This window comes from Lactuca sativa, chromosome 5, assembly GCF_002870075.4.
Source record: "Lactuca sativa cultivar Salinas chromosome 5, Lsat_Salinas_v11, whole genome shotgun sequence".
Taxonomy (NCBI): Eukaryota; Viridiplantae; Streptophyta; class Magnoliopsida; order Asterales; family Asteraceae; genus Lactuca; species Lactuca sativa.
In genome coordinates, this window is record NC_056627.2 from 14,849,041 (window position 1) to 14,921,129 (window position 72,089).

The 72,089-nt window shown below is 38.6% G+C and overlaps 3 protein-coding genes and 1 pseudogene across 3 annotated transcripts; all 4 read right to left on the bottom strand.

Annotated features, from left to right (window-relative positions):
• Positions 1–40,420: 40,420 nt before the first annotated feature.
• On the bottom strand, positions 40,421–41,241 carry LOC111878108 (phytohormone-binding protein CSBP-like; annotated as a pseudogene).
• A 151-nt stretch (positions 41,242–41,392) lies between these two features.
• LOC111878110 (phytohormone-binding protein CSBP) lies at positions 41,393–42,157 on the bottom strand. The gene is made up of 2 exons (XM_023874623.3): positions 41,861–42,157; positions 41,393–41,770 (listed from the first exon to the last, which is right to left on the bottom strand). Exons 1-2 carry the CDS (start codon positions 42,036–42,038, stop codon positions 41,487–41,489), a joined length of 462 nt encoding a protein of 153 aa, XP_023730391.1. The 5' UTR covers positions 42,039–42,157; the 3' UTR covers positions 41,393–41,486.
• Positions 42,158–45,421: 3,264 nt separating this feature from the next.
• Positions 45,422–46,267, bottom strand: LOC111878092 (phytohormone-binding protein CSBP). Its single transcript, XM_023874608.3, has 2 exons — positions 45,965–46,267; positions 45,422–45,877 (listed from the first exon to the last, which is right to left on the bottom strand). Exons 1-2 carry the CDS (start codon positions 46,140–46,142, stop codon positions 45,603–45,605), a joined length of 453 nt encoding a protein of 150 aa, XP_023730376.1. The 5' UTR covers positions 46,143–46,267; the 3' UTR covers positions 45,422–45,602.
• Positions 46,268–46,415: 148 nt separating this feature from the next.
• LOC111878091 (receptor-like protein kinase THESEUS 1) lies at positions 46,416–49,730 on the bottom strand. The gene has a single exon (XM_023874607.3). It carries the CDS (start codon positions 49,053–49,055, stop codon positions 46,542–46,544), a length of 2,514 nt encoding a protein of 837 aa, XP_023730375.1. The 5' UTR covers positions 49,056–49,730; the 3' UTR covers positions 46,416–46,541.
• Between the last annotated feature and the right edge of the window lie 22,359 nt (positions 49,731–72,089).

Below are 72,089 nucleotides of genomic sequence, written 5' to 3' on the forward strand. Positions count from 1 at the left end.
TTCTTGAGGAATGTACGGATAGATGCGGAAGGTAGTATGGGCCCGTACTACTAAAAGCAGAGGACCCGTACTCGAATCAAGGAGGGATAAGATAAGACCAGTGAACTCGTAGTAGATATGATCCCTCGAGTTATAATTGTATTATGATGTTGTCGTTATGTGTTTTCAGAATGGTGGTTTTATGCCCTAGACTAACAATCGGAAGTTCCGGTGCCAAAGAGGGATCAGGTTCAGGCTCGGGGTCGGGGTCGAGCATTTGGATGAGCAGACTAGGGAGTTCATTTCCTCAGAAATCACACACATCATACTTGAGCAGACTCCTGCGATATTCAGTTCGATCAAGGAGGGTATTTTGGAGCTTTTGGATGAGAGGATGAGTACGTTTCGAGCTGAGGTGGCGGCCATGATGGGGTCGTGCACGCTCACATTCAGGGAGTTCAGGGCTTGTGGAGCTCCAGATTACCAGGGGGCCTGAGACCCCATCGCAAGTACCAGATGGTTGGCTAATGTGACCAACGCTTTTCGCACTAGCAGATGTCCTGATGGGGACAAGGTCTGACTTGCATCCTATCTTTTGAAGGGAAGGGCATGTGATTGGTGGGAGGAGGTCGGACATGTCATCAGGGATGACGCAGCTCTTGATGCTATGGCCTGGACAGATTTCACGACTAGGTTTAGAGCTGAGTTCGCACCTATTATTGAGGTGCAGTAGCTTGCTCGGGAGTTCCAGGATCTCCAGCAGACGACAGAGACAGTGGCAGAGATTACCGTCAAGTTCAGGGAAAGGGCTCTTCTCGGTCCTCAATACGCGGCTGATGAGGGGATGAAGAAGGCCCGATACCATGAGATGTTGAGGAGTGATACCAAACAGTTTGTGAGTCATTCCAGCTGTAAAACATTAGATGACGTGATTGCGAGGGCTCGTGAGATGGAGATTGATTTAGAGATGGAGAGGAAGAGGAAGCCAGAGGTGGTATCTGGCAAAGGGAGTTTAGGCAAAAAGCCCAGGGTATCCGATCACAGGCCTAGGGGATAGTAGAGCCATAATTGGTGTGGCAAGTGTGGGAGGTTGCACGATAGAGTGTGCAAGCCGGGGAGTTCCGGCTGCTACAAGTGCGGGCGGACTGGGCACATGAGCAAGATTGTACCGCTACTACCACTATGACTCCTACCTCAGCATATGATCTGATTTGCTTTTAGTGCAATCAGAGGGGCCACAAGAGGTCCCAGTGTCTAAGCTTAGCAGCAGCAGGGAAGGTGGCGGCACCCGCCCCTGCTACTTTGAGGATTACAGACGACCGTTCGGGTTGGGCTGAGACGCCAGTGGCAAACAGTAGAGATTTCCAGATGACAGCAGAGGAGGCGCAAGTGACTCCTGATGTGGTGACGGGTATGTATTTTCCTCTTATCTTTGTTTTTAGTATTGATTGTTTCTCATGGTTAAGTGTTGTGTATAGGGTCGTTCTTAGTGAACATCATTTCAGCTACAGTATTGTTTGATTCGGGGGCTACCAGATCATTTGTCTCGCTTGTGCTTAGCAAGCGATTTAGCAGAGTTCCAGGGGAGCTGGATTGCCCACTGGAGGTTGAGATAGCAGATGATAGGACCGTCAGGGTCGCGAGGGTATATAAGGGGTGTTCTTTGCGATTATTTGATGAGCAGTTCTAAGTGGATTTGGTTCTGATTCCCCTGCGAGGGAATATGATTATAGTGGGTATGGATGTTGGATAAGGTGTCTAAGTCCATAACTTATTTGGTATATACTTGACCCGACCCGGCATGGTCCATTTGGGTTGCACTTCACCCGAACTATTTATGGATAATTTTATGAGAGTTATACACATATGTTTATTAATATATTGTAAGTTATAATATATTAATATGAAGTTATTTAATTAGTCTTAGTCTTAAATTAATTATGAATTAGTTTAGAGATTAAAAGGAAGACTAATTAAATTGTGGGCTATTGTTTTATATGGTGTGGGCTAACACTCATTTGTTAATGGGCTAGGCTTATATGGAAGTCCATGGATGATCCATGGAGCTTTTAACCCATGGATCCTTGGAAAAGGAAAGGTCATGGGTTATTAGGGCTTCACCCTAACCATGCACACTATATAAGCATGCTTATGTTGCATGAAATAGCCACTACTAGTGTGGTTTTATGTGTGGCCGAATTTCATGTGTGTATACACTCTCTCAAAGTTTTCCAAGTGTTTGTGGTGATTTGTGATTTCCATTTGAGGCATTCACACTATTGGTGCTTGGCTCTCAAACTCCAAGGAATCAAACTCATCAAAAGGTATGTAATCTTATCTAATTCTTTTATGTTTAAAAGTACCCCATGCCATGTTAGATAGGTTATGAACCTTGGAAAATTATTATTTTGCATGTATTTAGACAAACATAGATCCAAGGTTTATTAGGGTTGCATGCACACTTAGGAAGTGTTAGATTGCTCAAAACCCAACAATGGATTGGCTGAGCCCCAATGGGACAGTGATCAATTGTGAGCTATAGTTAGTGAGGGTTCGCACTCCTAGTAGGGGAGAGTTAGTGATTCAGGGCGAGAGGCTACAATGCGTATCGTTTCTTTGCTCCGCATCGAGAGCGAGGCGACACTTTTAGCAGGGTTGCGTGGGGTACGTCGCCTTTGTTATGGATGCCCGAGAGAAGGGTAAGGCGATAGTTGATGATGTACTGGTGGTACAAGAGTACCCAGATGTATTTCTAGAGGATTTTCCTGGAATACCTCCTGAGAGACAGGTTGAGTTCAGGATTGACCTGGTTCCTGGTGCGGCTCTAATAGCCAAAGCACCATATCGGTTGGCTCTCCCAGAGATGCAGGAGTTGTCGACGTAGCTGCAGGAGCTACTAGACAAGGGCTTTATCAGTCCAAGCAGTTCACCATGGGGAACCCCGATCCTATTTGTGAAGAAGAAGGTCGGGTCGCATCGCATGTGTATAGACTACCGGGAGTTTAACAAGGTAACGGTGAAGAACCATTACCCACTTCCGAGGATAGATGACTTGTTCGATCAGCTTCTGGAAGCATCTTGGTTTTCCAAGATTAATCTACGGTCTGGATATCACTAGATGCGGGTCATGGATGAGGATGTGCAGAGGACCGCTTTTAGGACCCTCTATGGTCATTATGAGTTCGTGGTGATGCCGTTTGGGCTCACCAATGCTCGAGCTGCATTCATGGATCTCATGAACCGCGTGTGCAGGATGATGCTAGATCGGTCGGTGATAGTATTCATCGACGACATCTTGGTTTATTCCAAGACTCAGGAGCAGCACGAGAAGCACCTAAGAGATGTGCTAGAGACACTGAGGAGGGAGAAACTTTTCGTGATGTTCTCCAAGTGTGAGTTTTGGTTGCACGAGGTGCAATTCCCTGGACAGCTCATCAACCAGAAGGGTATACTTGTTGATCCAGCCAAGATAGAGGCCATGATGCAGTGGGAGGTCCCGAGGTCTCCATCTGAGATTCGGTGTAACATCCATAAAATTTACACCAAATTTAAACTTTTCAATCGTAAATAAAAACCAAATAGCATTGTTTACAAAAATGTTTTCAAATCAATATCCATCAGAGTGTCCCAAAATCATAATATAAGGATGAGGAGCGGTACGGTCACGCCTCCGCCTTGCCATGATCTCATGAAGTACCTGAAACAATAAACTGAAAAATGTAAGCCCAAGGGCTTGGTGAGCTACCCCCAAAATACCAATACCACACTGACAATACCATATCGGTAATAATCAATCAATCAACATGCATACTAGGCCATCGGCCTGATTGGACCGCCCTACCAGGACTACATTCTATTTGAATCTATCCCGAGCCTTTGGCATGACTGGTCCGCCACATGGGCCTACAGTCTCCCCGGATCGCTCATAGGGTATATTGGCCTTCAGCACAAAGCAGGACCGCATCAACCCAACCAATCAAGCAAATACTATGTGCGCATAACTATCATATACTGGCATATGTAAACATCAAGCATATCTATCACTGGTCATCAATCATAGAATTCTCTCGTAACTAGAGTAACGACCTAGCAGGCCACTAACATACCAATCCCTACAGATCATAAGAGCATAGCATACTGTCTACCCTGATTCCGATCTAACAGATCATAACCACATATAGCATACCATAACAATAACAACTAACGGTCGGGCTTGGTGCCATAGGCCCTATCGATATAGTGAGGATAACTCACCTCACAGATGTCGACTCGAAAGGTAAACTCCAACTCTCGGATCACTTGACATAGGCTCCACCAACTATTATCATAGTACAACATACTCATAAGTCCTTAACCTTATAAGGTACTCCATAACCCACTAGTCAACCCCTGGTCAAAGTCAAAGTCCTCAGTCTAGGTCAATAGTCCATGTTAACCTTAACTCGCCGAGTACCCTCGGCTACTCGCCGAGTTCCTTGAAGCACTTTCCAACTCGCCGAGTCATCGGGGTGACTCGTCGAGTTCCTTCGATTCTCGATCAAACTTTAAGGCCACCCGTCGAGTTTCCTCCTTGAAACTCGACGGATACACACGCATACATATCCTGGAGAAAACTCATCCGACTCGCCGAGTTTTTCTTCAACTCGTCGAGTCTATGGCAATCATCATCAGACTCGCCGAGTTGTTCCTCCAACTCGTTGAGTTCACGGCCATCTTCATGTGACTCACCGAGTCCATTCAGTCCCTTTTCCATACAGACCTATTTTGAGCCATGCAAAGGCTCTAAATCACAGATCCAAGCTTCTAGGGCGTGCTTATCACATAAAGTTGCAAACTTTACGTGCATGCATGGCTATAAAGGCTCTAAATGCCTATTTTAAGTTCTTAATGGAGCTTCATGCCCAAGAGGGACCTCAATCATGACCAAAATTGTAACTTTATGCTTCTAGAATCCAAGGAGGGTCCAGATCTGAAGTTACAACCTCAGATCTAGCCAATAGCTCATCTTACCAACTTATTATCTCACAAAAAACCCTAAAACTCAACCAATAGAAGAGATTCACAAGGAAAAAGGCGATACCTCCAGAAGATGATAACTGAGATAAGAGTTTATTCCCACACTCTACTTGCTCCAATCTTCTTCTCCCCCAAGCCTTCTCCCTCCAAGATCCTCTTTCCAAGCTTCAAACACACAATGGGCACACACACACACACACACGTATTAGGGTTTTAAGGGGCTGTCAAAGACTGCAAAGAGGCCAAAGGAGGCTAAGTCTCTTTTAAATAGAGGTGCAAACCCCGGAATTTAGGGTTTCATCTGCCAGCTCCTATTCGCCGAGTCCCAATATGGACTCGTCGAGTAGGTCACGTAACACGCGATCCCACCCCGTTGCTACTCGACGAGTAGGTCAACCAACTCGTCGAGTAGAGCTTAACCCAATAAATCTAATTTAAACAATACCTAAGAATCGGGGTGTTACATTCGGAGCTTCCTAGGTCTAGCAGGGTATTGCAGGAGATTCATTCAATATTTTTCCAAGATAGCAGTACCGCTCACTCGACTGACTAAGAAGTCAGTGGCATTTCGTTGGCATTCTGAGCAGCAGTCAGCATTTGAGACGCTGAGGCAACGACTGTGCGAGGCACCGATTCTTACCCTGCCATAGGGAGTGGATGACTTTTGTGGTCTACTGTGACGCTTCGATCATAGGTATGGGAGCAGTGTTGATGCAGCGTGGGCATGTGATAGCTTATGCCTCTAGACAGTTGAAGCCTCATGAGGCTAACTATCAGACGCATGATTTAGAGTTGGGGGCAGTGGTGTTCGCCCTCAAGATTTGGCGACATTACCTCTATGGGGTCCGTTGTACCATTTACACGGATCACAACAGTCTGAGGTACCTTATGGATCAACCGAATCTGAACATGAGGCAACGTCGATGGTTAGACGTGGTAAAGGATTACGACTGTGAGATCCTTTACCATCCGGGCAAGGCCAAAGTTGTGGCCGATGCTCTGAGCCGCAAGACAGTGGTGGCCCCAATCTGAGATATATGTCTGAGAATGACAGTGATTATGCCATTGCTATACTAGATCAAGGAGGCACAGGTTGAGGGCCTGAAGGAGGAGAGGCAGAAGTGTGAGAGGATCATGGGCCGAGTAGCTTCCTTTGATTATGACAGTTGAGGATTGTTAACCCTGCATGGGAGGGTCTGGGTACCATACTGGGGCGGGGTACGACATGTGTTGATGGACGAGGTCCACAAGTCTCGGTTCTCCATTCGCCTCGGGGCGACGAAGATGTATAGAGATCTTCAACCCGATTACTTGTGGCCCTGCATAAAATATGATGTAGCGTGGTATGTAGAGAGATGCCTGACTTGCAGGAAGGTCAAGGCAGAGCACCAGAGACCCCATGGAAAGATGCAGCCATTGGATATTCCCGTGTGGAAATGGGAGGATATCACCATGGATTTCATTACTAAGCTTCCCAGGACCACACGTGGAGTTGATTCGATTTGGGTCATCGTGGATCGGTTGACCAAGAGTGCGCATTTTATACCGATCCAGGAGAGTATCTCGGCTGAGAAGTTACCCGATATTTATGTGCGAGAGGTAGTGGCACATCATGGAGTGCCTGTTTCAGTGGTGTCAGACCGAGACGTCCGGTTCACTTCCAGGTTTTGGAAGCAGTTTCATGATGAAATAGGTACTCGTCTTCATTTCAGCACCACTTCCCACCCTCAGACGGATGGGTAGAGCTAGAGGACGATTCCTACTCTCGAAAACATGCTTCAGTCATATGTCCTAGATTTCGGTGGCAGTTGGGATGCATATCTTCCATTAGCAGAATTTTTGTATAACAATAGTTACCACGCCAGTATTGACCTCCCTCCCTTTGAGATGCTTTATGGGAGGAAGTGTAGGACCCCAGTCTATTGGGGTGAGGTCAGTCAGAGATTCGTGGGGAGTACAAAGGTAGTACTCAAGACCATAGAGTTAATACAGTAGGTCCGTAGCAGGCTTCAGACTGCGCAGAGTCGGAAGAAGAGTTACGCCGATAAGCGGCGCTCAGACTTGTAGTTCCAGGTGGGTGATATGGTCCTCCTGAAGGTGACACCCCGGAAGGGTGTCATCCAATTTTGTAAGCGAGAAAAGTTGGGCCCCGGATTCATTGGTCCCTTTAGGGTTTTGGCCCGGGTGGGTCGGGTTGCGTATCGACTAGATCTTCTGGTAGAGCTCAGCCAGATCCACAATACTTTCCACGTTTCTCAGCTGCGGAAGTGCTTAGTGATGAGTCAGCAGATGTACCATTGGAGGATATGTTGGATTAATGTCTAAGTCCATAACTATAATTGGTAAGACTTGACCCGAACCGACATGGTCCATTTGGGTTGCATGGCATCATGCACTTGGATAGACTAAATGAGAGAAATAAGACACTTATGGTTATTAATATATTATAAGTTCTAGTATATTAATAATAAGAATAATGAGATTATTTAATTAGTATTGATCAAGAATTAATCTAGGATTAATTAAGTGATCAAAAGAAGACTAATTAAATATATGGGTTGATTGTGTAAATCATCCATACTTGTATAGTGGGCTAATGCTCCATCGATACTCAAGTTGGGCTAAAACCCATAGGATGGTCCATGGATGCTCCATGGTCTATTTGAACCCATGGATCCAAGGAAATGGAAAGTCATGACAATTAGGGTTTACCCTAATTGTAACACTATATAAAGATCTTATTCTTGACAAAATCGGCCACTAGTATCATTTTAGAGAGGGCTAGACGATTTCATGAAGTGTAGAATTCTCTCAAGTTATTCCAAGTGTATTTGGTGTTGTGTGAACCATTTGAGGTGTCACACTTGGGGCACTAGGCACTCAAGCTTCATGAAGACTTTCTACACCAAAGAGGTATGTATTCTATCTTGCTATAATCATTGTTTTGTATGCTAGATTAGGATAATACCTTGGATGTTCTTATTTGCATGTATATTAGAGAAAACATAGATCCAAGGTATTTAGGGTTGCATGTACACTTAGGAGTGTTAGAATGCTCAAAACCCAACAGTGGTATCAAAGCCTAGGCTTGTTTTCTTGTTATACTTGCAAAAGGAGCTGAAAAATCGAGTTTTGATGTTGTCTGCCCAGCAGACTCGCCGAGTCCAAGGCAAAATGCATCCAACTCGCCGAGTTGGTTCGTGCACTCGACGAGTTGGACCTCCAGACAACATAAATTCGACTTTTTTGGCTAGAAATGGACTAGGAACATTACCCTAAGTTGTTTTTGAACTTATAAACTTGTTTTTGATGTGGTAATGTTCATGCTAATCCAATTTCAAAGATAATTGTCAATAGATTCATGTTTTGAATTAGTTTAGTGATTAGGCTAATAACATGAAAAAGTTTGATTTGAATTATCTTGTTCTTATGAGTTGCTTAGATTAATAGAAAAGTTAATTGATTATGTGTTTTCAATCCAAATTAATCTAAGAGTTGATTCTAAAATGTGTTTTTTTAACTTGTCCTCAAGTTATATGAAAAGTCACATTTAAGTTTCATAAAACTCATAAAAGTTGGCAATGGTTACAAAAGATGAAGAGTCTTGTCCTTAAGTTTTGGAGGTTCAAGAGTCACTTCATTAAGTAATAAAATATGTAACTTTAATTCATTCCATAAGTTATAAAATAAAGAAAAGTTAATTCTTTTATTAGTTTAAAGTCTTCCATAACTTGTCCTCAAGTTATGGAACTTGAAGAGTTTTTGGATTAAAACTACTTTAAACACATAAGTTATGGAATTAATTTGTTTTGAATAGTTTCAAAACTTGCCCTCAAGTTTTGGAATTTGAAAAGTTTTCACTTATGAATACTTTAATTCCTAGTTAGCCCTTAGAATTTTAAAGAGTTAAAATTCAACCCTTATACTTTATAATATTATAAGTTAATAATATATATATATATGTATAAGAGTAAAGTCAGTCTTACTGCTAGTAGGCCTCATTCACGAAGCCGGTCTATAAGGTGGGTATAAGGTTGTTGCCTATAAAATGGCAACTTAATGGGTGTCCACTCTCACCCACCGCTTGCTTGACCGGTGGAGGGTCGTTAGCCGAACGGGTTTGACATGACTATAATTCTCCCTTCATTAAAAGTATTAATGATAAATACTAAGTAACTAAACTCTTATAAATACCCAATCTTAGTTACTTAGGAAAAATGTGAATAAGGTGCTAATCCATGAAATTACACTTTGCACTTTGTTTAAGCCAGTTAGTGGAGTGTGTGTGGTTAACCGGCACACTAACTCGTATTTAACAAGGTAGGCAAAGGGTAACTTAATGTTTATCATAGTATCGATGGAGCGTGTGTGGTTAACCGACACATCGATTGAGGGGTAAACACTTAAGGGTACCAAGTAATTTGCATGGTTACTTCACACCTTGTTTTGTGATCCTCGACATCCCAGTCACAAAACCTGAAGGGCACACTCGAGATTGAAACATGCCATTGAACAGTTCAATGAATCTCAACAGATCTAGGAGTTTCAAAACCAATTAAAACCTAATAATACATTTAGTTTATGTTGGTGGAAATTGGTGAATCGTCATTCACCTACCTTCAAATATTTTATAGCTTGGATTACGGCATCCCTCTTCTAAGTTATAAAATAGTTTGTTGGGTCCTAGCCTTAATATTTCATATTGGGTGTCATATTAAGGACTTTAGATCAACTATCTTGAATATCTCCCATAACATGTCTGGTTTAGACATATATGATCTTCCCAAATCTCTTGAAACTAGCTTTCCTAAATGAAGATGATGTCCCTTGGAAATCATACTTCTTTCTCCTCATCCAATTATTCTCCCTAACCCACAAGTTCTTCAAAAGTTTAAGGTCACTCAAGCCCTATTGGCAAGGCAAGGTCTAGGTGTGATCACATCTTGGAGATGTAGTCACATATTGACAAGCCGGGAGAGTTGGGTGTCAAAGTCTTGAGAAAGTTGATGGTTCAACTACTTTCTAAGTCACATAGTGAGTTCTTTTGGAACACCTATGAAACAGACTATGACAAGACCCTTAATGATCTTATCTATTTGCTAAGATCAACTTCCTAAAACTTTATGGACATTGACAATGATGACATTGGATATCTAGTAAAGCTCTCTCTTCCCAGTGGAAAAGGATCGGCCATAGTCAACTCGGTTGACCAAATGGTAAAGAGAAAAGCTAAGTATGTGATAGTCCCGTGTACCATTATCAAAGGGTCCATATGTTTATATTGCAAAAGGAAGGGTTATTAGTTGTGAAGCTGCCAGATTTACCTAAGGATGTTAAAGTCAATAAGTTTGACTCTACTTCAGGTAAAGTCCACTATCTAACTCTGTTAAGTTTCTATGCTGAGATTCTTGATACATGATGTGACTGGGTCACATGGTGATGTTTTAAGAATCAAAGAAAAGTGAAGAAACTTAAAGAAAGAATATGATGAATCTGATCGCATAGATGGATTTCTATCGCGTAGTTTGAAGATCGGATTCTTGAGCTACTTCTTAGGAGTTATGAGATATTGCTCAGGAATAGATAACAACAAAGTTTTCATGTGCTTTTGCACTGTAAGGATAAGTTTTTCCACAAAGTTTTAGAATAAAAGAAAAATTTTTGATTTTATTTATTTTAAAATATCCTTACAATGGCATTTGAGGAAAAGTTGTTGCTTATATGATTCCATTAATGGCAAGAGTGGAAAATTGATTCTTTCATTTGTTGTAATGTCTAAATTTACCAAATAAGGAAAGATTCTCATCACCCAAGTTTCAATTGGACCGGAACTTGGAATCATGCAAGTTGTATTGCATGATGAATGAGAACTTTCAAGTATTGGAAAAATTAAGACTAATTACTCGTTCACATGGATGTGTGAGTCAAGTAAAGGACTAAGGGATCGAGTACACATTCTTGTGCACTGGTCAAGTCCACCACAAAAGATTGATAAAACTATTCATCATAGTTTACAAAAGCTCAGTAAATATGATTATACTTACAAGCTTAAGTGTAATTCTGAGACATTGGGAAAAGGTTCCAATGTATGACAGAGCGAATAAGAAGAATCAAATTAGGCAAAAGGATAAAAGTTTCTCAAATCTGAAAAGATGGGAGAGTACTTTAGTATCAGTTTTTGTGATCATCTTAATGATTATGAAACCATAGTACAATTATTTCTATAAGGAAATCTTAGTGCATTCTTATGACTAAGAAGAGGGATCTTGAATTGTTGAAATGGTTAAATCAAGAAGATGAGTCATACTTCGTTCCAATACAAGTCTTAGAGTCATACTCCAAGATTGTAATTTGAGTGACATGTCTTAAAGAAGGTTTAAAACACTTGTCAAATGTAAGAGTAAAAGTTTTCTACTCTTGTGCATTTGAAATTGGTAAGTTGTGATGTTTTGGATAAAACAAAGACCAACTAAGGCCAATTGTGTGAAGTGTTTGTCTTGATTAGAATCTGGACTATCTCTTGGATGTTTGACAACGGAGTCTTATAGGTCAAGAGGACAGTGGGAGTCTTAAAGGTCTTGAAAGTCTCAAGAACTAATCGAGAATAAAACCTAAAGTTCTTCACTAGCACACGACTTGCGGTTTATAACCTATCGTGTTGACATATTCTGTGCCTATTCCAGTTAAAGTTGGCTTTGCATATGAGTTCTTAGAGTTCTCAATTTGTTGCACTACAACTTGGAAGCAATGGCAGGCCCTTGAGCTGCCAGGTGGGAAGAAATTAAGATTGAGTTCAGTCCATATGAGATTGGATTTGTCATTATCCTTGTCTTGTGACTAGGGTTTTGACAAATTCACATGGATAAGGACACATACACCATTAAATCTAAGTGTCATAAGGTTTCTCTCCAATTCATGAAAATGATGGTGAGGAAACACTTTCACTAAGTAGATTTTAGCTAGATAGCAATTGTGACATTTGCATTCTCAAAGTCGTTAGTGGAGCGTGTGTGGTTTACCGGCACACTAACCTGGACTTGGGAGAAGTGGCAAAAAAGGTGTATGTTTAGACACACAAGTGTGGTATCTAAGGAAAGGTGTATGTTTTTGATAAAGTCTTATCAAAACAATCTAGTATCAGAAATCTGAACTTTGGTTAGAAAGTCAGCTGATTTCTGAGTACATGTCAAAGCTAGTGGGAGCATAAGTGTTATGCTAATAATCATCATGCTAGTGGGAGCATGATAATTATGATAAGTATTGCAAGTTAGAAATGTTAATTATAGAAAACAAAGGGTTTCAATTGGGAAAAGGTTTTTTGTTATAATTAAGGGAGAGGAAATTATACTTCATCTCAAATCTATAAGCTTAGATCGTGAGGTTTTAATCATTTATTCAAGGATATATATATATATATATATATATATATATATATATATATATATATATATATATATATATATATATGAATTTCATGTTGGAATGGCTCAACATAAGGAAATTCTGTATATGGGTCCATTATTTGCGTTCTAAAATTCGATTATGATTACGGCATCCCTTTTGCATAATCTGAATTATGAGAACTTGACAAATAGAAATGGAAATGTTATAGCAAAAGATTGGTTTAGTCTTTATGTGAGACATCATGAATCGTGTCCTATATGCTTCGGATATAGGATCGATTACATGTGCTATATTCATCCTTTCTAAAAATTTTCCAAATGCCTGGGGCATTAAAAAGGGAAAAGGTTTAGAACTGGATATGACTAAAAGGATTAAACAATTGTCGAGGACAATCTAAGGTTTACCAAAGATTGGTTGCTCAAGGACAGTTGGAAGTATAGTGATAATTCTGGAAGGACCATAGTGACATAATCTGTAAGGAGGCAACTCTGAAGTGATAGTCAAAATGAATCTGGAAATGTTTCAAAGTTAGAAATTCCAATCTATGTAAGATTAAGGAAACTTAATGCAAGAAGGATGTTTCCAAGGAGTTGATCTCCTTTGGAATGCTCTGTAATGTTTGTTGTCAAGTCTTTATGACTTTGCGCATAATCATTACAAGAGGATCAATGCATATAAGTTTAGAATCTAACAGATTTCAGTAAATGGCATGAATTTGGAATTCTTGCATTTGCAGTAAGGATTTGGGACTGTGAAAAGAGAATCGTTGAAGTTATGTTCAATTGATCTAGTGCACAAACTAAAGATCATAGACAAACATAGTATGCATACTTGGTGTATGGCATGACTAGTGTTTAGAAAACATAGTGTACATGCTTGGAGCATGGGACGACTATTGTTTTAAATTCAAGAATAAAGTCGATAGCTGAAACAGTATACAATGAATAATGTGTAATCATATGGTGATAAATAAAAGGTGTTTTATTTATATTCATAAGTTCTGAGACCATATTGGATTCGATTATTATTGTGTTTCATTTTGCATGTTTTGACTTCCCGAATAAACTAGGTTATTCTTCCGGAATGACTAAGTTATTCAAACCATCCACAGTCGGTCATATGTTGGAAGTAGATATGAATTAAGACTGTCATGGGTTGGCTTGTAGAGGTCTAAGGTGTTGGACAAAGGGCTACAACACTCATGAGTGCTCATAAGTTCTGAGTAATGGATTCAACCCGCGCTCATCGGAATCACTTCATGGATTTTATCACGAGTGATCATGAGACGATAATATCTCATATTCTTCAAACCTAGAGATATGAGTTGTTACTATGAGTTGATAGTACATTGATTGCACGAAAATGTATTTGGTAACTCGGTGCTATAAAACGTGTCTTTGTGTATGATTCAACAAGTAGTAGAACAGGCCATATGAGTTGAAGTTTATCCATTCCTTTTATCTTCGGGATAAAAGCGATATCTATGGGCCCCTCGATGATCTGATGATGACAAATGGAAGTGCTCGGCCGGGCCAGGACTGATTTGACTTGTTCAATTAGTCAGTCATCATAAATCGGAAATCGGGAAACAACAAATGGACAGAGAGAATGATTATAATCCATGTCTCAGTCCATATGGTATCTAGAATGGAGGAATATATGATCCCTTATCTAATGGACAAGTCATTGACAAAGGTCAGAGTTCATCTACAAGATCAGAGTTGACAGAAGCTTTTGAGAGCTACGATTGTCGGTCGGTTCCTGAAGTCATACGCAATAATAGTTTTAGACTTATCCAAGTGGGAGACTGTTGGATTAATGTCTAAGTCCATAATTATAATTGGTAAGACTTGACCCGACCCGACATGGTCCATTTGGGTTGCATGGCATCATGCACTTGGATAGACTAAATGAGAGAAATAAGACACTTATGGTTATTAATATATTATAAGTTCTAGTATATTAATAATAAGAATAATGAGATTATTTAATTAGTATTGATCAAGAATTAATCTAGGATTAATTAAGTGATCAAAAGAAGACTAATTAAATATATGGGTTGATTGTGTAAATCATCCATACTTGTATAGTGGGCTAATGCTCCATGGATACTCAAGTTGGGCTAAAACCCATAGGATGGTCCATGGATGCTCCATGGTGTATTTGAACCCATGGATCCAAGGAAATGGAAAGTCATGACAATTAGGGTTTACCCTAATTGTAACACTATATAAAGATCTTATTCTTGACAAAATCGGCCACTAGTATCATTCTAGAGGGGGCTAGCCGATTTCATGAAGTGTAGAATTCTCTCAAGTTATTCCAAGTGTATTTGGTGTTGTGTGAACCATTTGAGGTGTCACACTTGGGGCACTAGGCACTCAAGCTTCATGAAGACTTTCTACACCAAAGAGGTATGTATTCTATCTTGCTATAATCATTGTTTTGTATGCTAGATTAGGATAATACCTTGGATGTTCTTATTTGCATGTATATTAGAGAAAACATAGATCCAAGGTATTTAGGGTTGCATGTACACTTAGGATTGTTAGAATGCTCAAAACCCAACATGATATTCAAGTGGATGGCAGCCTGAATTACATCGAGAGACCCGTTGCGATCTTGGATCGGAAGACAAAGACCTTGAGGAACAAGGTGGTTCAGGAGGTAAAGGTGCAGTGGCAGCACCGCAAGGGCTCGGAGTGGACATGGGAGCCTGAGGAGGAGATGAGAGAACACTACCCAAAGTTGTTTGTAGAGACAATAGACTTCGAGAACGAAGTCTAAGATTAGTGGGGGAGAATTGTAACGCCCCGTTTCTAGTACGTATTTGATCTACTTTTATATCATTTTTATTAGTGACTCGACGAGTGGCAGCCCTAACTCATCGAGCAGATGCGAGGTTGGGACGCGGGTTTAAGTAATCTACTCACCGAGTCCGCGCCTGGACTCGACGAGTAGGCCGGTCTGGATGAAACCCTAATTAAAGGGTTTACAACCTATTTAAAAAACATTATGAGCTTCAGGTCCAACCTCCATCACCTCCAGAGCATTACTTTCAAAACCCTAATTCCCTTTTGGCAAACTTGAGCTTTCTTAGTGACTTGGAGGGTTTTTGGTGCTTTGTGTATCTAGTACAAGAGTTGGAAGGAAGAAGGATCAAGGGAGAAGGACTAGATCCAGGAGCAACATCAGTTTCTCTTCACTTTCAGGTAATCAAGCTCAGAACTTGACTTGTGATTTTATAGATTCTCTCCTTTGCCCCTTTATGGAGTTTTGGGGTCAATAAGCTTGATCCTTAAGACTTAGATGTCTTAGGTTTCTTCACCTTCAGATCTTGACTTTAGAACCAAGTTCATGGCATAAATATGCAAGATTTATGGCCATATTAGCCCATGCACCCCTTTAGACCTCATTTTGGGTCCTTAAAGCTTATACCTCCATGCATGCACGTAAAGTTCATAACTTTACGTGCTAGATTGAACTTAGAAGCCCAAATCTACATTTTAAATGAGAGTTGTATGCCAGAAATCGAGTTATAGACTTGGACAATAGGCGACTCGACGAGTTGTTCTTGGAACTCGGCGAGTCCGAGGCTTCAGTCCCCAATCTGTGGTGGTTCAGAGGAGCCAAAATGAGTGATAGCAGAGATTTAGACATGTCCAGAGGAGTGATTTGATGTTTAAGACATAGCCATGATCTGGAGACCATGAGACTCAACGAGTGTAAGAACACACTCGGCGAGTCCAAGGCAATCTTCTTAACAACAAGAACAGACTCCACGAGTTGTTCGTACAACTCGGCGAGTCATGGACTGGGCACGTTCATATGATGAATGAGGACTTGACGAGTTGTTCATACAACTCGGTGAGTCAGATGAAGGTTGACTAGATGTCATTATAGAAGGAGAACTCGTCGAGCCTTTACTAAACTCGATGAGTAGAGTTAGATAGATGGATAAAAGAAAGGATAGGGACTCGACGAGTTGGCGGCCCAACTCGGCGAGTCACGTTAACTGGAAGTTGACTTTGACCAGGATATTGACTTTGACCCGGGGTAAAATAGTCACTTTACCCTAGGATTTGTTATCAGTGTTTGATTAAGTGTCTAATGGGAATTGTAGCCGGGGAGTTACCGGAGCAGTAGTCAAACAGTTCCCGATCAACATTTCAGCAGTCAGCCTTACAAGGTGAGTTTCCTTCCAGTAGGAACGGGTCTACAGCCACAATTCGGACCCATTTAGATAGCAGTAGTTCAGTATGCTTGATGTCTTTGTGATTCAGGCATGTCTATGTGTTATGTGTTCCAGGCTGCGGTCCGATTCAGTATGCAGTATATGTGTTATTGTTATATGATTATGTATTGCTATGTCTAGTTAGTTCCAGACTTCGGTCCAATGTAGTGGGCGAGGCCCTAGTTAGTTCCGGACTTTGGTCTGATGCAGTGGGTAAGGCCCTAGTTAGTTCCGGACTTCGGTCTGATGCAGTGGGCAAGGCCCTAGTCAGTTCCAGACTCGGTGTTATGTAGTGGGTAAGGTCCAGTATGTGCTTCATTTGATATTGTATGGTATGTGGTAGTTTGGGGAGCTCACTAAGCTGCGTGCTTACAATTTTCAGTTTTAGTTTCAGGTACTTCAGCTAGCAAGGGGAAGGACTCGGGTTGATGGTATGGCACAAGCCACAGTTTTAGCCTGGGAGTTAGACTCTGATAGTTTGACATGATCACGACATCAGATTTGATTTGATACATTTATTATGACATTTTGAGATACTCGACTAATGGTTTTGTTATATGATATTTGGATATTATAGTTTTAGTAATTTTTTCAAATGAAATTTTTGGCTTGTATTTTTGGGATGTTTCATCGTTGCCTCATGTTCAACTCCTTCAGATCGAAAATGTGTTGCAGGCTCTTATGGTCGGTGAAGACAGTGCACTTGGTTCCGTAGAGATAATGTCTCCATATCCTTTATGTGAAGACCACTGCTCCCAACTCCACATTGTGAGTTGTGTAATTGACTTCGTGTGCTTTCAGCTATCTCGAAGCATAAACAATGATGATCCCCCGCTGCATGAGCACACAACCTAGGCCCTGATTGCATGCATCACAGCAGACAACAAAGTCCTCCGTCCCTTATGGAAGAGACATGATAGGTGTGCTACACACAACCTGCTTTAATGTTTAAAACATAGTGTCTTGCTTTTCTCCCCAACTAAAGGGTACACCTTTTTGAGTCAGGGTGGTCAAAGGCTTAACAATCCTGGAGAAGTTCTAAATAAGTCTGCGATAGTAGCCAGCGAGCCCCAATAATTGACGGATTTCTATAGGCATCTTGGGTGCTGACCAATTCTCAATTGCCTTGATTTTGGAAGGGTCCACGTGTATGCCCTCCTCGCTAACCACGTGACCAAGGAAAGTTACCTTTCTGATCCAGAATTCGCACTTAGAAAATTTTGCATACAGTTTCTATGCCCTTAAAGTTTCTAGCACCAGCCTCAAGTGCTGTCTATGATCTTCGTCATTTCGAGGATAGACAAGTATATCATCAATGAATACTATCACGAACTTGTTTAGGAAGGGGTAGCACACCCGATTCATCGGATCCATGAATACCGTCGGTGCGTTGGTTAGACCAAAGGGCATCACTACTAACTCGTAGTGACCATATCGAGTCCAAAATGTTGTCATAGGAATATCATCCTCATGGACTCGCAACTGATGGTACCCTGATCTTAGTTCTATCTTTGAGAAGCAACTGGCTGCTTGCAGTTGATCGAAAAGATCATCGATTCGGGGAAGAGGGTAGCGATTCTTGATGGTGAGCTTGTTTAGTTCACGATGATCTATACACATCCGAAAGGTTCCATCCTTCTTTTTCACAAATAAGACCGGGGCTCCCTAGGGTGAGAAGCTCGGTCTAATGAATCCTTTGTTGAGCAGTTCATTAAGCTGGTTGGATAACTCTTGCATTTATGTCGGCGCTAGACGGTAAGGGGATTTGGCTATAGGGGTAGCTTTGGGGATTAAGTCGATTCGGAACTCGACTTGGCGAGGGATTCTGGGAAGTTCTTTGGGGAAGATATCAGGAAAGTTGCAGACTTCGGGGATGCTTTCGAGGTTTTAACTTCTTGCTTTTCGTTAACAAAATGGGTTAGGAATGCATGACACTCCTTTCGCAGATATTTTTGGGCCTTGATGCATGATATGATACGAAGGTTTTTGTTGATTTTATCACCATAAATGATGAGGGATTTGCCATTAGGCAGATTTAGGCAAATGGATTTCTCGAAACAAAGGATATCAGCATGATGAAGACTTAACCAGTCCATATCGAGAATTACATCGAAGCTCTTAATGTAGACTGGCATAAGATCGATGGGGAAGGAGTAATCGTTTGGGGTAAGGGTATAACCTATGAATACATCGCCAATGCTCTCTTTCTTACCATTAGCCATCTCGACAGTAAAGGTCTCAGTTAGAGGTTATGATTTATGCTTGATTAGATGCTTAAATGCATGGCTAACTTCGCACCAGAATAAAAAAAGGATGCGTGCATAAGAGTTGTTGAGGAGGGACGTACCCGTTACTATGGTGGGATCTACAACAGCCTCCTCCTGGCCCATAGCTAGCATTCTCCCTGTGTTGCCAGCTGTTGCCTTTGGGAAATTTCTCTTGAAGTGCCCGATCTCACCACATCCATAACAGGCTTGGCTTACTCCAGCTCCAGTAGCCTGATTGGTTGGTTGGACTTGTGTCTTGCAAAAACGAGTTGTGTGCCCCTTCTTACCACAACTATTGCACAACATTTCACGGTGCGGCCCATGATGGTGGAAGTTACACTTGTCGCACCTTGGGAGGGTACCAACATATCTACTGGCAGGTTCTTGAGTTGTAGGGGCAACAACATGAGTAGTAGCGGCATGAACTGCCACTATTTGTTGCATCTTGGAGGGCTCCTACGAAGACTTGCCCTTGCGCTTATTCCAGAACTTTTTCTTTCCACCGCTCTCCTTGGGTGGTTCGTGGGCAGCTGGCACGGGATCCTGGCAACCTCCATGATCAATCAAAGTCTACGCCAATCGTTTGTCACTATCAAATGCCAGCGGTCTTGCAGGCAGGAAATTCTACTGAGTTGGGGGTATTAATCCCCAAATGTATCTTTCTACTTTCTTGCTCTCCGGGGTGACCATTCTCGAGCAGAGAAGAGCAAGATCACTGAATCTCTCAGTGTAAGCAGCAATGTCGAAGCCTTTCATCTTTCAATTCTAGAGCTCTTCCTCCAGTTTCTACATCTCGCCTCGTGGGAAGTACTCAGTGAGCATCAAATCGTTCAAATCCTCTTAACTCATGGCATTAGCCACCGGAAGAGTTAGGGATTTGACTTGGCCATTCCACCAAGTTAGTGCTCTGTCGGTGAAGGTGCACGCTGCAAACTTTACCTTACTGTATTCGGGGCAAGCACATATCTCAAAGATTGACTCTGTCTTCTCGAACCATCGAGTCAGGGTAATGACACCTACAGTGCCATCAAAAGATCGCGACTTAGCTTTCGAAAAATCTTTATATGTACATTCCTTGGTGTGACCATGGCTGTCACCGAGATTGGATGTTAGGGCACCACTACCTGCCCCACTTGTACCGCTGCCATTGATATGGGACATTGCAGCAGCCATGACGGCTGTCACAACTGCTTGGAAGACAGTTGGGTCATACTGAAGAGGTGACGACGTCGAATATATCGGGGATTGTTGTTCTTTCTATTGGGTCTCTTCCTCGGAGGCATCTTATTCTAAAAGAATCAAGAAGAAGAGGATGGTAAGTCCCCTAGAATCAAGTGATATGGAACAAGACATATCTCAACTTGATAGATAAAGTGTTCTACTAAGCGATATTCAAAGAAAAGCTACCAATACAAGTGAACTATTGCTAGAATGAAATAATTAGCAACACTTGGAATGAATCTCTATACTGAGTTAGGCTTTAGCTAAAATACTCCTATAGTATTTCAAAGTTGTATGTCCTATTATATCGATCTCTTGTTGTATATAGCTTAGTTAGTTTTAGGCCTGTTGCAACACCACAGTCACTCCCAAACACATGTTGGTCGTGTCTCAAATAAATATAGTTGATCAGGCTATATTTATTCCAGACATGATTACATAACTATCCAGGTTTAACTGCAGTGTCTAACATCCAAATACTTTTGTTTTGTTCTACTTGCGATACTGTTTTTGGTATGTATATATACTTGTATACTTCATATAAGATACTTATATTTTAAAAAGTATACTTTTAGTTCAGAGCACTTCGGCCCCTTAGTGTTTATAGTTGTATACCATGTAAGGTTCGGTATACTTAGTTCACTATAAACAATAGCTCTTATACCAATCTGTCACACCCCCAAACCAAAACGGCGGAAACGTTCGGGGGTGGAGGACGTCATGTATAGTATCACAACAATTACATCGTAGTAATCAAATTAAACACAACCATTACATTGAAAATATTTGTATTTACATCTGTTTGATAGATAGTTTGTATTCATCAAAAGTATAAAAAAAATATAAAAGACGTTTATGCATCCGTCTTCTCAAAAGCTTGCGGGAGTACCTGTCTACTGATTTCCTGAGAATATAAGTAATTTTGAAAGAGTATCAGCATTAAGCTGGTGAGTTCATAATAATTCTTTTTTATTGAAAACCTGTCATTGAATCTGTAAAAATGTTTATATGCTTCCCAAGAACATCCAATATTTTCTAACATATGTGTTTGTTACTGTGTTCTGTAGTAGTGTATAATGTACTACTTCGTATGCCTAGGTACCATTAGTTGTATTGTATATCGATGTTTTAAATGAAAACCCTTCGTATGAAAACCCTGGCTAACACCAGTAATGTATAGAATGTTATGTTTGAAAACCCTGGTTACCACCAGTATGTATAGTAGTTTCATTACTTAAAATAAAACCATGTATTGTATCATATGGAATCCTCCAGTAATGTATAGTAGTTCTATTAATTAAAATAAAACTAATGAAGAATTAAATCTCATAAACAAAGGTTGGTTTATACAATTGTGAGCTCGTATAACCATGCTTGATATGACCTAGTGACCCCTACGGACGTTCTTCAGGCGTCGGACGTTATGACATTTGTCACCCCAGGCATGCCTGCCTAACTGTAACTAGTTGTTCAGGTGTGGGATGGTCAGTCCCAAATAGATCTATTCACAAATCTCATGCTCTCCCTCTAGGAGACTCTGGTTATACTATGATGGGATTTAGCCAGCACCCCTAAGGGTAGAATTGAAGTGATGTCTCACAACTATGTATTAACTAGTTTACGTGTAGTTTTGTATTTTTCTCTTGTATTTTAATCCGTTTGTATACCTTGAAGAGTAATAATAATTATACTTAAATAATTATTTGATGTTGTACTCTTGAAATCCGAAAGTAGTAATGTGTATCATAAACTAAGTCTGTCATAGTTTATAGGTTTGCTAATGTATAAACTTTGAATTTGTAAAACTGTGTATTAATCTGAAAATTTTTGCAGTTATGGCTATAAGTTGAAAACGTCCCTTATGCTCATCATGTTACAAAAGGGATAAAATATCTAAATATTTTATAAAATATGGAAATCTTTTGGTTGTATCACTTGCATAAGTTTTAAACCTATTGAAACTCTTTTGTATAAGTTCAAAAAATCATTTGTGTTTGACTTGTATTCCCCCCCCCCCCCTCTGAAAACGTTAAAAATAGTAAAAGCAATAATGGTATGAACTCACCGATGGTTGCGTGAAGGTGTCGGACCGTGAAACTGGAATGAGTTGATGAACGCGGATTTAACAGAATCCTAATAATAATTAAACACATATATGCATTTTATTAGCAAAACCATCAATTATAGTGTTGGAAACACTTGCTTTTGGTTTAGGAATGTTACCGAGACTGATGGAGTGAATGGAGGGTTTTGAATTCCAAAGTGTTCACCGCTAGACAGTGTTCACGGCCGTACATGGTTCACGGTCGTGAACGGTTCTTGAAGGATTCACGGTCCTTGAATGGTTTGCGGCTATGAACAGATTTTAGCCTTTGAAGATTTGAAGATTTGAAGGGTTCACGGCCGTACACCTTCAATAGAGGTTTGCTGAATTGATGAAAAACGCGTTTTAGAGGCTCCACAACAACACCCAAAGGTGATTTTTGATGATTTTTCATAAGAAAAGGGGGTAAATCTTGAGTGTGCGGTTGGGAGGTTAGAGAGAAAATAGATGAGTTTTCGGCCAGAAAAGTGTAAATGATGGGTATGAGCACATATATATAGGTTGGATTCATGGTTAGTGGTGGGGTCCACCAACCATGAACGGTTTACGGCCGTGATCGGGTTCACGACCGTAAACACCAGTCAGACCGATTTTCACTGATATTCGAAGAAACTCGGGTTTGCGCGTGATTTTGGTTCCGACTCTTATATAAAATTTAATTATATAACTTAAATGATTTTCCAAACCATAAGAATTTGACGGAACTAAATAAAAATTCAAAATTTATTTAACGGAGTCGGGCTAACGTTAACGGAAAAAGGTTCGGGTTGTCACATATGTTTATATCTCTTCATAGTTATTTTGTTGTGCTTTTGGTTCCTTTTTGGGTTAATGAATGAGTTAGGTCGTTTGAGGGCTTATTCATTCATATATGAGTTTGTTTTGGTATCCTTGATCACAAAGGTGCAAGATTTATGAGAGTTTTGGTGTCATGCATGCTTTAAGTCAAGTATTAAGTCCTTTTAAGCTTAATAGCTTCATTTAGACATGCATGAACATAAAGTTGGCAATTTTACGTGGTTTTCCAGCTCAAGAAGTCAAATATATGTTTTGGGGCTATGTCTTTATGGATTAAGTGCTTATTCGTTAAGCCATTGCACAATTAAGCTTTATGGATTTGGTTTGAACCTTTTTGGGTAGTCCTAATGGGTAAAGTTGGAAACTTTATCCTTCTGGACCATGTTATAGACTTGATATGAGCTTTTGAGCTCTTGGAATTAGAGACAACAACTTATTGTATTAAGTTATTGAATCTCAGGCAAACATGGTGTGTTTACAAGCCAACATGGCGTGTTGGTTGGGCTTTCCTGATTATCTAGATGATGGAAGAAAATAGCCTGTCCAACGGGCAACATGATGTGTTTGGTCAACATGGGCTGTTGACTTTGACTTTGACCAGAAGTTTGATCCGGGTTGACCATGGGTTATGTTGGGCTATGTTTGGGCCTTTTAGATTATATGTTTGGGCCTTAGTCTTGGGTCAAGTTAGACAAGAGGTAAAATGGTCTTTTAACCTATGTATGGATGGCGGATATAGATTCGATTCCAATTGTTAATTGGGTGTTATTGGTTATTGATAGTTCGGGGGATTGTCCGACCAGATGTCATGGATTATTAGGTGGGTGTGATTCAGCAGTACGAGGTGAGTCTCCTCACTATTCTATGGGTTGAAGGCACCAATGTCTGTCCTATTGGTTTATGTATTATAGGAAGATCAGGGGGTGGCCCTTGGCATTTGTATGAAAGACCCGGAGGTGGCTCCTGGAAAATTTGTATGCAAGACCAGAGTATGGACTTTGACAGTTAAGTAGATAAGTAGTCGTAGATTATATGCTAGTTGTATTTGTGATGCTTTCATGGAAGACCAAAAGGTGGCTCCTGGCACTTGTCTATAAGACCCAGGGTTTTGGCCTCCATCCTGGCAAGGATCACCTTGATACGACTCGTAGCATAATGGCAAGACTATGGCTAGGACACAACATCTCTTATCGCATGTTTGATATATATAAGATATGTATGGCTCATATGCTATGTATGGTATGTGGTATTTTGGGGGACTCACTAAGATTGTGCTTACAATTTGTGTTTTATGGTTTCAGGTACTTCTGGTTCGAAAGGAAAGGGCACGGCTTGATCGTAGCGCATACACCCGTGTTTTCCACAACTCATGATTTTGGGAATGTACTCTGATAATTGTTTTATTTGAAAAACTTCTAAATGCTTGAATAAAGAATAAATGAGTGTCTTGATTATATTAAAAATGAAATTTTTATCCTGCGATTTTTGGGAGGTTACAAATATGAGAAACACCATGGTCTCTTTCATGTATAGACGTGCTAAATCTACAACAAGTAGGTGCTTCCATAGAGTTCTTCATGCGGTTGTAGCACTAGAAAGTTACTACATTCAACAACCTAAAGGTGATGTTGTCCCGAAAGAAATTCAAGAGAAAAAGAGATTTTATCCGTACGTCAAGAATTTGACGGGGGTAATTGACGGGACACATGTTCGTGTAAAAGTACCCAATAAGGATGCCGCTAGATATCGTGGTCGCAAGGGTTACCCTACGATAAATGTCTTAGCTGTATGTTCATTTGATTTGAGCTTTACGTACATTTTAACCAGGTGGGAGGGTACTTCCTCTGACTCAAGGATAGTGAAAGATGCACCTAAAAGAGATGATAAGCTACTAATTTAGGGGTAATTTCTATTAAGTAGTTTAATTTTGTGTGCATCCGTTTATTAGAAAATTAATTACATGTTATTTATAGGACGATATTGTTTGGTAGACGCCGGTTTTCCTCATACCCTTGGACTGATGACACCAAATAGAGGTGTCAAGTATTATTTGAAAGAGTATTCTTCTCACCCCCACTGAATGCAAGAGAGTTGTTCAATCTTCGACATGCTTCTTTACGTAACATGATAGAACAGGTATTTGGTGTTCTAAAAAGAAGGTTCCTTATCGTTAGAAGTACACAACAACCTTTTTACTCGTGTGACACTGAATCAAACATTTTTGTGGCATTTTGCATCTTACACAATTTTTTACTCGATGAAGATCGTGACAAAAAACTTGAATATGAAGTCTTACAAGAGGTGTTGTGTAATATTTAAAATTTTCAACCATTTTTTTAATTTTAAAGACTTACAAAAACATAATTTTTAATACCATCTCATGTAGAACATAATTGTCAAATACATTGATGGGTTTTGAGAATATCTACATTCCTAGGTGATCATGCAACCCTAATTGCTCTAGATCTAAGTTTTTCTTTATTAAACATACAAATACAAACACCAAAGCAATAATACAATTTTTGAAATCATGTATAAAATTAGGGTTTGATCATTACCTCACTTTTTATGTAGCAATAACAAGAACCACATTAATTCTTGAAAGCTTAGTGCCCCAAGTGTTGCACCTCTAATGGAGTCACAAACACCCAATGCAAATGGTGATGATGGAGAGAGGAGGAAATCAGCCACGTTCTCTTAGAATAGCATAGGGGTCCGATATCATTAGGCTAAGGGAGTTTATATAGTTGGGGCTATTAGGGTTTTCAGGTAGAAGCCCTAATTTCCTTGCTTAGGCCTTAAGTAGTCCATGGACCTCCATAATAGAAGCCTTGGACGAATTCTATAAGGCCTCCTATGGATTTCGTCCAGCCCTCCCATAGGAGTCCATCAGCCTAACTTTGCAACTATCAATGATTTGTAAAACCAGTCCCTCCATTATTAATCAGTTCCTTTAATCCCAAAATTAATATCAAATTAATTTCTGATTAATTACTAATTAATAATATGATTTTCAAATAATATATTAATCTTATAATATATTAATAAAATTATTATGAGTACCAATTTATTATTCATATAATAAATCCTACTCACTCACTCACTCACTCACTCACTCACTCACTCACTCTCTCTCTCTCTCTCTCTCTCTCTCTCCTCTAGTCATCCTATCAAGTTGCATGAGTGAAGGCAACCTAAAAGGACCATGCTACAAATAAAATCAGGTACATACCAATATTCCCCCGCTCTACAAGATATCATATGGACATGAGACATGGATTGTAATCATTCTCTCTCTCCAACGTTTGTTTCCCGACTTTTGATTAATGACGACTAATAATAGACTATAATTGAACACATCAACTTAGTCCAGGCTTGGCCAAACGCTTAGGGTGTCATCACTAAATTATTGAGGGGCCCACAGTATCTCTTTTAGTTTTTATATGGGTGTTAGTAAGGAGCAATTTCGAGGACGAAATATAATTTAAGTGGGGGAGAGTTGTAACACTTGGTTTTGGATTTGCTTCGTTGCTTGGGGCTATAGCCCAATCATCAGTTGTCATGAGGCATAGGGTTTCGGGAAAGGAAATATTTGGCATGTTTCGGATGTAGGTGTCATGGTATGAATGATCTCAGTATTCGATTATGTCTCCGGAAGCCAATGATATAATTATATATCTCATTCTATTATGGATTTAGGGTTTTGTTCGGGGGTTTTAAGGATTGGGTGTGTTATTAGGAGCATAGGGCATCTCGCCACCTCTTCGTGGATATAAGGTTCGTTGGAAACAGACCTAGGATGAGGGAGTTATGGTATTTTGAAGTTATTGACAATTTTAGTCCCTAATAGAAATAATTGGCAAGGCAGTCCCATGTATGCAAGGATGCATGCATGTGTTTGGTTGAGTACGCCCAGCGTAGCTCAGGGTACGCCCAATATAATGTTGGATAAGTGAAACATGGATCATCAAGATGTACGCCCAACGTACAAAAACTACCCCCAGCGTAGTGTGTTGAGTTCCAAAACCCTAATTTTTAGGGTTGGCTCATTATTTAAGCACCTTAAGTTCCAAGTGTGAGACTCCCTTTCATCCTCCATTGCTTTAAACCCTAATTTCAAGTTGTAGCTTCATCCATGAGTGTTATGAGCCTTGTATGTGCATTTTTGGTGGATTATAGTGTATTTCAAGAAGTGGTAGCTTAGTGTAAGGTGGTGGCTCAAGGAAAGGCTTGTGGATATGGACTCTTTGCTACCTTTTCATCTCATTGGAGGTAAAATGTTCTTAGCTTGATCATTAAAGGTTGAGATCTATGATTATATGGGTTTTTGGTGCCATTTTGACCTCTTGAGCAAGGTCTAGTGGTTGGAGACCACTCTAGGAGTTTTAAGTTGCCACTCTTAGCAGATCTGAGGTTATAAGTTTATAAAAATGCTTGCTTGATGTGTAGATATGGTCCATGCATGTTCTAAATGGATTAAGATGGGTATTATTGGGTTAATTTGGTCATTAGGTCCCTTTGAGTCATGAAAATGTATAAAGGCGCCGACTTTATGCATTAGGAGATTTATTTCGAGGTTTCCTGAAGTTTAGACGCAAAGTGCTTAATCGGTTAATTCATAAATTGAGTTTGGAGGATCTGCCCTTAGGTCCTGCATAACTAGAAGTATGCCCAATGTACCTCCTCTTTGGTCGTGATTCAGATTTCTTGAGTGCGCCTAGCGTAAGCTGAGAGTACGCCCCATGTTCATGGTTTTGTGGGCCTTTGGGCTTGTTTCATGTTTCGTCTTCGGATATTGGTTGGGTTTTATGTGTTGGGCTTTTGGTCAGAGGAATTTGAGAGTTTTGGGACTTTTGAACATGTCTAGTTTGGCCAAGATTTTGTATTGGGCCTTGGTGGGCCTAATGGTTTGGGGCTTTAGTGGGCCTAATGGGTTTGGACCTTTGGGCCAACGGGGAATTATTATTGCCCCAGGAATTGTCGGGATTTTGGGTTAGGCCCATATGGGGTTGGACCCAATTTGGAAAATTGGGCTATGAATGGGCTTTTATGGATCTTATAGTTTTGGGCCATGTTAGTTTTGGGCTTAGGCCTTGGTTTTGAGTCTTGATGGGCTAGGGGTAAAATGGTCATTTTACCAAGAGTTTGGATTATTGATCATGGATTGGAATTCATGTAACACCTATAAAAATCATGCAAAATTTAAACTTTTTCAAAACACTTAAAACCATTTATCATTTCAAAGTTTGTTTTCAAAAGGGTAAATGGCACAAAAAACACTCTTTTTACACAAAAATTCGATTTTGACACCGTGTTTTTTTTGTATCAATTTTGACACTGTGTTTTCCAGTTTGTTACAATTCTGACCACTTGACCAGTTAACCAGGTTACATGCTGACGTGGCATGACGACGTGTCAGTTTTAATGATATGGCATGCTGACATGTCAAAATTGAATTTTTTTTCTCACAAAAACACTAAGTTTTCATTTTTTTCAAATTTGACACTAAGTTGAATTTTTTCTTTCAACTTTGACACTATGTTTTTTTGTTCCAAATCGAACATCATTTTTTCCAATTTTGTTCAATGTTGACAATTTTCTATCTGAAACCGTATAAATATTTTTTTTAATACATTTAAACCGTATAAATATGTTTTTTTTCATTTAAAAACCATAGTTTTGTATAAATACATATATTTTTTTACACTCAAACCATATTTTTATGTATAAATATGTATTAGTTATATAAAAATTGTATTTTATATATGTGTTTGGAGGTTTGGAGACGTGTACTCGATCAAAACTCGGATATCAAGTTTGCAACCCATCAAATTTTTATATCTTATTAGAAGCTTATAGTTAGTTTGATTATGATGATATAACTAATGCTTTGAATGTAAGAAAAAAAACACATTGTATTTAAATAAAAATGTGGTTTTTAAACGAAAAAAATATGTTTATACGGTTTAAAATGTAATAAAAAAATAAATTTATATGGTTTCAAATGGAAAATAGACAAAATTGAGCAAAATTTGATAAATGATGTTCGATTGGAACAAAAAGAACATAGTGTCAAAATTGAAATAAAAAATTAAACTTAGTGTCAAAATCGAAAAAAAGTGAAAACTTAGTGCTTTTTATGGAAAAAAATCAATTTTGACACGTCAGCATATAATGTCAGCATGCCACGTCATCAAAACTGACACGTCATCATGCCACGTCAGCATGTAACCTGGTTAACCGGTCAAGTGGTCAGAATTGTAACAAATTGGAAAACACAGTGTCAAAATTGACACAAAAAAAACACGGTGTCAAAATCGAATTTCTATGTAAAAAAGTGTTTTTTGTGCCATTTACCCTTTTCAAAATAGTATGTAGCACCGTAAAATTTCAAACAAATTTTCACATTTTAAAAACAATTCAATTCACAATATTATAAAACACATTGTTTCTTATATTCCACATAAGTCAAAATCCCAAGATCATAACATATAAACAAAGCTCCGCATGTGTGTGTACTGATCATGCCGACGCCTTCCCGCGATCCTCACTAGTACCTGAAATACATAACACAAACATTGTAAGCACGAAGCTTAGTGAGTTCCCCAAAATACCACATATAACACATATTAGCCACTCAAGGCTATAACTCTGGTGGGCCCTAACTCTGTGGATCCCCTGGTCCTCGCTCTGTGGACCTTCCGGTCCTAACTCTGATATACTCACAACATAAATCACATAGAAATAATGCAGTGCAACACATCACATAGATAGCATACAAGATACTCTATCACATAACTTTGGTTACCTACGCAAGGTAAAGTATAGTGAGAAGACTCACCTCGGATGTCTCGATAATATCTCGCTCGCGTAACACTGATCTAGCCTCTGCCTAAACACATAAACGATCATCTCAATTAATAACGGCTCTCCAGGCTAGACTAAATCCTCACTCATCCTCTAAGAAGGATAAAAGGCCATTTTACCCTTCAAATAGTTCACAAGTCCAATTGTTGACCAAACCCTAAAAGTCAACAAAAGTCAATGGTCAACCCTTTGACCAGACTCGCCGAGTGCACAATTGTGACTCGGCGATTTCAGTCATGAAATCAAGACCTCAAAACCCCTAATGACTCACCGAGTCACTTCCCCAACTCAACGAGTCACCAACTGTGTGATTCATGGGGGAAAACTATCCTACTCGCCGAGTCTGTTCTTAGACTCGGCGAGTTCATGCCATGCTCAAACTCAAATGACCTCCTGAGGTCAGATCTGTTCCTCCAATCCATAGATCTGGCCTTACCAACCACTATAATCACATAAAGGTCTGACCTTTACACTCATGCAATGACCAAAAAGCTTCTTTGGGTGAAATAACCCCTAAAATGGCAACCTAGGGCCATATCTCTAATGGAGTAGCAAAAAGCAATGTGAATGGGACTCTCTGGACCTTTTAAGGTCCAGATCTAAAAAGAACTCCACCTTGGGACCTCACATACTTCGAATCCAATCCAAAGAATGCACAAGAAAACCCTGGATTCAACTAGAACACCAAATACACGAGTTTGAGCACAGATTAATACCTCTAGTAGCCTCCTCTGATGAATGGATGATAGATCTGAGCTCCTCAACCTTCCTTGTTTGACCTCCTTCCTTCTTTCTTGCAAAATCACACTTAGAATGATGAAATAGCCCTCCTCTTACACTAAAAGCCTTCTCTCTCCTCTCTAGGGTTTCTCAGGGGTCTGATAGCCGCAAATGGTGGCTAAAAGGTCCTTAAATAGGGCTCAGGCCCCGTAGAATTAGGGTTTCATTAAACAGCATGGACTCGTGGAGTCCACGCATGGACTCGCCGAGTCCGCCATTAAATTAGTCCGACCATGCGCGATCCTACTCGGCGAGTCTGAGCGCCTACTCGCCGAGTCCCTCTCCAAAACTCAATATAAATGCATAAAATAAGATACTTGGGAATCTGGATGTTACATAGTAAATATCAGAGTATCCCAGTATCAAATCATAAAATCATAACATCAAGAGGAGGGGTACGATCATGCATTCGCCTTCTCGCGATCACCAGAGGTACCTGAAACAATAAACTGAAACTCTAAGCCTGAAAGCTTAGTGATTTACCCCCAAAATATCATAATCATATCATCTCAACAAATACAGAACAACATGCATAATGAGCCTTCAACTTGACTGGACCGCCTCGCAGGCCTTCAGTCTAAAGTTCCTACATGCATAGGCCATATACAACTAATGCTTGGTCTTAATCCATTAAGACCTTATTCCTACATGCATAGGCCATATACAACTAATGGGACCTCGTTTTTTATCACTCAAGGTCCCTTCAAGAGTCTAGAAGGACAACCCTTTTCGTCCAAATCACAACATGCACCACCTTATGGATTTTGGGACAAGAAATGCTTCTAATAAAGAAAAATGGTGAGATCTATGCATATATGCATAAAGTTTGGAACATTATACCTTCTGGAGCTTCTTGAGCGCAAGCTAACTTTAGATCTAGAAGCTTGATCTTCTTCTCCAACACTTAGATGCAAAACCTTCCTCTTAAAGCACTCAAGAACACACCAAATAAGCTTAAATACACAAGGAAAGGCTAGGTTTTAGGGAGGAAGAATGAAATATGTGAAGGGTGAGGTAAGAGAGGTTTTGATTCTCATATTGTTGCTTATATAGCCCCATACCTGAAATATTAGGATTTTATCCTGACATTAGTACGCCCAGCGTACACAAGTGTACGCCCAACATACTAAGGCGGACTTTAGTATGCTTAGCGTACTCCCTTTTGGCCCAAGTTTGCAAACTTGGCCCTTAAACTTATCTTGGCTCTTTACTTCCAACCCCAAGGACTATAAATGACAAGGTAAAGATAGAAGAGGGTTCGGGAATACTTGCCAAATCTCTGGATGTTACAATTCAGTTGCTTATTGGATGTTGTTTTGGTATTTCTAGCTTGGGAAGTCGTCGGGGCAGTAACCAGGGTTTCTTGTAGTGAGCTTCAGCATTCGAGGTGAGTCTCCTCACCATATCCATGGGTCGACGGTGATGGGTTATCAGCATAACAACAACCTATGTGTTCATGCAACCCTAATTGCTTTGGATCAAAGTTTTTCACTAGTTGAACATGCAAACTGAATACAAAAGCAAAACCCTAGATCTAGCATATGTAATTCGAAAATTACACAATAAAAGGTTTTTGATGTTTACCATACTTGTTATCCAGCAATAATAAGAACACCTTGAAGATCATTGACTCTTGAAAGCTTAGTGCCTCAAATCTTGCACCTTTAATGGCTTATAAACACCACTAGCAAGAAGATGAGAGGAGAGAGGAGGAATGCTCCAAGAAAATTGGCTAGGGTATCTAATACACAAACATTGGCATAAAATCATATGTGATGGGACTATTTATATAGTTGTGGACTGCTTAGGAAACCCTAATTTCCTGGTTAAGGCTTAAGAAACCCATGGACTCCTCATCAAGAGGCCTTGGACGAAAATATCATAGGGCTTCCTATAATTTTCGTCCACTCCATTATAAGGAGTCCAGTAGCCCAATTTTACAACTATCAATGATTTGCAAAACAACCCGCGTTTTTTTAATCAAATCCTTTAATCCTAAAATTAATTCTAAATTAATTTCTAATTAAATACTAATTAACTAACATGATTTATAATTAATATATTATCTTCATAATACATTAATAAATCAACTTATTATTCCAAATAATAAATTCAACCTCTCTCTCCAAAAGTCATCTTGTCAAGTTGCTAGGGTGAAGGCAACCCAAAAAGACCATGCTACTATCAAATCAAGTACACACCAATTATAGTTATGGTCTTAGACACCTAATCCAACAATTTCCCACTTGGATAAGTGTAATAACTATAATTGCAAGTATGACCTCAAAATTTGACTAGCAATCGTAGCTTTCAAAAGCCGTTGTCAAACTCTAACCTAGTCATTTATGTGTCCTTAGATAATGGATCAAATATTCCTCCATTCTGCAAGATATCATATGGACATGAGACATGGATTATAATCAATCTCTCCGTCCAAGATTTGTCTCCCGATTTCTGATTTATGACGACTGATAATAGACTACTAATTGAACACATCAATTCAGTCCAGGCTTGGCCAAACACTTTAGTTGTCATCATCAAATCATCGAGGGGCCCACATATATCGCTTTTCCTCGTTAGGGAAAAGGAATGGATAAACTTCGACTCATATGCTTGTACTATTTACTCACCAAATCACACACAACAATATGTTTTATAACATCAAGTTACTGATGCGTTTACGTATTATCAATGCACAACTGACTCATAAAAAACAACGCATATGTCTCCATTTCAAGAATATAAGATATCATCGTCTCAAAATTATTCGTGATAAAATCCATGAAGTAATTCATTGAGAGTTGATTTAATCCAATACTTGAATCCCATTTCAAAAGTACTTGTGAATGTTGCAGCAAACCATTGCCATGTCTAAACCCTTAGACAATCTACAAGCTAATTCACAACAGTCTTAATTCACTACTTACTTCCACAATATGATCGACTATGGTTGTTTTGAATAATCCAATTATTCGGAAAGTAAAACTTGCGAAGTGAAACACAATATAATTAACTATGGTATCAAAACTATTGAATATAAATAAAACACTTATTATTTAATCACCATATTAATTAGACTTTATTAATTGTATAATGTTTCAATTAATCAACTAAACACTTGAATGAAACATTAGTCATGCCATGTTCTAAACATGCATACTATGTCTCTCTATGCTCCTTCCTTTGTGAATAGATCGATTGGACATAACTCCAATGATACTCATATCACAATTCCAAATCCTTATTAAAAGTGTAAGAATTCCAAATTCTCGTCACCACCAAATGTGTTAGAGTCTAACCTTGCATGCAATATCCTTTTATGATGATGTGTCATGAAATTCACAAAGACTTTGCCAACAATGTCACAAAATTCTCCAATGAAACTTTGTTACTTAAAACAATTTCATGGTAATGAAGTATCAGATTCAAGGTAACTCCTTGAACACCTTCTTTGTATTATGGTTTCTAACTCACATTCAGATTCCAACAACCAACTCCCATTATGAAAACATTTCCATATTCCCTTATGACACTCAATTCTAATCAAGAATTATCCCAATCTGAAACACATCATTATGGTCCGTTCGAACACTATACTTCCAACTGTCCACAAGCAAAAAATCCTCAATGAACTTTAGATTGTCCTTTAATAGTTGTTCAGCAACTCTAGTCATATCCAATTCCAGTCCTTTTCCCTTTTTAATGCCCTAGGCATTTGGGAAAACTAGAACAAGTGAATACTATAACATATATGATCAATCCTATATCTTAAGCATATGGGATTTGAGAGATAAAGTCTTACATAAAAACATGACACTTGATCAGTCTTTTGCTATAATATTTCCATATATATAATTTCCTATGGTGAATCATTTCAATACGATATGCATATATGTTCATGACCAAGTTCCATTAAATCTAAACTTTTAGATTTGAAATGAAGTATCAGACCTCTCTGCCCTATAACTTTCGAAACAATTTTCAAATATAGCAATTTGAAAATTGAAAACTTTGTTTCCTATAAATAACATTGCCAACTTGCAACACTTAGCCAATCATGCTCCCACTAGCATAATAATTATACTCTTGCTAGCGTAACAATTATGCTCCCACTAGCTTTGACATGTATTTAGAAATCAATCAGACCTTTTAGAAAATCAATGCTCTTGACTTTCTTACTAAAGTTCAGATTTCTAATACGTGGTGCTTTGATAAGTCTTCATCTAGACTTCTCAAGCTCATACACCTTTCATTAGACATCATACGTGTGTGTTTAAACATTTTCAGAACTTATGACAATAATTCCTGAACGTGTAAACTATTTCTTGCCAATTCGAACTATGAAAAGGGATACCGTAATCATATATCAATTCAGATATTAAATCTACTAGTGAAAGTGTTTCATCATAATCAATTTCATGAACTAGAGCGAAAACTTTTTCCACCTAGATTTTATGGTGTATATGTTCCTATCCATGTGATTTATCAATTCCAACCTACAATCATAAGATAAGGTTGAGGAAAAACTAAAAACAAATTTAGTTTTCATTTCATGGACTGAACTTTGCTTATTCTTAATTTCTTGCCTTCTGGTAGCACAAGGGCCTACTAACCCTTCCAAGTTGCCAATCAACTCACTTTCATTGACCAACATACTCTCACTGACTAATATGCTCTACCTATTGCAATCAAATGAGAACTTATAAAACTAATATGCATAGTCAACTTTACTAGAAGGTGTACAGAAACAAGAATGTGTCAACTTAACACGGATACATGATAGGTTATCAACCTCAGGTTGTGCGCTAGGGATAACCAAAAGGTTTATTCTTAATTGACTCTTGAAACTATTCAAGATCATTTAGACTCCTACTGACTCCTTGACATATTAGTATTCGGTTAAGGAACATTCCTTAACAAACAATCAAAGGGCAGAATAGGATCTTATCAAGACAACATTTCATCCAATTGGTACTGGTTTATCTTTGTTTTAAACAAAACATCACAACTACCAATTTCAAATGTGCTAGAGTAAGAAAACATTTCTACTCCACATTTCATGAGGTGTTATAAACCTACTTAGTTTGAGTTTTACTTCAAGGTACGATTTGTAGTTACTAGAGTATGACTCTAAAACTTGATTTGGAAACGAAGTATGATTCATCTCATGATTAAACTATCACACCAACTATTGATTTCTCTGCCTAATAAATTCTTATTCGTTCTGCTACTCTTTGAAACTTTTTCAAAGAATTAGAATTAAACTTAATATTATAAGTATAACCATATTTACTAAACCATCAGCAAATCATGACGAATAGATTTATCATCTTTTGTGGTGGATCCAAATAGTCCACATCAATGTGTACCAGATCCATTAGTCCTTCACTTTGATTCACATAAACATGTGATCAACGAATTAGTCTTAATCTTCCAAAGATCAAGATTCTCATACATCACACAATTCGAATTGTATGACTCCACGTTTCATCCAACTGAAACTTTGGTGATGAGAATTTCTTTTCACTTGGTTGATTAAAACATTACCACAAATGATATAATCAAGAATCAATCCATACTTAACATTGCTAATGGAAATATAACCATCAATTTTCATAAATGTCATTGCAAGGAAATATAAAGTAAATAAGATAAAACCAAAAAATTTACTTTATTGATAAAATGCATAAAAAAATTATCCTTACAATGCAAATATATGAAAACTATGTATCTAGAAATATTTCCTAAGCAATCTGTTAATTTATCATAACTCCTAATCATCAGCTAAAATATCTTATCCTCGAACCATGCCATCGAAATTCATCTCTCACAATCATAATTGGCTTTCTATTCTTAAGCTTCCTTCTTTCTCTTGGATCCTACAAAACATCAAAATGTGATCATCACATCATATATTAAGAATCTATTAATAGGAACTTAATAGAGTTAGATATTGTATGTACCCGAAGTAAATTCATACAACTTGACTTCAGTATCTCTAAGATCTTTTAGGTAATCTGGGCAGTTTCGCATCCAATGCCCCTTCAATTGGAAATAGAAACATATAGACTTTTTGGTAATGGCACATGGGACTATCTCAGAATTGGTTTTTCTCTTTACTATATAGTCAAATGGTTTGACCTTTGCCGATCCCTTTCCATTGGAAAGAGGAACCTTTTCTGGACTACCAATGTTGCCATTATTATTCTCCATGGAAACATGGGCGATTCGTCCTCCAAACATATTTGCTTGACCAACGCACTTTAGCATTTCTGCTTTAGCAACTATTAGCAGATATGTCAGATCAATAAGGGTCATGTCGTTGTCAGTCAAATAGTAGTCCTTAACAAACTGACTATATGACTTAGGAAGCGAGTGAAGAACCAAATCAACAGCCAACTCCTTTGGGAAAATGACATCCAACATTCCCAATCTGTCAGTGTGCGACTTTATGTTTAGAACATGTGCACACAAAAAATTTCCATCTAGGTGTTTGCATGCCAATAGGGCTTGAGTAACCTTAAACTTTTAAATTTGATGAAAACGTGGGTCGGGGAGAATCACGGGAGGTAGTGGAGGAAGAGTTGCAGAAGTATGACTTCCAGTTCCACCATTTGAAGAAAGGAAGATTCTTTCACCTTGATCAACTTGTGGAAGATCGTCTTCAGAAAGAGAAGGAACACCATTTCCAGGAAGACCATAGTTGTCTGAACTTGACATCTATAAAGGGAGAATGAAAATTCAAGTTAGTTGATTTATTTAATCCTTAATTGTTAACCAAAAATTTTAAATTAACGCTAGGATCCATATTTTCGATTCGAATTCTGAAGAGGGATGTCGTAATCAAATTTGAATCTATTTTAGGTAGGTAACCATTTACCAGTTTCAATCTAAATGAAACTCCTAGATCTTTTGAGACTCATTGAACTATTCAATGACATGTTTAATCTCGATTATGCTCTCACTTTTTGAGTGGGATGCCGAAGATCACAAACGGGATGTGAATAACCATGCAAATTAGCTTGGAATTCTCGATGTCATTTATCACCTAATCAATGTGCCGGTTAACCACACACGCTCCATTGATCAATGATAATTTATGAGACACCCATTGCCAACAATATTGGTCCCATATTAGTGTGCCGGTTAACCATACACCCTCCACTAACGACCAATAAGGTGCAATGTGCAATTTCATGGGTTAGCATCAAATTCACATTTCTCCTAAAGTAACTAAGAATGAGATTTTAGAAAAGGTTTAGTTACTTTATATCATTATACTTTTAATGAGAGTTTAGTGTCCTATCCTACCCATTTGGCTAACGACCCTCCACTAGTCAAGAGTACGTTGGGTAAGAATGGATACCCAATGGCGGTCATTTTGCAGGTCGCTTCCTTAAACACCCCTTATAGATCAGCTTCGTGAATGAGGTCTACTAACGGTAAGACTTGCTTTTCTTGTGTGTGTGTGTGTGTGTGTGTGTGTGTGTGTGTGTGTATATATATATATATATATATATATATTAAACTTTTAATTCTATAATAGTATAAGGGTGTATTTTAAACTTTTAAAATACTAAGGGTTTAATCTTTTAATAAATTAAACTTTTAGTTTAATTAAATTAAAAACCTTTATGGATTTATTAATTATATTTTAAATCAACTTTAATTAAATTATTAATAACATCCATAAGGATGTACTTTAAACCGTTTAAAATATTAGGGTTCTTAAATTTAAGATTTCAAAATTAAACCATTTAATTAAATTTAAATTGTAAAACCATTGGGTATATTTTTAAAACTATTCAAAAATACTAGATCAAATTTTAAATAATTAAATTAATGAATTAATTTTGTCAATATCTTAAAATTTGGTCATATCAATTATCTTGACGAGTCAACTCGTTGAGTTCAGGGCAGTGAACTCGTCGAGTTGGACCAACTTGTCAAGTCCCATGTGGAACTCGTCGAGTTCCATGAACAGATTGACGAATCTGTTCCCTCCTCCTTTGGACAATTCACATATGCATCAAATTCAACTGAAAAACATCTTAGGCTTTGATACCACTGATGGGTTATGAGCATGACAACAACCTATGTGTTCATGCAACCCTAATTACTTTGGATCTAAATTTTTCACTAATTGAACATGCAAATTGAATATCAAAGCAAAACCATAGATCTAGCATATATAATTCAAAAATTACACAATAAAAGGGTTTTGATGTTTACCTTACTTGTTATGTAGCAATAACAAGAACACCTTGAAGCTCCTTGAATCTTGAAAGCTTAGTGCCTCAAATGTTGCACCTCTAATGGCTTACAAACACCACTAGCAAGAAGATGAGAGGAGAGAGGAGGAATGCCCTAAGAATTTCGGCTAGGATATCTAATACACAAGCATTGGCCGGAAATCATAGGTGATGGGGTTCTTTATATAGTTGTGGGCTGCTAGGGTTTTCTAAAGGAAACCCTAATTTCCTGGTTAAGGCTTAAGCAACCCATGGACTCCTCAACAAGTGGCCTTGGACGAAAATCTCATTGGGCTTCCTATAATTTTCGTCCACTCCATTGTAAGGATTCCAGTAGCCCAGTTTTACAACTATTAATGATTTGCAAAACAACTCTCGTTCTTTTAATCAGTTCCTTTAATCCCAAAATTAATTCCAAATAATTTTTGATTAAATACTAATTATATAACTTGATTTCTAATTAATATATTATTTCATAATACATTAATAAATCAATTTATTATTCCAAATAATAAATTCAACCTCTCTCTCCAAAAGTCATATTGTCAAGTTCTTAGGGTAAAAGCAACTCAAAAGGACCATGCTACTATCAAATCAAGTACACACCAATTATAGTTATGGGTTTAGACACTTAATCCAACAGAAGACACCAATGTCGGCCTATTATGCGTTATGTGGTATGCTAGTTGTCTTTGTGATATGTGGTATTTTAGTTCTTTATGTGATACTTGTATGGAAGACCTCGGGGGTGCCCAAGACAATTGGATATCAGACTATGGGGGAAGCCCATGGCATTCCAGGCTAAGACCATGTGGGGGTTCCAATGGCACCGAATTAAGATCGTGGAGGGTTTCGATGACATCCTTATATATTTGTATGCATGATTTATGTGGACTTATGTGGTTTCATGTGTGGTATGTTTTGGCAAACTCACTAAGCTTTGTGCTTACGATTTTCATTTTTGTTTCAGGTACTCCAGTTTTCAAATTAAAAGTTCGGGACAATCGCATCGCATACACCCTTGTTTTACGAAATATGTGATCTTTGGGAATGAACTCTGATAATCATTTTATTTAAAATGGTTTTCAATGTTTGGATAACTTTCATTAGTGTTTTGTCTATAACAAAAAAATGGAATTTTTTCCGTGTAAAGCTCATTGCATTAGAATATCATTCGTGTGCTTTATATTTTTCTTTTGGTACATATGTGTTAATAAATTAAAATCAAATCAATTGGCCATCTTTTTCAAGTTTCTTACTAAGTTTCTCTTCAGTTCATTGTTTTGCTTCCATTGTTACAACACATTGCAGGAAATTCTTGACAAAACCTTCGGTTTTGATCTCCTTGGCAGTGGTTAGCTTGATGGAAAGGGTATTGTTCGGAAGCAAAAGAAACACATTGTTTTCTCATATAATTTGCCATTTCACATATGTGTTTCTTTTATTATTTCATAGATTTTGAAACTCAAACACAGAAGAATATTTTAACACCATTAAATCAAGTCAAGATGGACCATTTAACATATAATTTTCGAGGAGTTTGAGATAATGTAATGTTTCTTTTGTGGTTTCACCAGGGGTATGGGTATGTTCTGGTTTGATATATATCATACAAAACCTTAAAGTCGATCAGAGTCTCCGCTTCTCCTATTGCAGTTAACTTAAAAACATTTGTATATCTTGTAAACCCATGATCCAGATGCCCTCCTTCCAGTATCTCAAGGCGATCTGATGCAGTTACTTCATACTCCACAATCTTCTCCTTCTGGAAATTCAGTTTAGGTACATCTAACAGAAAAATCCATGAAAAAGAAATCAAGAAATCATTCTACGTAAGCCATAAACATGATCCAAACAAGGAATCAAGACTTACGTGGGAAGAATTTGAAGAGTAATATGCTTCCAAGGCCGCCATCTCCTTCAAGCATCTCGACTTCCCTCACCATATCTGGTAAAACCTTGGCCACTACGTGCCTTAATTAGGTCACTCGACATAACCTTCCATAAGTCTCTGATGGGCACACAAACCTTCAGTTGAACTATATCTTCCTTCATCTTTAGCCTATTCGATGTGTCGACCATGTGTTCTGAGAAATTATATATTGCATGTTAACTGGTCAAGATTCCTCGGATGATGAATTGTCTATCAACACAAAATGAGGTTTGGTAGTTGCAGAAGGTTAATAAAGGAAATATGTACGAATCTTAGGTGGTATAGGACAAAATTGGCCACAAAGCATCTCTTTCCATTGATCTAAGCATCTTTTGGCAGATGATAATAAAGCCAATGTCCTTGGTTATAGTCGCTCCTAAATTATATTTTAATTTATAAACTAGATATTCAGACATTTCTCTTGAATATAACAAACTTTTCAGTGAAATCACCACTTTACTATTCAAAATCCCACGATTGTTTGCATCTTCTTGGTATGCGGTTAGTTCAATGGAAAGGGGATTGTTTGCAAGCGAATTAAATAACCATCTTAGTAGAGTGCTTCCTTTATTTAACTTTTCATAGACTCCGAATAACAAACACATGAGAAGAACATTTCAACAAAATCAAATCAAGAAGGAGCGTTCAACAGATAATTTTCAAGGTTTTTGATGTAAAGAAATGTTGCTTTTATTGTATCGCCTGGGATATGAGTATAATCTGGTTTGGTCTCATACAAAACCTTCACGTCGATGAGTGTCTCCCCTTCTCCTACTGCAGTTAACTTAAAACCAGTCGTGTATGAGGAGAACCCATGATCCAGATGCCCTCCTTCCAGTATTTCAAGAGCGATCTGATGCAGTGATTCGTCAAACTCCACAATCTTCTCCCTTTGGAAGCTCACTTTCGGAACATCTGACATAAGAAATATCAAGAAATTGATCATATATACTACCAAAAGTCAGCAAGCCATAAACATGAACACAACAAGGAATCAAGACTTACGGGGAAAGAATCTGAAGACTAGAATGCTTCCAAGGCCACCATCTCCTTCAAGCAACTCGACTTCTTCCACGATATCCGGTAAAATCTTGGTAGTTATGTGCCTGATGTCACTCGACATCGCCTTCCATAAGTCTTTGATGGGCACAGCAACCTTAACTTGAGCTGTATCTTCCTTCATCTTTTGCGTTTAGATCCTAACTTTTCGATGCACAGACCAAAAAGTTATTAACCATTATATTGCATGTTAACTGCCCAAGATTTGTCAGAAAACGAAATCATTATGAATACAAAATTAACGAGGTAGTTGGACAGGATTAATAAAGTAAAAATTGGTGGAATGTTTGGTTGTATAGGACAAAAATGGCAGCTAAGCATCCCCTTACATTATCTTCTTTTTCCTTAGATGCACTAAATTCTACAAAGATACAATATAATATTTTATTAAAAAAATCATTATTTGTTAATTATATATCAATAACTATTGAACTCAAAAGGCACGTTGAGGGAGGGATAAAATGGACAATTGTATAGGGCCTAATTTTTTTATTATATTGTATATGCAAATATATTTATATAAAAAAAACTTATAATAACGATAATGACCATTTTTTCTAGCCTCTTCAGAGCGAGCATTTGGGGATATTTAAATCCTCAGGACCGACATTGAACTCTATATTTTTATTGAATGACAATATGACATCCATTATGATTGAGTTTAATTAATTAAACGACACCTAAACGTTTCAACACATTTAACCATTCCATTAAAATACACATTATGGAAGCTTTAAGCATCTTTTGACTAATCTATTATTTATGAGAGATGCTTAGTATACAACAACTTTTCATCATACAAAAATTTGTATGCTTTAGAAGGTTGTATATCTTTTGACTAGCCATCAATTTACTATCGAGATAGACTGTGCGGGGTGCATCCTTAGAGTGATAAATATTGACTTGAGAAAACGGGGTCCGAAGACAACACCCCTAGGTACAAGGTTGCAAGGGGCAGTGCCCCAGAGGAAAAGGGCCCAAATATATATTTCCCACCAAAAGTTGTTAATTTTGTTATGATGACATGACGTTGGTTTTTCCATTATAACTACCATTAACAACCATCTTCCATGTATAAAAAGAAAGTTGGAGGTTGCATGAAGAGTTGACACAACATAATAACCGAAATTTGTTCCTTCTTTTTGCATCAAAATGTCTCAAAGAACCCAAAACATACTCATGGTATTATGCATTTATGAATCAAATTATTCTTGTAGTCTGGTTTGGTCTCTTGGATTATCTCATAGGTCTGCGTTCGTGTAATCCAAGAATAAGGGTCGAATTACATATTTTGAAAGTGTTTTCCAAACACGATCTAATAGAGTATCCAAGTTATTGTTATTCCAGTCCCTTAAAATCTAACATACAACAACCTAAGAAGTTAAAGGAAAAGCAGAAAAAATTATGAGCAAATTCTCTAAAAGGCATATGAATTATTTCGAGTGGGCAACAATGTATGCCATTTAAATATAACGACCCTTAGAAAGTGTTAACACTTAGTCCGAAATGTAGAGATGCAAAAGAAAGGTTAAATCACTCCTAGAAAAAGAACAAAAATGTCATCGAGAAGTTACACTAGTTCTTCGATGTTCATGTTGGGTTAAACTTAATTGAAGATGATGGGTTCAAATTAGAAGAAATTGTCCGCTCAATGGGTAGGGACAAAGTGAAAAGGAAAAAAGTCTTCTTCAAATGCATCGAGATTCTGTGGAGTAACGTAAGGGAAATGTAGAAAATGATGATAAGCTTCAAACAATATAAATTGAATTTAAACAAACGTTTGACTTTTGAAAATAAAAATCAGCAAGAAAAAAAATATATGCACGAGGAAAAAAAAAGACACGTGATGAAAAGCAAAATGCGCATGATGAAAAACATTGTCTCAAAGATATAAAATTGTTATGCAAAATACAAACCATCTTTTAGGCAAAAAAAAAAGCACTACAGATGATATTCATGTTGAACATCGACATTAAGAAAAAATATCTTAGCTAAACTGGTATTCGTCTTTGTATTATGTTTTTATTTCAGTTACGTATGTTTTTTCCAAATAATGAAATATTTGCATAGTCATTAAAGGAAAAATGATTTAATATGGTAATATACTTTTTATTTTATACACATTTAGTTATTGATTTTTTTGTCCTTGTTTTTTTGTAAACATTCAGTTCTAATAACCGATTACTTTAGGTTAAACTAAAGAAAAAAAAAAAAAAACATAACAGGGTAATATAATTTTCAGTTTGTACACATTTAGTCCTTATGACTGGTTTCTTCAGATTCTACTCACGACATCCTATGTGGGACAATTATTAATGATGTGTTCTTATATGTGGCTCGTACCTAGGGGTGATAATTCTCGACCCAACCCATAACCCGACACTGACCCAATCCGAAAATAGACGGGTTTAGGTTGAGATTTTTGACCCGCCAACCCACCAACCCGTTTATTTCATGGGTTGGTTTGAGTTATCTGTTTGGGTTCGCGGGTCAACCTGTATATAATTATTAATGAAATTTGATTTTCATCCGTATTCGTAATATTCTGTATCATTGTATTACTTCCGTATTCATATGTGACTAATCTGCATTTGTAGTTCATTAATCAGAAAAAAGAGAAATATATGTCGTTCTTTTCACGAGTCACGAACGAAGAACACATCCGTTTTCTATGAATGTTTTCATTTATTCATTTTTATTTGGATGTTATTGACTTTATGAATTTATGTTGAAAACCCTTTTTTATGTTAATTACTTTAATCATTTTATGAATTTACGTTGAAAAGCCCTCATTATTTAAAATGTATTGTTTATTTATTAAACGGGTTATATGGGTTGGGTTTGACTCATTAACTTGTCAACCCGCAAACCCATATACTTAAACGAGTTATATGGGTTGAGTTGGGTTGAGGTTTCCAACCCATGACCCGTCAACCCATATATTATATTACAAAAACATACGTAACTAAAATACAAAAACATACGTAATATTTCATACGTAACTGAAATACAAAAACATAATACAAAGATGAATACCAGTTTAGCTAAAATATTTCATTATTTGTGTTTATTAACATTTTTTTAATTTTATTTATGAATTAAATTATAGTATTTTAAATTAAGTAAAAAAAAATTGGGGAAAATAACCATGAACATTTCCTGATTTTGGAAAAGCAACCGTATGAGGAGAAAATGAGATGGCGTCGAGGTCACACATAAAAATGAAAAGTGGAATATTAGTACATCCTTTGATCTTATATTATAAATTATTTTATAATATTTTGAAGAGCAACTGGAGAATGATCCGAAAATAAAATGACGCTAAACGACACGTAAAAAATTGAAAGGTGAAATATCAATATTTTAGTCTAATATTATAAGTTATTTTACATCAACTAAATTTAAATTTAGGATGTTTGTCGTTGGGAATGATAGTATCATTGATGTTGGTTAGGAAAAATAACCTTTTTTTTTAAACTATATCTAAAACTTTCCATGCTTGTCATCTTTCTTCAATAACTTTTCTTAATTATATCTAAAGTAGTCTTAAGTAGCTATACTATACTCGTTGAATTTACATGATATATAAAAACAATCTTCAACCATTCCACATGTGTTTTTCCCCATTGTTATTTCACAGATTCCAAAACACAAACACATACAAAATGTCAACAAAATCAAATCAAGATCAGGGTCCATTCAAAAGATATTTTTCGAGGCATTTGATGTAATGGAGTGTTGGTTTCAATGTCTCTCCAGGGACATGAATATGGTCAGGTTTCTCATACACAAGCTTCACTTCCATCAGTGTCTCCCCTTCACCTACTTCTGTAAACTTAAATCCATACATGTATGATGAAAATCCATGATCCAAAGGCCCTCCTTCCACTATTTCAAGAGCAATATGATGCAGAGATTCATCAAACTCCACAATCTTCTCCTTCTGATACCTCACTTTTACATCTAACAAAAAAACAAATCCAAAAAAAATCTTCCTAACAAAAACCCGCAACCCAAAAAATGCTCAACAAATAAGGAATCAAGGATTACCAGGGCGGAATTTGAAGATGAAAATGCTTCCATGGCCTCCATCTCCTTCAAGCAACTCAGCTTCCTCCACTATATCTGGTATAACCTTGGGCACTATGTGCCTTATGTCACTTGACATTGCCTTCCATAACTCTTTAATGGAGACACCAACCTTCACTTGGGCTATATCTTCCTTCATCTTTCACTGTATGCAGACCAAGTCTTCTCAACCATTTATATAATATTTGTTGGAATGCGAATTATTTAATTATTATGTATGAAAACAAAATGAGGTGTTTGCAGAAGATTAATAAATTGAAAATTTTAGAATCTTTGCTTGTGAAGGACAAAAATAGCATTTAATTAAGCATCCCCTTAATCCATTGATCTAAGCATCTTTTTACTAATTCGTCGTTGATATTGATACTACCAAATCACAAAGAATAGCAATATATTTAACTCTCAGTAAAGCTATCATCCTATAATATATTTTGTATATCGATCACTGAATAAATGGTTACAAATAGCATAAACAACAAATCTTATTACTACAACAAACAAAATTCAAAACAAAAAACTTTAATATTTTGATTTTTGATCATCTTCCTCGTGGATTTACGAGTTGAGAAAACACAGCACTTGTGGCATCTTCATCTGTGCAGGACTGGGCCCCATCGATCATACTTGTGCTGTGTTCAAAGGGCTCAATGGGAGTAAATGGGATCCCTTGTATATGATTTGTGCTGTTATCTTCAGGTTCCATTAAAGCTGCTGAAGTCTCTTCAAGCTGCAAAGCATACTCCAAGTTCCATAAAACATCTCCCATGGAAGGCCTGTCAACTCCATATTCAGCCAAACACTTCTCAGCAGTCTCACCAAATTTCTTCAAAGAAGACATGTTCACTTTCCCAACAAGATTCCCATCCATAATTTGATCCAACATTCCCTTCTTTTGCCACGTCATCGCCCACTCAGCAATGTTGACTTGGTCTCTCGGAAGAACCGGATTTAAAGCCGGTCTTGTACAGATAACTTCCATCAAAACAACCCCGAAAGAATAAACATCAGATTTTTCTGTTAACTGTTGTCGTCTGAAATATTCGGGATCTAAATACCCGAAACTACCCTTCACAGCCGTGCTGACATGGGTTTGGTCGAGAGACGGGCCCGCTTTCGAGAGCCCGAAATCCGCGACTTTCGCTACAAAATTCTCATCTAACAATATGTTTGTTGTTTTCACATCACGGTGAATTATGCTTTGGTTTGCACCCGTGTGGAGATAATGCAAACCACGAGCAGCTCCGATACAGATCTCCAGCCGTTGCTTCCATGGCAACGGTGGGAGATCTGTACCGTACAAATGGCTCCTGAGGGGGCCATTTGCCATGTACTCATAAACAAGGATCATTTCGGACCGTTCATCACAATACCCGATTAGGGAAACGAGATGACGGTGCCGAAGCTTCGATAACATCTCGATTTCGGTTCGGAATTCCGCGAGACCTTGTTCGGATCGCGGGTTTCCTCTTTTAACAGCTACACTGGTCCCATCTTCCATTGTACCCTTGTAAACCCTACCAAAACCACCCACTCCAAGAAGCAAATTTTCATCAAATTTGTTTGTGGCATCCATGATTTCTTGAAAAGTAAAGTTTCTTCCAAGATTGCACGAAGCTAATGAAATGCAACTTGCGGTTGCGCTTTTTTGAGACGCGGTTGACATCTTTGTCATTGTGAGTGAGTTTCCGTGTAATGGAAGAGGGAGCCATGAAGGCTTCGGGTGGCTCATTTTCGACCTTCGGGCCACCACACAACAAAAGCAAACACCGAGTAGAATTATAACAGCTGAAACCCCAACAATTAATCCCACAATGACACCTGTCTTCTTGTTCTTTTTCGGAAACACAACAAGATTCTCAACCGAATTAACCCCGTCTAAGCTTCTAGCTTCATTGCTAATTTTCAAGATTTCAAGACCATTCAAAAGCACGTTTGTATCTTCAGCAACTAGATCCGGTCCAATGCTAATAGTCAGAGTACTCTGGTCACCAGACGAATTGCATATAAAATCTTTGTAAGCAGGGACATCGAGGTTACCAGTTAAGCTCGATAAATCAAGATCAGTAAAAGCAGTCTCGGAGTTTATATACAAATTGAACACGAGGGTATACAGCGAGGTGCTCACAATATCGCAAAAATGTAAACGCACAAAGTAAGTGAAATCTGGATCCACAGGAAGAACCCAAGTGATGTTGAAATCCAAATTGGCGACGTTGGCATCTCCCATTGTTTGAGCGGTTGCGTAAACCCAATTCGGTGCGATTTCTGGTGTGACACTCTCGGTGTATTTTATCATCGATGGGCTGATCGAGACATTTGCAGCAGAACCATTCACATGGAGATACTTGTTATCGTTTTCCCATGTTCTTCCTAATGTATCATTTTTAGGAGTTAATTTCGGGCCACCCATATTCAAACGATGCACAGTTTCAAAGGCGCGATCTGATAGACCGCTAATTGTGGCAGATGGGAACACGAATGTAGCCTCGTCGGGGATCATATTGTCAGGGATGGAGATAACTTCAATTGCATTAATGAATGCGACCGAGTTGTTTGAAGGGACGAAATTGAGAAGCAATGTATCGGAAGTCACGTTGATCGAGTATTCTCTAAAGAGATGACTAGAACCTTTGTAGCTTTTGAAACTGTAATTGTTTAAGAGCACGAAGTTTTGGGTGACTACACTGAACGAAGACGATGTGAGGTTGTGAGATGGAATTGGGTAAAAGTATAGACGAACCCAATGCCGACCCTGTTTCTTGATGTCGAATTTGTAAGAGGATGTGGTGGTGAACAATCTGGCCGATTGGTGGATGGGTAATGGAACGGTGGAATTGGAATGGAGTGTGTTTGAATTCTGGTGGCTATTCAGAGTGATCATTGATGATTCGTCTGAATCAGGAACATAAGTCTGACCAAGAAAAGTTACGTTTTGGGAAGAACCACAAGCGATTAAGTAGCGATCCACAGGGCTGAATGAAGCAGATGATTGATGAACATATGTAGATAGAACAAACGCGAGAACTAGAGAAACCCACGTCAGGAAACTCATTTTTTGAAGAATCTGAGTATTTAAATCACCAAATTGGTAATAATTTGAACTTAAAAGATTCAATCCCCAAATTTATAATAATTTAAACTTGAAGATCCAATCATGAGGCAATCAAGTAGCTATCAAATATCAATAATCAATAAGATTGAATATAGAAGAATCAAGCAACCCACCTCAACAAACACGTGTTCTTGGACATCATAGTCTATAAATTCCCAAATTAGTTGTCAAGTAAACTTAAAGATTCCAGATTCAAGCAAAAAAAAAAAAGCAATGCGGTGCTGTACTGCTGTGTCTATAGCTGAAAATCAAAGAAAGGAAGAAGGTAAAGTTCAATACCATGAAAAGTAAAGAACCCCAGGGATCTATTAGAAGCAATGTTGAAACCAGTAGCTTAGTTAAACTAAAGAAGATTTTGCTTAAACAGAAACTAGGGTTTTGGGTTTCGAATTGAGCGATAGGAATTTGGAGCAAGTTAGCTTGATTCTGAAGTAGCTTTTGTTACCTCATTTGGAACGTAGTGAGAAAATGAGTAGAATGGGGTAACACCGTCATGAGAAAGCTGGAAGCTTTTTGCAATTTGCTCCACAGCTCTTTCCAGGCTGGTATATTAGGCTGGCGGTTTACAGGAAAAGAAGAGAAATAAAGGAACAAGATTAAGATGGTGGAACCCGCAACCAGGTTTTCCAATCCAGGGTTGTATTTGGTTCCGGTATCTACACATGGGGTCTGGGTGGCTTGTTGCTTCTCGATTTGTGGCAATTATCCATGAAAATGTTAAAGAATTATCATTTTGGATATTTTTCCATATTCGATTTTCTTTTTTTTTTTTCGGAATACATACTTATCTGGGTATTTATCTTTTTGTTTTGTTTATATTTGGATAACTTTTTTTTTTCATACATATCTAGGTAACGGACTTGTTCAAAGTGTTAATATATAACCATTATGACCGGTTGTAACAAATTACAACCGGTCATAATAGTCATATGTGAACACTTCCAACAAAATCGTTACCTGGATGTTGGTGATTTGTTATCATCAATGTTATTTAAGTGTAATGGGATTACTTTGTTGGCTAAAAATGATCTTGATAAATATTAAACAAGTAAGGAATGTGTGGAGTACACACTTGTTTAAGTTTGATCAAGTATCAAAGTATACTGTCATTTAGGGGAGAAGCCCCTTAACGAACGAGGGTCCGGGGGCAGGGCCTTAAGTATACTGTCATTTAGGGGCCATTTCTCATGCATGGTTGGGTTTAAGCTTCAAATGTGGCCACTTTATCAATCTAGGACCAAAGGAACACTAAGAGTGGCAACTCTAAGCTTCTAAAGATCAAGATCAAAACTTTATACCTTGCACAAGCTAGAAATAAAGCAGATAACCCGGATCTACAAGCTTCTCCTTGAACCACCACCTTGCTCCAACCTTCTCATTCTAGAAAATGGGACAAAACACACCAAAATGCACTCAAAAGACATTCCAAGCTCAAGAACACTCAACAATGGTGTTAGGGTTTCATGGAGGCTAATTAGGGACAAGAGGGATGCTGATAGAAAAGATCCTTGGGTCATAATGTTCTTTATATAGTGCTCAAATCCTAAATATTAGGGTTTTGGGGTCTGGACACGTACACTGCGCGTACTTCCTTATACGCAGCACGTACGTGCATGGCATCCACGTCACATTTACACCAGTACATAGGGTGGTACGCCCCCGCGTACAACACACCTTAAGCCCAAAATAAAAAAAGGTTCAATGACTTCAAGGCCCAAACTCTAAATAATTAAATAACCAAAGTTAATTTAATACCTTAGAAATATCAGGCATTACAATTCTCCCCCACTTGAATCGGATTTCATCCTCGAAGTCCGCTGCCCCAAACAACCCTAGATAATGCTCTATCATCTCATCCTCGGGCTCCCAAGTCCACTATGACCCCTTGTGGTGCAACCACTGCACCTTCACTGTTGGGGTTCAAAAATGGCATCGACTAAGTCCTCGCACGATGGCCTGGAGTGTCGCAATCGAATGTCTGGTCCTAGAGGGCTGAATGCGCTATATAGGCAAGGTTGCGCCCTTTCTAACACCAATTTGTTTTAGATCAATCGGCAGCGTTGATGCTTAACAATTGGTATCAGAGTAGGAGATTGTGTAATCTATACGCATCTCTTCTGTTTGTTGAGCTACTAGGGGTTCCGCTGATATAGGATCTTGTTTAGTCATCTCTATTGTTTTTCTGACGACTTACTGTGATCTTTATATTACCCTATTATTTGTTTAGTTTGCACATCTGATTCGTAACAGGTTACAAAGATCTTGTTAAAATGCAACACGACGACTCCAACATTAACTCCTTGAATATCTCAAGCAGTATTGGATCAGCTACAAGGATCCCAATTCTCTTCCCTCATGAGTATAAAGTTTGGGAGCTCCATTTGAAGATTATGTTCTTGGTTCAGACGATAATGTTTATCTAATATTGTAACACCCCATTTATTAAATAATTAAATAGATAAAATTAATGAACAAATAGTAGCCCTAAAATAAATAATTACCTAGCAAGGTGTTGGTCGCGAGGAGCTAAATGTTACAATTTTAGAGATTGGGGGTTAAAAATGTAAAATCCGAACTTAATTTGTAAGTATTATTGAAGGCGGGGACTAAATGGTAATTTCTGAAGATATTTTGAAGACAGGGGCTGCCTGGTAATTATTTGGGCTATTTATGAAAAGAATTATGGAAGGAAGGGCTAAAGGGTAACTTTTGGAGTTAAATTGAAAACAAATGTTGTGGGTAGGGGCTGAACTCGGTAAAAGGTACAAAATTTGAATGAACACGGGATTAAACCCGGTTCCACTCTTCTCTCTCGTGACTTCACCCAAACCCTAAACCTAATCCACACTTTCAGCCGCCACCATTGTTGAGGAAGTTTCTAGCCGTCATCACCTTAGGAGCCCTCCTCATGCTGCCATTTGCTTCACCGAGTTCGAACAGCCATCATTCCTGCTTGCTACCTGGTCGACATACGTCACTGTTACATTCCCCCGCCACCGCTAGTGACGTTAAGGATTGCCGGTAAATCACCGGGACTAATGGGAGGAGCCAAGAACAATGAAAATGAGGTCGTGAACGACTGGAAGGCCCCCAAAAAACAAAGGAAACTCATCACCGTCGCCTGCTCTTGTCGTTCCGCCACCTGCTACCACCATCTACCACCGCCGGCCACCACAAGTTCGGGAATTTGTCATCCAGCAGTTGGGGTTGTGTCTACAGGACTTCAGCAATGTGAGGTGAGTTACCTTCCAGTGGCGGTGGGTCTACGGCCTCAATGTTGGCCCACCAGTAGGAGTTGTATGCTAGATGATTGTCTTTGTTATATTCATCTAGGTTGCTGCTACCTGTTATGTTTATGTGCTAGCATGATATGATGTTATGTAATAGTGGTAGTAGGGGTGAAATAGTCCCCAGTTAACGGTCGATAGCACCGAAGGGGTATATTAGTACCAAACTATGATATACATATTATGATATATGTGATATGATATTATGTGGTAATAGTAGGGGGTGAAATAGTCCCCAGTTACTGATCGACAGGACCGAAGGGGTAGGCCAGCACCCAAATATGCTAGGCAGTATGTGATTTATATGTTTATGCTATGCTTTTATGTGGTAGTGGTAGGGGTAAAGTAGTCCCCGGTTACTGGTTGAAAGAGACCAAAGGGGAGGCAAGCTCCTGATTACCGGTTGAAAGATACCGAAGGGGTAGGTCGGGCACCCAGATATGCCTAACATGGGGTAGGTTGAGCACCCCGGTATGCTCAGCAGGGTAAGTCAGGCACCCAGATATGCCTGGCAATATGTGATTGTATGGTATGTGGTATGATGGGCAAACTCACTAAGCTTCGTGCTTACGGTTTTCAGTTTTGGTTTCAGGTACTTCATTTTCAAAGGAAAGAAGTCGGCGCGATCGCAACACATCACACTATGTTTTCGGCACAAGAGATCCTTGGGATTTCACTCTGATATTACTTTATGATAACATGTTTGATTATTAACGTACTGGTGTGACATGATATGTTATTATGAATGTTTTTGTTATACTGTTGGTGTTATAATAACCTAATTAAAAATGAAATTTTTGGCCTTGAATTTTGGGATGTTACAAATATGGGAAGCCATTAATCTAGGTCCATTCGTTCACACAGAGACCAAAAGAAAAATCAAAACTCAAAAAGAATACAACCAACTGCTTCTTGACGTCAAAGATGTGCCTCAAGACGAGAAAGAGAAACTTATTAGCAATGTTAAAGCTATGAGGATCACCATATTTGCTTTGCATGCAGACACGTTTCGCTTGGTTAGTTTGTGTGATACTGCGAAAGATATATGGTACAGGCTCAAGGAACTTTACTCCACTGACGCAGATCTTGAGCATTTAACTCAAACACTCCTGCTTTCGGAGTTTGGGGCTTTCACACAAAAGCCAGAAGAAAATCTGAGTCAGACCTTCAATCGCTACAACCATCTTCTCAGCAGGATGACCAAACATGCCATTGGACGAGAAGTGATCGGCCAAAAGGTTACATTTATGAATGGGCTTAGGTCCGAATGGATGGCAATCGTCTCTATAGTTAAGGCGCACAAGCAGTTTAAGAGTTATTCTTTAGCTAAGCTGGTTGGAATTCTTAATGCTCATGAAAGCAAAAGTTGTTTCCGGTATAGGGTCTCTTGCTCTTGTTGCAAAAGGCAAGACTGTTTCAGAGGATGAATCTAAATCCTATCACTCTGAATGTTACCTTACTAATGAGGAGTACGCCTTCATGGTTTCGAATCCCAAGAGATTCTCAAGGAAGAAATTTCCAATGAACAAAAATAGAAATTGGAAAGGAAATTATAGCTCAAAAAAGGTGAAGGAAGAAAGCAAAAGCACTTCACAAAAGGAATAGGAGAAGAAGGAGAAGAAGGTCATTGGTGACTCTAGCTATGATTGCAACTATTGTCATGGCAAAAACCATTTGGCCAAGGATTACATGTTGAGGAAGCTGAATGAGAGAAAAGATTCAGAAGATGATGAGGCATACTACATGAGAAAGTTAGAGGAGAACAAGAAGAAGAAAATTACTGAGAACTCTATGCCTGCTTTGATTGTGTAGTAAAATATTGCTGAAGATGAGTTTGGAGGAGTCGAAGTCTGGTCAACAGATTCAGAGGATGATGAGGTTCGCAAGCCCACACATGGAAGGGGATTCGCTGCGAAGGAAAAGAGTTCTTAGTTTGTAGGCAAGTGTTTGATGGTGACAAACGAAGGGTCACAAACGCAGAAGAGTGCCACTAGAAGTGGAAAAGGAGATGACAGTTGTTTCGCAGCACGGCCAGTTCCAGAGTAGATCAATGAATGCGAACAACTGATTAACAAGGTACAGACTAGTACGCGGGGTGTACTTGGGAAGTACGTAGGACATACTAGGCAAGGGAGTCATGGGTGCTCCTTTGAGTACGTTGGGCATACCAAAGTTAAGCATGGCATACTCCAGTCAGACCCAAACCTTAATTTAAGGTCTTGGATCCTATTTAAGCTTCTTAACTCAACACCAAACCTTATTATCTTCAGCCACCATCCCTTTAAACCCTAGAAACAAAATCCTACCCTCCATTGGTGTGGTTCTTGATCTTTTGGAGTGTTTTCATGCATATTGGTGATCATTGAATAAGAGGGAACTTCTTGGAGAAGTGTAGGATTGCTTGGAGCTTTTGGATCCAGCCTTTGTGCACCTTGATATATCTTCTGGAGGTATAAAGTTTCTAACTTGATGACTCTAGGTGTTAGATCTAGTTTAAGGAATGTTTTGGGTTCATTTTGGTCCTTAGACTCATCCATGTGAGTATGAGCTACTCCATGAGCTTAGAATTCTGGATCTAGGCATTTGTGGGGTCCATTGTTCATAATAATGTCACATTAATGAGTTGTGTTGGACTATGCATGAGCTTGGGTGCTTACTATGGTTGGTATTGAGGTTTTGGTCCCATTAAGCCATGAAAGGGGGTAAAGTTGCCAACTTTATGTGTTAAGACACCTCATTCGGGTCATATCTGAGTTTGGGAGTCATTGACTTCACCATTAAGAGCTTAATATTGATTTTTGCGTCCCTTACGAGTACGTTGGGTGTACGTGGAGGTACGCTCAACATAATGTTGGGATCCTGCATCAATATCTTGTAATTTGTGCTTCGAGGGTGAGAACAAGGGGTGTACCCTTCTAATACGCAGGACGTACTCCCCAGTAAGTCAAATTTGGGCCTTTTATGGTTTGGGCCTTGTTGGGCCATTGGACTTCTGACTTTGGGCCATGGTTAGTCTGTGGGCTTTCTTGGTATTGGTCCCATGATGGTTTTTGGGCCTAATTAGGAAGTTGGGACATTTTAGGCTTTGGGTTGCCAGTTAGAGATTTGGGCTTTTGTGCTAATGAGTTGAATCTTGGTTTTGGGCCAAGTAAGAAAAGGGTAAAATGGTCTTTTACCCTTTAGGAAGTTGGATAATAGAGTGGGCCTCGGATTTTGGGTTATCGAATTAATTATTAATTAAGGTTGTATTTATTCTTAGTTGGTGCAAGGTTATCCAGTTCAACGACCCGAGTAGCTAGTTGGTTATCAGCGGTTTAAGGTGAATCTTACTTAGCAGTCTTTATGGGTTGAAGGCACCAATGTCGGCCCACTAGTTTATGATAAGTGTGATGATTTTCTTTGTGACATTGTCAGTTATGTATGTATTTGCTTGATGGTTATGTGATTTTGTTATGATATTATGTGGTAGTAGTAGTAGGGGGTGAAATAGACCTGGTATCCGATTGAAATAGACCGAAAGGGATTACAAACACCCATATATGCTTGATAGTATCCAGTTGAAATAGACCGAAGGGGATTGCAATCACCCATATATGCTTGATAGTATCCGGTTGAAATAGACCGAATAGGAGGCAAGCACCCATATATGCTTGGTAGTATCCGGTTGAAATATACCGAATAGGTAGGCAGGCACCAATATATGTCTGGCAGTATGTTTGTTTAGTATGTGGTATTTTGGGGAAGTCACTAAGTTTCATTCTTATGGTTTTCAGATTATGTTTCATGTACTTCTAGTTTGAAAGGAAAGTGCAACTTGATCGCATCGCATCCACCCATGTTTCCGCATTGTGATGATTTTGGGATTGTACTCTAATGATTGTTTTATTATGAAATACTTTGAATGTTAAACAATAGATAATTGGTGTTTTTATTGTATTAAAAATGAAATTTTTACCTCATAATTTTCAGGACATTACACATATGAGTGAAAAAGGAATGAAGATGCCTGCCTCCAAAGGAAAAATTCCAGATCTAAAGAACGTGACCATAGATTTCTATGAGCCATGTGTTCTTGGAAAACAGAAGAAAGTTACTTCCGCGAAGATAGGACATCCACCCAAGAAAAGGAAATTGGAGCTTGTTCATTCAGATGTTTATGGTCCCACTTTAGTTGCTTTAGTGGGAAGATCTCGATATTATGTTACTTTCATCGATGACTGCACTAGGAAAGTTTGGGTCTATTTCTTGAAGCAGAAGTCTGAAGTTTTCAGTGCTTTCAAGAAGTGGGAAGCAATTATGGACAATGAAACTAACTTGAAAATCAAGTGTTTCATATCTGATAATGGGGGTGAATATAGTAATAATGAATTCATTGATTTCTGTGCTGAACATGGAATTAAGATGCAGAAGCGTTCTAGAAGCACCTCAACGGAATGGAGTAGCTGAGAGGATGAACATAACATTGGATGAAAGGGCGAAGAAAATGAGGTTGCATGCAAGTTTACCCAAGATGTTTTAGGAAGATGCAGTCAACACAGCTGCATACTTAATCAATAGAGGACCCTCAGTTCCAATAGGGTTCAAGATTCTAGAGGAAGTAGCAAGGTTTCATTCAAACACATGAAGGTCTTAGGTTGTATCTCATATGTAAAAGTCAAAGACTCTGAGAGAGAAAAACTAGAGGAAAAATCAAGGAAGTGAACCGTTATAAGCTATGGGTTGGACGACATGGGATACCACTTCTGGGATAACAAGCACAAACAATTTATCAGATGTCAGAATATGGTGTTCAATGAGAATGCGTTATAAAAGGATGATGTAACGACCCAATTTTCAAGACTAAAAATTTCTTTTATAAAACATTATTTAAAACATATTTGTCAATCCATAACATAATCAGGGTGTTAATTCCAAAACATATTTTCATTATCAGAGTAAAACATTCCCAGGATGTCTAATCTATGATGTGTGTGCCATGCGATCACCCCGAGCTCTTCCCTCCGCTACCAGAAGTACCTAAAACCAAAACTGAAAACCGTAAGCACGAAGCTTAGTGAGTTCCCCAACCTACCACATACCAAACACATAACTTCAAACCGCAAGTACTGGGCCACGCCCTCTACCTCGGGCCTCACCCTCTACCTCGGGCTTCACCCGCTACAACAGGCCCCGCCTGCTCCAGGCCTCGCCTGGCTTCGAGCCTCGCTCGGATACAGATATGTTTCACTTAGGCCTCGCCTGTCACTGGGCCTTGCCCGCTAACATATACTAACACATAAACATATCACAACACATAAGCTAAACATATACTATTGAATCTTGTTCGAAGGCCTCGCCTATCTTGGGCCTTGTCCTGGTCCTGCTACTGATGAGTCATGGAACCCCGTCCACGCTCCTACTGATAGAGAGATACGGGCCCGGCCTACACTCACTCTTTCCTTAACTTGGGCCTCGCCCCTGCTCTGCTGCTAATGAGATGTGGAACATCATCCACACTCTGCTATTGGTGAGATACGGGACCTCGCCCACACTCACCTCCCTACCAGGCATATACAAGTATCACACAGACAATAAGTATACTCTATCATGCAAACCATTCCTTGGGCACCCGCCCGCTATCAATGGACCTTGGTCCCAAATATCATACTGGCATACAGTGCCTAGGGCTAACCCTTGGGTCTTCCTACTCATATCTACATGGACCGACATTGTGGCCTTAGACCTATCCGCACAAAGGGAAACTCACCTCGAATTGCTGAACTTCTGTTGCTGCTGTCTGACTGCTGTCCGACAATTCTCTAAACTGCTGCTCCACTAGCTCCCCGAGCTACCAATATCAATATAACACTGAGTCTAACTGTCCTCCCAAAAGTCAACTAAGTCAACTTTGGTCAAAGTCTTGGTCAAAGTCAACCTTCCAGGTCAACCCTACTCGCTGAGTCTGCCTACTGACTCGCCGAGTTCATAGGCTTAGAATCCTTTCATTCGCGACTCGACTCGCCGAGTCTACCGATTTTCGAGTCCTGTCCTGACCAACTCACTGAGTCTCCACTCAACTCACTGATCTAAGCCTTAACTCGAAGGGTTTGGGGTTTCACGACTTGACTCGCCGAGTCCAAGAACAAACTCGTCGAGTTGTTCATCCAACTCGTCGAGTTCCTCCTAATCTTCATACAACTCGCCGAGTCCACTCGATGGACTCGCCGAGTCTATTCAGTCCTTCATACATTCAGAGGTTTTTTGAGTCATGCAGGGACTCCAAACTGTAGATCCACTCTTCTAAAGCCTATTCCTCACGTAAAGTTGCAAACTTTACATGTAGCTAAGGATATCTAGGCTCAAAACACTCCAAACTAGGGTTTAAGACAACAATGCTTCAACTACACCCCCAAGACTGATACTTTATGGTTCTCTATACCAAAACACACCTAGATCTGAAGTAGCAACTTCAGATCTGGACTTCTAACTCGAAATGGCTCTTAATCATGCCATAAAAGCCCCAAATCTCATAACAAAGGTAACACTATATGAAAAAGAGTGAAGGTAACGACTTCTTACCTCCTAATGCTCTGAAACGTCCCACCAATTCTGGATCTAAAGCCAATTCTTGAATCACCAAAGGTTCCTTTCCTCCTTCTTCCTTCAAATCACCCAAAATGGCAAGAAAGCTTGAATGTGCTACAATGGAGGCTTAGGGTTTTGTGTTCTGGATAAGAGAGGCTATAAGGAACCCTAAGGGAGAGAATGAGATGTTTAAATAGTGCACAAAGTCCTGGATTTAGGGTTTTCTTCTTCAGACCGGACTCGCCGAGTCCTCTTGCCGCCTCGCCGAGTCGGTCACTTAGTCAATGCCCGGATCCCGCTCCAACTCGCCGAGTTCCTCCCTGGACTCGACGAGTCGACCCTTTAAACTTATGGTTTTCCTTCCTTTCTTGGACTTTCTGATTTTGGGTGTTACATATGAACTTGTTAAGGGCTCAAGTAGTAACAAACAACCAAAAAAGTAAGAACAAGTTGAGTTAGAAGAAACTTCATAAGATGACATTATAAAACTTGTCAGTACTCCAGAGATAAGTGAAAGTTTAGGAAACAATGGGAGCTCTAATGAAACTGGAGATAGTGGGAGCATGGATGATAGTAGTTTAGAGAACAAAGGCGTAGAAACTGAAACTACTACCGTTCGTAGATCCACTAGAATATGAAGGCCTCCGGTCAGGTATTCTCCTTCAGCAAACTTCTTGTGGCTGACAGAGAATGGCAAACCTGATTCTTATCTAAAATCCTTGAGGATGAAAGAATCCATAAAATGGAAGAAGTCTATGGAAGTAGAATTGAGCTTACTTGACAACAATCACACTTGGTCCTTGGTCAAGCTCCCATCAGGGAAGAAAGCAGTGCAAAACTAGTGGGTGTTTCAGGTTAAGGATGAGATTGATGACACCAAGAGATACAAGGAAAGGGAGGAAGTCAAGGGTTTCCAACAAATAGAGGGGTTATTATAATGAGATCTTTTCTCCATTTTTGAAAATGACTACAATCAGAATGGTTTTGGGAATTATGGCCTCTGAAGATCTCCATCTAGAGCAATTAGATGTGAAAACAACTTTTCTCCATCGCGACCTTGAAGAAGACATCTATATGGAACAACCATAAGGTTTTCCCATAGTTGGCAAGGAACATCTGGTCTGCAAACTAAAGAAAAGTATGTATTGTTTGAAGAAGGCTTCAAGGCAGTGGCACTTGAAGTTTGATAGCTTCATGCAGAGGAATAGGTACAACAGATGTGAGATGGATCACTGTTGTTATTTAAAGAAATTCAAGTCCTCTTATATCATCCTATTGTTATATGTTGATGACATGTTGATTGATGGATCCGACATGTAGGAGATCAACAAGTTAAAGAAGCAGTTGGCCAGTGAGTTCGAGTTGAAGGACTTAGGGGATGCTAAAAAACTATTAGGCATGAGCATAGCAAGCACAGAGTTACCAGTACACTAAAACTTTCAGAAGCCAAGTACACCAAGAAAGTCTTAGAAAAGTTCAACATGGCAAATGCAAAAGAAAGAAGTACACCATTGGGGAGTCAGTTGAGACTTAAAAAGAAGCAATCCCTAAAAATGGAAGAAGACAAAGAATACATGGTAAAAGTTCCGTACACATCTGCAGTTGGTAGTTTAATGTATGTAATGGTATGCACCAGACCAGATATTACTCATGTAATGGGATTTGTGAGTAGGTTTATGTCAAATCCAGGAAGACAAGATTGGGAATGAGTGAAATGGTTGTTATGCTACTTAAAAGGAACAACTGAGTGTTCCTCATGTTTCAGAAGAAAAGGATTAGTTTTCGAAGGGTTCGGTGATGCAGCCTTAGGTGGATGTGCAGATTCAGGCAAGAGCACAATGAGTTATGTGTTCACAATTAGAGGTACAACGATCACTTGGATGTCAAGGTTACAAAAGAGTGTTGATCTTTCAACCATATAAGCAGAATACATGGCACTTGCAGAAGCTGCCAAATAGCTTATATGGTTAAAGAGTTTCTTGTCAGAACTTGGAATGCATCAGGAGGATTGAGTACTGCATTGTGACAACCAAAGTGCAGTTCACTTAGCAAAAAATCCAGTGATTCACAGTAGAACGAAACACATTCAGATGAGGTACTATTTCATTCGAGAGTTAATGAATGAAGGAACTCTACACTTGAAGAAAATCCTTGTAACGAAGAATCCAACTGATATGTTCACCAAGGTGGTTACCACTGAGAAGTTGAAGCTTTGCATGGATTCAATTGGCCTTTCAGAAGTTTGAAGAAAAGGGCTTGGCAGAGAGAGATAGAGAGAGGGAGAGAGTACTTTGAGGAATAGTGAAAGTTGAATGGTAAATGAAGTTATTCAAGCCTTCAAGTGGGGGATTGTTGGGGTATGAAGTCTTGTCCAACATGGAGCACTTAGATTAAAATAGAGCACTTGGGGTTCATGGAGCATGTGACAAATGAATGGATCATTTGAGAAATGAATGAATTGTAACCACATGATTTTACAAACAAGTTTTTCAATTTAAAACTCATAAACAAATGTCTCATCATTAATTCTAAAAAACAACCAACAAGTTTTCAACACAATTATTCAAATCCAGGATCCACAATCATAGCTCAACATCAAGAGTGTGTGTACAATCACGTCGGTGCCTTCCTGCGATCCTCGAAAGTACCTGAAACACATAACACAAAACACGGTAAGCACGAATGCTTAGTGAGTTCCCCAAAATACCACATACAACAATTTTCCACTCGAGGCTATACTCTGTACGACCCTCTGGTCAATGTGTCTCAGCGGGACCCTCCAATCTCGTAGCTCGTTGGACCCTATGGTCCGGTCTAGCTCGTTGGACCCTCCGGTCCGGTCTGGTTGAGGACCCTCTGGCCTCGTAAATCGTTGGACCCTCCGGTCCGGTCAGAATAGCACATAGAATACATAATCACAAAACAACTAATCTCAAGCAAACACGAATGACCTTCCGGTCCACCCATAGATACCACCCAGGGTAATGTATAGTGAGAAGACTCACCTCGGGTAACTCGAATGATCTCGAACTCGAAACGCTGATCTAGCCTCCGCCTAATCACATACAAAAAATATCTCTACTTAATAAAGGCTCTCAAAGGCTAGACTAATACCTTCCTATGCTCTCTCATAAGGGTAAAAGACCATTCTACCCCTTTAATGGTCCAAAAGTCCATTTGTTGACTAAACCCTAAAAGTCAACAAAAGTCAACCCTTAGGAGTACGCGACGCGTACCAGATCCCTACGCTGGGCGTACTCGACCACTACGTTGATATCGGGCTGTTTGAACCCTACGCCCCGCGTATTGGGATTTACGTTCAGCGTACGTCCCAGTTTCACTATTATCTCACTTATGGTCTTAATCAGTTAAGACCTTGGCTCAAAATACGGAGCTGGACCCCTACAACCTCCTAATCCATAAAGTCAAAGACTTTACGCCTTTGCATGGCTGTAAAAGTCATCATAATCCAAAACACACCACTTCCTTCACTCAAGAGCTCATATCTCATGTATGGCTCACTCCTAACGTCCAAGATTGGATTTTTATGGATCTATAACACTTTATACACTGAATATGGACAGATCAAGGTCTATGGAGCTCCTTTACTCATAAAGTCTCCACCTTTGGGACAAAAACCCTAGAAATGGTCCATAATGCACAAATCAAAAGGATTGAGAAAGCTCCAAGCTTTTTACCTCCAAATGATGCTCCAACCTCACAAAGTTCATATCCAAAGCTTGCCCTCCAACTCTAGCTCCTTCAATGGCACCTCCTTCTCTTCAAAAGCACACAAGAACACTTTCAAGCTCAACCACACTCACACAAGCTCTAGAACGAGGGTTAGGGTACACTTAGGGTTTTGCTCTCTAGAAATGGTGGCTAAAAGTGAGGCCATAATGTTCCTTATATAGGGCTCACCCCCACAATTAGGGTTTCAATCTGAACCTAGCACGCCCAGCATACACTATAGTACGCCCAGCGTATTGGGTAGACTCTGCGTCAAGAATACGCTCATGAGTACGTGCATCATACTCTCCCTTACACCCAGCATAGTCAAAAGCCAACCCTTTATTTCAAGGACTAATTTTGACAACTTGAGGAAAGAAGAGGATCAAAGAGATATACCTGAATTCCTGGATGTTACAATTCTCCCCCACTAGAATCAGACTTTGCCCTCGAATTCTTGCTCCGCAAATAACTCGGGGTACTGCTCCCGCATATCCGACTCCGGTTCGCAAGTCAACTCGGTCCCCTTCCGATGCTGCCACTAGACCTAAACCAAGGGCACTTCCTTGTTCCTCAGAACCTTCACTTTCCGATCTAGGATCGCGATCAGCCTCTCGATGTAATTCAGGCTCGCATCCACCCGAATGTCTTCTAATGGCCTACTGCCGTCTCATCAGCCACACACTGATGGGTTTTGGTCATAAGACATCCTATGTGCTCATACAAACCCTAAAGCTTGGATCTAGGTTTCTCTATTGTACATACTTTGAATCCAAGACTTTGAACCCTAATTCTAGCATATGGAAATTAGAATTCACATGTAAATAGGTTTAAGAACATACCTTGATTGTTATATAGCAATAACAATCCAATTCCTCCTTGAATTGACCTTGGAAAGCAAAGAGTCACAAGTGTCACTCCTCTAATGGCTTACAAACACCATAAGCAAGTGGAGAAGGTATAAGGAGAGAGGAGAGAGGTTAGAATTCGTCTCTAAGACTTCTTGGGAAGGGATACACGAATTCATGACCTTAGGGTTGTTTATATAGGTGTAGAGATAGGGTTTCAGTCATTATCCTTATCTAGTTGATTATCCATTAAGCAACCAATAAGATAATCCTTGAATCCTTATCATACTCGAATTCTAAGGCTTTCCAACCTTAAATTCGTCCACCATACTTATAAGATAATCCTTACCTTATTTTGTAACTATCACATAATTACAAATCAGCCCCTCTAGTTTAATTAATTACATTTGATCACAAAACTAATTCTTAATTAATTATCGACCAATATTAATTAAACAAATATGATTTCTCCTTTAATATATTATTCTTATAACATATTAATAAATCATATTATCCTCTCTCTCTTTATTCATTTCTCCAATCAAGTTGCTTTGGTGAAGGCAACCCAAAAGGACCATGCACCATCGGGTCAAGTACATACCAAAATAGTTATGGACTTAGACACTAATCCAACAGTCTCCCACTTGGATAAGTCTAATAACTATTCTGCGTATGACTTCGGATCCCGATCTGCAATCGTAGCTTTCCAAAGCCGCTGTCAACTCTGATCATATCAAATATGCGTGTCCTTAGATAAGGGATCATATATTCCTCCATTCTAGATATCGTATGATATATGATTTCAAATCATTCTCTTTGTACTATATCTCGATTCCCGATTTATGACGACTGACTAATTGAACAAATCAAATTAGCCCTAGCCCGGCCGAGCATTTACGTTTGTCATCACTAAACCATCGAGGGGCCCAAAGATATCGCTTTTATCCTACTTTGGATAAAAGGAACGGATAAACTTTGATACAATGCTTGCTTGCACTCACGCACCGAATCACACACAACAATATGTTTTATAACACCAAGTTACTAGTGCGTTTACATATTATCAATGTGCAACCGATTTGCAAGATACAACTCACACATCTCGGTTTCAAGAATATAAGATGTTATCGTCTCACTAATCACTCGTGATACAATTCATGGAGTGATCCAAGCGAGCGTGGGTCTAATCCAATGCTCAAATCACATTCATAAGCACTCATGAACGTTGCAGCAAACATTTGCTTATGTCTAATACTTTTCTAGACATTCCACACACCAATTCACGACAGTCTTCATTCATATCTACTTCCAACATATGAACGACTGTGGCCCGTTTGAATAATTTGATTATTCTTAACAAACTCAATTATTCTGGAAGTCAAAACATGCAAATGTGAAACACAAGAATAATACTAATCCCATATGGCCTCAAACCTTTGAGCATAAATAAAATACCTTTTATTTATCACCATATTGATTACTCATTATTTGTCGTTTCGGGTAATCAACTTCTTACTTGAATTACAACACTTGTCCCATGCTCCTAGCATGCACACAATGTTTACCTATGGTTCTTACTTTGTGAAATAGATCACATTGAACACATTTCCAATCCTTCTCATTTCACAACTCCAAATCCATTTTTCATAAGTCAAAGAATATCAAATTCTTGCTACTTATAGAATATGCTAGATTCTAACATTCTATGCAACTATCCTTTCGTAATATTACTGCACCAAAGTCACAAAGACTATTGCCAATGATATTACAAAGTCCTCTATCGGAGATTGTCACAGGACAATTCCATAGACGTGATGTCTCTCACTCAAAGTACTTTCTTTGAACATCCTTTTGCATAGAAGTTTCTAATCTAGACATATATTTCTCAATATTCAATTCCCAATATGGACACACTTCCATATGTTCCATATGACAACTCATTCTTAATAGAATCTTATCTATTCATAATGATGTCGGTATGGTCCATCCAATATGGAAACATTTCTATATTTTCCAATACTATACTTCCAACTACTCACAAGTGACCAATCCTCGTCGAACTTGGATTGTCCTTTGATAGTTGTTTAATTATTTTAGTCAAAACCAATTCTAGTCCCTCTTCCCTCTAAATGCGCTCGACATTTGGAAAATTTTAGAATGGTTCAACATTAAAGCATTTGCAATCGATCCTATACCCGAAGCGTATGGGACACGACGCATAATGTTTTATTTGCTATGTTCTCAAAATTCGAATTGTGAAAAGGGATGCCGTAATCATAATCGAAATTTTAAGAACATACTATGTACCTTTGACTAAATTTATTAACATTTCTCAACCTAATCCTTTAGATTTGAAATGAAGCATAATATTCTCTCCCTTAATTATAGTAAAACAACCTTTCAACTCTTACAACTTTGCAAAGTATGACTCTTGTTTTCTATAATTAATATTGCTAACCTTGCAATACTTTCCTTAATAATCATACAATCATAACATTTATGCTCCCACTATCATGATGATTATTATAAAACATAACACTTATGCTCCCACTAGCTTCGACATGTATTCATAAACATCTTAACTTTCAGAAAAACAATACTTATTGAATTTCTTAAGTTCATGTTTCTAATACTTAGTGCTTTGATAATCCTTTATCAATGCTTCTTGAACTTATACACCTTTGCCTTTGATAGTTCATATGTGTGTCTAAACAGTTAAGACTAATTGCCAAACCTCACAATTCAAATTATGGAAAGGGATGCCGTAACCATAATTGAATTCGAGAATGCAATTTTACAATCACTATCTTCTTAAAATCTCTCTTAGTGAAAGTATTTCTTCACAATCATTTTCATGAAGGAGGAAATCTTATGACACTTAGATTTGAGCGGTGTATGTGTTCCTATCCATGTGAATTTGTCAAAACCAAAGTTTACGACAAATTCAAACTCTTATGGATCGAATTTTCTTGATCTTGATTTCTTGCCTTATGGTAGCACAGCTGCCCACCATGTCTTCCAAGTAGTTAAGCAGTTCACCCTTTCCTATCAATGTACCTTTCATTGATTAGGGTACCTTGCCTTTTATGCATTCAAGATGAGAACTCATAGGACTCTTATGCATAATTAACTCAATTGGAGCAGCACATAATCAAAATAATGTCAACACGATAGGTTGTAAACCTCAACTCGTGTGCTAGTGATGATCGATTAGGTTTATTTGATTTGTTCTTGAAACCTTTCAAGACCATTAAGACTCCCACTAACTCCTTGACATATACGATTCTCTTGTCAAAACATTTCTTGACAAACAAATATTCAAGAGTTAGTGTAGCTTTTATCATAACTCTTCATAAATTGGTCCTAGTTGGTCTTTGTCTTATCCAAGACATCACAACTTTCCACATTTGATGAATGTTTCAAACCTTCTTAAGACTTTTCACTCAATGTCACAATCTTAACTTTAAGACTTGTTATTGGAACGAAGTATGATTTACTTATTGATTTAACCATTTCTTCAATTCTTTGATTCCTCTTATTTGACATACAATTGTTCTAAGACTCACTTAGAGGATCAATTGAGATATGGTTCTTAATCATTAAGACCTATCATAAAGCATAAAAGGTACTCTCCCTTCTTTTTAAAATGGAGAAACTTTTATCTCTCTGCCTACTTGATTCTTGTTATTCGTTCTGCTATTGATCTAAACCCTTTAATCAATTCAAAATTACACTTAATCTTGTAAGTATAATCATATTTACTAAACCTTTAGTAAATCATGACGAATATCATTGTTACTCTTATGGTGGTCTTGATCAACACACAACATTGTGTGCTCGATCTCTTAGTCCTTCACTTGACACTTTGTCAATGAATTTGTCTAATTTCCAAATATGAAATTTCTCATTCATCGTGCAACCAAGTTGCGTGATTCCAAATTTCTGTCCAATTGAAACTTTGGGCGATGAGAAACTCTCCCTATTTGGTAAATTCTCGACTTTTCCATAAACACCATAAATAAGAATCATATCCATTTGTTGTAGAAATATGCAAACACCAATTTTCATAGCGATTTCATTGCAAGGAAATAAATAAATAAATAAGTCAAACGAAAATTTATTTTATTGATAAAAGCAGCGGAAAACATTTGTCCTTACAATGCAAAATCCATTGAAAACTATGTATTTCAAAAGAAAATTTCTAACAACTCTATCATAACTATCTAAGCTCAAAATCTAATCTTCAAGTCCATGCGATCAAGATCCATTCCTTGTGATTAGATTCATCTTGTTCTTTCACCAAGCTTCCTTTCTTTTCACCGATCCTGTAAAACATTCAAATGCAATCTTATCACATTATGTATCAATGAATAGGAACTTAATGGAGTTAGATAGTGGATTTTACCTGAAGCACAGCCATACTCTTTGACTCTCCCATCTTCTGGACTCTTCAGGCTCTTTGGGCAGACTTGTATCCAACGCCCTCTCTTTTGGCAGCAAACGCAGTTCGGTTCTCCTAGAACGTCCTCGGAAGCATGGTCGGTTGACTTTCCCAACAAATACGCTCCATTGCTTCGTCAAATCATTTCTGATTCAGCAGCAATGAGCATGTAAGTTAGGTCAATGAGGTTGTCGTCATGATTCATCATATAATACTTTCTTTTGAACTCATTATATGATTCAGGAAGTGACTGCAAAACCCAATTCACAGCCAACTCATCTGGGAATGACACACCCAACATTATCAACCTATCAATGTGTGATTTCATTCCTAGAACGTGGGCACACACGGGTTTACCATCTTCATGTTTCATTTCCAATAGGGCTTTAGTGATATTGAACCTTTCAATTCTTCGATCTTGTGGGTTGGGGAGAACAATAGGAGGAGGAGGAGGAAGTGAAGCATGATTTTTTGTTCCTCGATTGAATCGTGGAATACCATCTTCATGTGGAATACTTGTTCCACGGGATTTGGGAAGACCATAGTTGTCGAACTTTGACATCTACAAAACGGGAGAAAACAAAAACAAATTCAAGTTAGTTGATTGATTGAGTCCTTAGTAAATCGCCCAAATAAGATACTAAGGCTAGGATCCAACACAATATTCTACAACTCGGGAGAGGGATGCCGTAACCCTAATTGCAGAATATTTGAAGGTAAGTGAATGACGATTCACTAATTTCCACCATGAAAAACGAAAAAGAAATTTAAGTTTTAAATCTATGAAAATTCCTAGATCCTTTGAGATACATTGACCTTTCAATGGCATGTTTATATCTCGATATGCCCCTCTTGTTTATGACTGGGATGCCGAGGATCACAAAGCGGGTGTGAATAACCATGCAAACTACATGGTGCCCTCACATGTTACGGTCACCTATTCGATGTGCCGGTAAACCACACACGCTCCACCGAACTATGACAAACATTGAGTCACCCTTTGATACCTTTGCTTAGAACCATTTAGTGTGCCGGTAAACCACACACGCTCCACTAACGTCTTCGCAAGGGCACAAAGTGTAATTTCATGGAATTGCATCAATTCACTTTTGCCTAAGTAACTAAGATTGGGAATTTTGAAAAACATTTAGTTACTTTTATAATTTATTATACTTATAATGGAAGGTTTTGTCCTATCCTACCCGTTCGGCTAACGACCCTCCACTAGTCAAGAGTGCGGTGGGTAAGAGTGGATACCCATTCAATCGCCATTTTATAGGCAATTTCCTTAAACACCCCTTATAGACCAGCTTCGTGAATGAGGCCTAATAACGGTAAGACTGACATTTACTCATACATATATATAATGTTAGACTTTTAATGTTATATATATAGTATAGGGTGTATTTTACACTTTTAAAACATTAGGTGGTTTAATTTAACAATTATACTTTTAATTTACTTAAATTGTAAACCTAAACTTTTATGGATTTATTAAACCTCTTTAATTAAACACCTTAATTAGTTAATAAAACCATAAGGGTGTGATTTGAACTTTTTCAAAACTATACTTGAGTTCTAGAATTTAACATACTTAATTAAACTTTTAATCAACTTTTAAATTCCAAAACTTGAGGGCAAGTTTTGAAACATTTCAACACATTAGGGATTAGAATATGCATCAAAATTAAACTATTTAATCAAAATTTAAATTCCAAAACTTGAGGGCAAGTTTTGAAACCTTTTTCAAAACATTAGGGTTTCAACTATTTAAATTTCAAAACAACAAAACTTTTGGGGTTCAAATTTAAACTATAAAACTTAAAGGGCCAAATATGAAACTTTTCACAACAACAAGGATCAAATAACAAATAATTCAAATTAACATTTAATCACATAATTATCCATATTTGATGATTTCTTGCAAAACAATTTATCAATTTACTAAAAATAATTAATCAATTATCTTATAAGGAAACAATTATCTTATTAATTGATAAATATCTTCAATTAGATTAAAATTATAGTCAAATATATCATATAATCGGATTAATATTAATCTAAGATGATAAGGTAATTATCCCAATGCAAAAACAGCAAGAAATCCCGAGATAAGCACTGTCTGACGCACCGACTCGCCGAGTCACTCTCTGGGACTCGCCGAGTAGGGCTGACTCGCCGGGTCCAAGAGTGACTCGCCGAGTCAGGTCGAACAGTGAGGCCAAAACACGATTTTTAGTTACAGCAAGCATCAATACAATAGAAACCAATCATGGCTCTGATACCACTAATGGGTTTTGGTCATAAGACATCCTATGTGCTCATACAAACCCTAAAGCTCGGATCTAGGTTTCTCTATTGTACATACTTTGAATCCAAGACTTTGAACCCTAATTCTAGCATATGGAAATCAGAATTCACATGTAAATAGGTTTAAGAACATACCTTGATTGTTATATAGCAATAACAATCCAATTCCTCCTTGAATTGACCTTGGAAAGCAAAGAGTCACAAGTGTCACTCCTCTAATGGCTTACAAACACCATAAGCAAGTGGAGAAGGTATAAGGAGAGAGGAGAGAGGTTAGAATTCGTCTCTAAGACTTCTTGGGAAGGGATACACGAATTCATGACCTTAGGGTTGTTTATATAGGTGTAGAGATAGGGTTTCAGTCATTATCCTTATCTAGTTGATTATCCATTAAGCAACCAATAAGATAATCCTTGAATCCTTATCATACTCGAATTCTAAGGCTTTCCAACCTTAAATTCGTCCACCATACTTATAAGATAATCCTTACCTTATTTTGTAACTATCACATAATTACAAATCAGCCCCTCTAGTTTAATTAATTACATTTGATCACAAAACTAATTCTTAATTAATTATCGACCAATATTAATTAAACAAATATGATTTCTCCTTTAATATATTATTCTTATAACATATTAATAAATCATATTATCCTCTCTCTCTTTATTCATTTCTCCAATCAAGTTGCTTTGGTGAAGGCAACCCAAAAGGACCATGCACCATCGGGTCAAGTACATACCAAAATAGTTATGGACTTAGACACTAATCCAACACACACTTCCGCAACTGGGACACGTGGAAGGTGCTATGGATCTGGCTCAACTCCTCAGGTAGCTCCAGCTGATATGCTACCTTGCCTACCCTGGAAATCACCCTGAAAGGTCCAATATATCGAGGTCCCAACTTGCCCCGCTTCCTAAACGGGATCACTCCTTTCCATGGGGAAACTTTCAGAAGCACAAAGTCTCCGACCTGGAACTCAACCTCAGATCGCCGTCTGTCCGCGTAACTCTTCTGACGACTCTGAGCCGTTTTCAACCTCTGTCTGACCTGCTGAATCTGCTCGGTCGTCTTCAACACTATCTTAGTGCCACCCATAACTCTCTGCCCCACTTCTCCCCAGCAGATTGGAGTACAACACCTCCTCCCATAAATAAGCTCAAAAGGAGGCATACTGATGCTCGAGTGATGGTTGTTATTATAGGAAAACTCAGCCAATGGTAGGTATGAGTCCCAACTCCTACCGAAATCCATAACGCATTCTCGGATCATGTCCTTGAGCGTCTGTATCGTCCGCTCACTCTGTCCATCTGTCTGCGGATGGTAGGTGGTACTAAAATGCAATCGCGTTCCCAACTCCTCATGGAACTTCTTCCAGAATCTGCAAGTAATATGCACATTCCGATCCGAGACTATGGACGTCGGCACTCCATTCCGATCTACCACCTATCGCACATAAATCTCTGCCAGCTTCTCAGCAGAAGAGCTCTCACTAATAGCAAGGAAGTGAGCACTCTTCGTTAACCCATCCACAATCACCCAGATCGCGTCAACTCCACGCGCCGTTCTCGGTAATTTGGTGATAAAGTCCATCGAGATCTGCTCCCACTTCCATTGGGGAATCTCCAAAGGCTGCAATGGACCATGTGGACGTTGGTGCTCTGCCTTGACCCGGCGCAGGTTAAGCACCTCTCTACTACCCACGCTACATCCCTCTTCATACAGGGCCACCAATAGTGTCTTTTCAAATCTAAATACATCTTAGTGGCCCTGAGATGGCTCAAAAATCTCA

Coding starts and splice junctions, on each gene's coding strand:
- LOC111878091 (XM_023874607.3), bottom strand. CDS start 49,055: ATGAGTTTCCTGACGTGGGTTTCTCTAGTTCTCGCGTTTGTTCTATCT.
- LOC111878110 (XM_023874623.3), bottom strand. CDS start 42,038: ATGAAGGAAGATACAGCTCAAGTTAAGGTTGCTGTGCCCATCAAAGAC. Junction 41,771..41,860: donor AGTCTTCAGATTCTTTCCCC/GTAAGTCTTGAT, acceptor TTCTTATGTCAG/ATGTTCCGAAAGTGAGCTTC.
- LOC111878092 (XM_023874608.3), bottom strand. CDS start 46,142: ATGAAGGAAGATATAGCCCAAGTGAAGGTTGGTGTCTCCATTAAAGAG. Junction 45,878..45,964: donor CATCTTCAAATTCCGCCCTG/GTAATCCTTGAT, acceptor TTTTTTTGTTAG/ATGTAAAAGTGAGGTATCAG.